Consider the following 72,089-nt stretch of genomic DNA (forward strand, 5'->3'; position numbering starts at 1 on the left):
CCATGCTGGCTCACTCCGAGCAGGGCCTGTTCTTCTAGGTGCTTTACAATTTTATCCCTGAGGATGCTTTCCATCAATTTGCCTGGAACGGATGTTAGGCTAACTGGCCTGTAATTTCCCGGATCGCCCCTGGATCCCTTTTTGAAAATCGGTGTTACATTTTCTACTCTCCAGTCTTTTGGTACAGAGCCCGATTTCAGGGATAAGTTAAATATTTTAGCAAGGAGGTTGGCAATTTCACATTTGAGTTCTTTGAGGACTCTTGGATGGATGCCATCCGGCCCTGGTGATTTGTTAGCTTTCAGTTTTTCCAGACAGTTTAGAACATCTTCCCTTGTCACTTCGATCAGACTCAGCTCTCTAGCCTCCATCCCTAAAAAGCCTGGTTCAGGAACAGGTACCATGTTGTGTGAGAGCATGAATGGCCAATCTGTGGCATGACGGCCCTACAAGTGGTGCAGGAAGCCAGGACTTTATGTCCTTCTATCAGGAGTAGCTCATCATAACAAGCTGGGAGGGGGCAAGGTTAGGAGCTCTTCCTGACAAAAAAGCATGCAGCTCTGCCTGATGAATGGCCAGCTTGCAGGAAGCACACAAAGTGGAAGAGAGAGGAGCAAACAGAGTTTTGGGAAGAAGAGGCAGCAGTGTCTCCTTTGGCATGCCTCCAGCTCATTACGATAGGCCACTCCTGCCTTCTAGACAGGAGCAGGATGATTTATTTCCCCATCTATGGCATATGGCCAGTAGGGTTACTCTGACTGATGCTATTCCTAGATAATTTTTAACTAAGATTTTTCACAATATCAAGCCACTAATCACCAGGCGTGGTATCAACAGCATTGGCTTCAGCTCATGGGTGTTGGGGGAGAGGGGGAAGTTGCCCCCCCCGATCAAGCCAGTCCTATTGAATTCAATGGGGTTTACTTCCAGGTAAGTGGGTTTAGGATTGCAGCCTTTGCCTCCCCTCCCCTGTCTCTGTTTACCAGAGATAGTCCCTATTTTCTGGGATATGTCCCCGATAAATCATTGTCCCTCTTCTGTCCCAGCTTTTGCCTTTTGGGGATGCCTTGTTCCATTATCTTCACAGGCTAGAGTGGTCATCCTTCAGGCTTCAGCCCCCTGCCCAGAGAGACTAGAAATCATATCTCACGTACATCGTGCCTCTAATGTCCCTGCATGGAAATGGGTGCACAGCACCAAGGCATGACGCAGTGCACAGAATACAGTGGGTGGAATACAGTCTTCAGCCGGGGCGGCCCTTCCATGAGGCGGGGTGAGGCACTCATCTCAGGCAGCAGATGAATGAGGTGCCAGCAAGGGGGCAAGTTGTCACCTGGCCCCTGTTTTAAAACAAAAAGGGAAAGGGTTGCCCACAACGGAGGCAGCAGGTCTTGAGCTGCCACTGTCTTCAGCAATGTGTCCTAGTGGGTGGGGTGCTTGGGCAGTAACCTTTGGTATGAGGACCGCCTGTGAGGAATGCATCCCTGTTTTCATCTGCAGAATGCTTGTGGGCTTCACTCATCTGCTGTGGTGATCTGGAATAATGTGTTTTGCATGCACTTTTTATTGCCTGCTTTCCGTTTGTGGCATGTGTAGAGTCAGAACGGTAGGCCACCCCCCTATCCTTTCACAGGCATGTCCCTGTTTTCATGGGGGAGATGTTGGAGGGTGTGAGATTGGTGCTCTTTGCTGGAGACTCCAGGACAATCCTGGAGAGCTGGGCAACCCCAAGCCAGGCCTCTCCTGCTTGCTTCTCTGGCACGGCTCCCCATCTTGCCTCTCAGCTCCGAGCTAGTTCACATATTCACCAATGGCCAGTTGGGGCGACACTTGGTCTGTTGGCTTAACTCCACCCCATCCGGGTGTGTGTGTGTGTGTGTGTGTGCCATGTGCATGCATGTCCCACCCATCCTCCCAGTGTGCGGAGGGAGGCGCTTTCCCTACCCCACCCCGAGTAGAGAAAGGTGCCCCTGTGACTTGGGAGGGGATATGGATGTGTATGCTAATAGCACACACACACATCCTGATGACATGGAGTTGGGCTCATGGGCAACTCGAACAATTCGAACCGGCTCCGAATCAAGGAGTAATGCCAATAAGGGAAGGGGTGTGTGGACACTAGTCATGCTGGGCCAAAATGATCCTCCCATGTCTGCCTGTTCTGTTGCAGGAGACAAAATTGGTGGGACTTTTGAGGGGGGGGGGCAAAACTGAGGGCGTGTGAGAAATACTCTAGGACTAGCAGCATTGGGGTTCCTCCTGACAGCCACCATTTTTATTTCATAGAACCCCTTCTAAGTGCCACGACAGCCATTTTTCCTTCCAGCACCCCTCTTGGAAAGACATGATGTCATAACTATGTCATGACAGCTGGAGGGGGTTCTGGGAAGCAGAGGTGCACCTAGGTAATTTTGGAGCCAGGGCCTAAGGGCCCTCCTCCCCTGAAAATTAAGCATCATCACGCTTGGCCAGGCAACCACACCACCCGGGACAGACTAAAGAGGATTTTGGGGGGGAGGCAGGGGCTGTGGAGGCCCTGGACCTCGGCCCCAAAGTCCAAGGGTAAGAGTGCCTCTGCTGGGAAGTAAAAATGATGGCAGTTGGGAGGAGCATGGCCATAGTAGAACAAAGGGCAGTGGCAAGAAAGGGAGCAAAAGGACAAGCTGATTTGTTCCTGAGTCAAGATGCCTGCCACACAGGGCTTTATCATGGAAGATTGCAGATCAAAGGGAAATGGGTGAAATCCAGAGGGGATCAAAAGGAGATCTCCACCCATCCCTAGTTCTGAGGGCGCTTTGGAGGAAGTCAGGGTTGTGGGTAGTGAGTAGCAGCAGTTTCTCCAGGCCCTGCAGGGAGTGGAGGAAGGCTCCGTGGGTGCACATCTTCTCCCCAAAGTGGCAGGGGTTGCTCTCACAGCAGCCTCTGATTCAGAAGTTGCGGCTTCTTTACGATGGAAGCTGGAGGCCACATTAAATGGCCTTGCTCTGCTCATGTTATTGTGCTTTGCAAAACGTTGTGGGAGGTAGCGGGCAATAAAGTCCCGAGTGGGTTGCCCGAATGGAGTCATTAATTTGCTGACGAGCACTGCAAAGGGTGTTTATTACAGCATAAAACCCAGTCCTTTATATTGACTCAAGTAATGGGGCACCCCACACATTTCAAGGGGCTCTAGAAGTATTTATAAACCAGAGAAAATCCAATCGTCAGGGTCAATCAGAGGTGAGGTGTGAACAAGAAAAAGGAGCCACAATTGACCTAAGTAGCCTGGTCAAAACTTGGCAAAGGTTTGAGCTCCATCTTGGTTTCTGAGCCACCATTTTGTTGCTTTCCAGGAAGTTGTGAGAATGTTGAAATGCTGGAAAGTGTCGGAAGGTTGGTATGTTGGAGACTAAAACGATGTTCTTTATCCCACTCCAATCCAGCTTGTCTTCTAATAAACTCAGAATGAGTGGGAATAATCAAAATTGTTTCAAACAATAATAAAGACCTTACATTGCCATTCAAATTTGTATATCCCAAAATAAAAGCATTACAAAACAAACCACACAAATACAGAATTTTTTTTTTTTTTGGCCAACACCAATGAATTCCATGCAGAGCAATTTCACCCCAACATCCAAAAGCTTTCCCAGAGAGAAATGTTTTCCAGCACTTGGGGAAAGGCTCTAAAACTCACCTGGAAGATCTCCCACGCGTGTGTATGTGTCAGATTCCGCAACCGTGGTGGAAAATGTTTTGTCGCTTTTCTTTGCATATCCAAAACATTGCCAAGACATGTATCAGCAAGATGACCCCAGCCATTCCTAAAGAAAATACAAGAAAGGGCACTTGTAACCTTACGCTTGTAGGGGATGAATGGCAGTTCAGTTCCCAAATAGCAGAGCAAAACCAGTTTGGTGAGAAAGCAGCAAAGCAAGAGGTCTTGAGATAGTTCTTTAGTATTGAAGAACTACAAGGATTTATTTAAAGAAAAGGTTACAAACAAATATGAAAAAGCCAGCAGCTTATTTCAGCTGTAGCTCATGGCTGAAGAGAGAGAGAGACCAAAACAAATAGCCATCTCTGGAGAGACAAAATGAAGACTAAGACTGGAAGAACAAAGAGGGGAGGAGTCCAGCAATTTTATCCATGACCCTAAAAACCCCCAGTGGTCACTATGGGACATTGCAGCTGAGAGCTGATGCTGCCAGGGCCCGAGCTCCAACAACCCTGAATTGCATTCATACATGAACTGGCAGCCAGCACAGTTGTTGGAGTACTGGTTTGATATGTGATGTCTCCAAACCATTCTTATCAGAAGGCCAACCACCATGTTCTACACCAGGGGATCAGCAAAGAAGCTGGGGGTCAGGTTAGGAACATAGGCATCTGCCATATACTGAGTCAGACCCTTGGTCCATCTAGCTCAGTATTGTCTACCCTGACTGCCAGCGGCTTCTCCAAGGTTGCAGACAGGAATCTATCCCAGCCCTATCTTGGAGATGCTGCCAGGGAGGGAACATGGAACCTTCTGCATGGAGGTGCTGTTCCCAGAGCAGCCCCATCCCCCAAGGGGGAAATCTTACAGTGCTCCTCACATGTAGTCTCCCATTCAAATGCAAGCCAGGGTGGACCCTGCTTAGCAAATGGGACCACAAGACCCGCTTTCCTCTCTATGGGTTCCACTATGGGCAGATGGGCCACTTTGGCCAAAGAGCCAGAGGCTGTGTGGCCAGATTCCAGAGCAGGCAACAGGAGGCAGAGTCCAGTGTGGCACAAAGCTCCTGAGCTCTTTCTCCAGAGGGCAGGTTCCTCAGAGGGGCCGGCAGTGGGCCCCAGGCCAGCTGAGCCTCCTTAGGGTGACTGGCTGCCGTTTCCCTCCTGCCACTGTGGGGGGACTGTGGCTCAATATAGGCAGTCTCTCTCCTTGCAAGGGGTCTTGGTGGTCAAAGGAGTCGGGCATTTGAGTCCCACTGCCACAATTCCTGTTTTAATTCCAGCCTGCCCTGCAGCTCTCGTGAAGCAAGACGAGATCTGGCTTTTCATCTGTGACTGGCATCAGGGGAAGCCTACAGCTCAGTGGCAGAGTAGATGCTTTGTGCACCCAGGTCCCAAGTTCAATCCCTGCATTTCCCGTTCATTTGTTTTTAATCTCAGGGTTCAGGTCTGGGAAGGACCTCTCTCCTCCTGAGACCCTGGAGAGCTGCAGCCTGTCAGAGGAGACAATATTGTGGTGCTGGGCAGACCAGGGGTCTGACTCGGTATAGGGCAGGCGGCTTCAAGAAACATGTCTTAATCCTCCAAATGAAAAAGAAAATGTGAAAATGTGAATGGTCGCCTGTTTGCTTCCGAATTCAATTCAAAGTCCTGGTTCTTACCTTCAGAGCCTTGTGGGGCTTGGCGCCTGTTTACCTACAGAATCACCTCTCCCATCCAGTTACATCCCATCCTGTTAGATCATTTCAGATGGCCCTTTTGTCGGCCGGTCCCTGATTTTCGAGAGGTTCGGAGTTCTAGGACCCGCAAAAGGGCTTTTTTGGTTGCTGCCCCACTTATTTGGAATTCTCTTCCCCTTCAGATTCATCTAGTCCCCTCTTTAGTGGTCTTTAAATCCTTACTGAAGACCTTTCTTTTCTGCCGGACATTTGCCCTGCAGTTTACTCTATTTCCTTTCCATTATCTATTTTAGTTTGCAATTTTTAATGTAATTTTTGATTGTAATTTTGAATGTTACCTTATTTACATGTCATTGGACACCGCCTGGAGTCTTTGGAGTGGGCGGTACATTAAATGCTATAAATAAACATACATACAAACAAACAAACAAACAAACAAATTTGTGTTATTTTAAGAGGTGCCATGACCTCTGATGCCTATTCCATGCTCTTGTCTAGACTGCTCCTGGAAACCATGGTCGACACCTCCAGCTCCAGAGGCAAGATGTCTCTCGATACCGGTTGCAGGGGAGCAACAGCAGGAGAGAGAGACATGCCCCCCCTCACCTCTTGCCTGTGGGCTTCTCAGAGGCATCTGAAGGGCCACTATGGAAACAGGGCTGATCCAGGAGGGCTGTTCTTATGACATCCAGAATAACAAAGCACTGGTAGTGCTAACACGGTGTTGGGGCTGTGGAGGGGGGCAGTGACATTCTCTCCTTCCCTCTGAAAGCTGTTCTGACTCCTGAAAATGTGTCCCTGAGAGCTGCATGGCTTTCAGGGACATGCTTTCAGGCGTCTCCATCGGCTTCAGAGGGAAGGGGAGATCAACAAAAACCACCCCTTTCCCATAGCTCCAGAGCAGTGTCACCGTGCTCTGTTTCCTCACCCTATTTAGGGTTCTTCACAAGGTGGAAGAGGGCTGGGCAGACTGACCCAGAGAGAGAAGCTGGCCCTGACCTCTGGCTGCAGGCTTGACGTGTGTGCTGGAGGATGTTGAGCAAAGCAGCCTGAAGCAAGCGGAGCAATGCATCCATCCGTGGCCCCAGCACCCTGCCCAGTGATCTGTCCCCGTCTCATAAACCACATTCTTCTCCGCCTTCATAGTTTCCCTCTTGGCTCACAGCTCCTGGTGGAAGGGCACCAGAGTAATATCTGGCTTTAACAAGGTGAAGAGCAAAAACAGATTTCTCAATCCACTGGTCAAACACAAATCGTCAATAAGAAACAGCTGCCTGTTATTGCAGGAGGGACTTCCTGTAAAGCTGGTCATGTTGGGGAAGTGTAGGAAAAGGTGAAGCATGAAGGGGTTCCTTGCCTTCCTGTGACGTCTTTGGGCTCAGGGAGCTCAGCCAACATTCCATATCCAAAAGTAATTCTGACCAAGGACCCCAGGGAGTGTGTATGAATGTGTGTGTGATGCTCTTAAATGAAGCAAGTACTTTTATTTTGCAAAGTGAACGTGGCAGAGTTTCCTATAAGGGTCAGGGCAGAGGCTTATTCTGCAGAGCAGAACTTCTTCAGCTCATAATTAGTTGTGGCACTTGGTTGCAGTCACATCCTCTTTCCCTAGAATTCCTGGTTTCCCCACAATGTATATTGGAAGCTGCCTTACCCCGAGTCAGACCACTGGGCTATCTAGCCCATCTTGCATGCCCTGAATGAAGAAGCAGCTGTAGTTGCTTTGCATGCCCAAGGTCACAGGTCCAGTCTCCAGGTAGAGCTGGGGAAGAGTCTGAACATCCACAAAAGCAAGACATAGGCAGACTCTTGCTCCTAAATGCAGGTGTCTTCTTGTGCCTTTATTGACGTTCTTACCATCTGGAACGATCAGAGATGTAGCTGATAGTGGGAGGGACAAAAAGTTGCATGTGGGTTTTCTTAAGGGCTACTAATTTTCTACTTGGCAATGGAGATGACTGAGCAAAATGTTGGCTTGTCTCTGGACCAGGAATTGTCATCAGAAGTGGCAAGCCACCTGGCTGAAAAAAGCAGGAGGTTGATACATTGTGGGCTAGTTCAGATAATTTTTTTTTTAATTTTACATTTTATATCCCACTCTTCCTCCAAGGAGCCCAGAGTGGTGTACTACACACTTAAGTTTCTCCTCACAAACAACCCTGTGAAGTAGGTTAGGTGGAGAGAGAAGTGACTGGCCCAGAGTCACCCAGCAAGTCTCATGAGGCTGAGTGGGGATTTGAACTCGGGTCTTCCCGGTCCTAGTCCAGCACTCTAACCACTACACCACACTGGCACTCTCTCTCTCTCTCTCTCTCTCTCTCTCTCTCTCTCTCTCTCTCTCTCTCTCTCTCTCTCGTCTGTTGGCCCTTTGTAAATGGTGCCGGGGGTGGGTGGGCGAGGAACACGGGCATGCATGCCTCCCCCCACCTGGGGCACCATCCCTCTGCCACCTAATTATGCAGGGAGTGGTTCATCTAAACTGCCACAAACCACGTAAATGAAATACTGCATTCATGTAGCAAAAGGTGGAAGCAAAACAGCACATTGGGTTGGTGTGTGTTGGTGGGGGGAGATATGTGCACCCATGATCCTCCCCAACAGGACTGGCCAGTGAGCGTTTCATTTGAAGCTGTGAAAACCTCAGTTTTGTGTTATGTTACTAGCTGAGCTTATTCTGCCCGGCGCCCAGAAGCCTCCCTGTTTACACCTGCATCTCCAGGCTTGGAGACTGCACTTTTGCTATGCTCAGGAACTGCACCACCATCTGAGCTCTCAGTTTATGTTATACATGGGAACAAGTCACACTTAGTTGGCAGTGGACTGGTCACCCCTAGATTTGGGCTGCAAGTAACACAAATTGCGAAGGGGATTAGCTTCACACCTCCTCTCCCTATGTGGGGGCCCGGCTAAGCAGACTCCAGAACTAGCTAATGTGAGTTATCTGGCATCCAAGATCATTTTGGACTTAGGATGAACTCTAAAACTCCCCTCATCCCTTTGCAAGAGAGATAACACCTGTTGCAATTAGGCCAGGAAAGGAAAGCAGATAAAAACCAGCGCAGCAGCAGACTCCCTCACAGTGACATAACTTTGAAAAGGTGCCCATCAAAACATTTGATGGAATTATTGGGAGAGTCAGTCCCAGCAGAGGATACTCTTTTGCCGCACCTGCATTCCCCATTTTTCATTACAATCAGCCTTGCATACAATAGATGATTCACACACCTTCCTACTTGTTGGGAACTCTCTCTGGTAGAGAAACCCTTTTTCATTATAGCAGCGTGCACAGAGGCACAACACAGTGGAATTTGGTTAGGCATGTGTGTATGCTGAGAGTAAAGTAACTTGGAGCCAGTTTATAGTTTCAAATCAATATAAATGGTATTTATTAGAGAACTCCATTCTAGATAGGAAAGTGAGGAGTTAGGATCTCTAATCTATCTTTCTAGCTGGATGCAGATGGATTCTGCATCTTCTCTGCACACATGGTGCAGGGAGAGGAGCTTGCCATGTTGCAAGGTAGAAGGAACAGGAAGAGAAGAGAGAGAGGAAGTTAGTTGCTGGAAGGAAGGAAGTCCCTGAGATTAGCAAACTACATTTCAAAGGGATAGTGTCAGAGCAGTAGAGAAGGGATGACCAGTGTCTTGACCCTCTAGCCCTCTGACTCACTAGTCTGCCCTCCACTGTCATTGAGACAAGAGACAGTGCATAGTCCTTCACTTCCAACACTACTCAGGAAGGACGATCAGACACAGTGCATTCTGAAAAAGCCTGTCTGGACTACCCTATCTATCGAGGTGTCAGAGAAGAATTTATCCCTCCCACCCCTGTTAGTTAGATTTCCTGGAAGGTGTGAGCTTTTTTAGGAGCTGTTTTACTGTTTTTTAAGTAATCTATTCTGGATGCTTGTATACTGTTTCATTGTGTGTTATTACCAGTTACTATTTGTGTATATTAGTTATATTTGTTATTCTGATTTTTATCTCTTGGCTGGCCAACTGCTGTAATAAAAATTGATTGATTGACTCCCCTATTCAGCAGAGCATGACAACAGCAAAGTGCCTCCAAGGCACATTTTGGGATATAGGTATCCCTAACTCCATGACCAGTGTGCTCCCTTGGGCTTTACACTTGGGACTCCATCAGACTGCAACAAGGACTTCAGCAAGACCATCTTTGTGCTCCCCTTGTGCTTTACACTGGGGACTTCATTGCAACAAGAACTACAGAAGGAGAAGCGAGCTGGTCCTGTGGTAGCAAGCATGACTCGTCCCCTTAGCTAAACAGGGTCTGCCTTGGTTACATATGAATGGGAGACTAGAAGTGTGAGCTCTGTAAGATATTTCCCTCAGGGGATGAGGCTGCTCTGGGAATACAGAAGTTTTCAAGTTCCTTCCCTGGCAGCATCTCCAAGATAGGGGTGAGAGAAATTCCTGCCTGCAACCTGGGAGAAGCCTCTGCCAGTCTGTGAAGACAATACTGAGCTAGATAGACCAATGGTCTGACTCAGTCTATGGCAGCTTCCTATGTTCCGATGTTCTTCAGCAGACCCCCTTAGTGTTCCCCTCTCCACTGGGGCCACCTGAGCTGAAATCACTCTCTGCCTGGCCAACGTCCGGCCCTCACGCCGAGGCTTAGCTCATTGTGCCTGGTTTTAGATCAGTCCCCCTGCCAATCTATGCAGCTGGTCTCACACTGGAACTTTCCTCATGAGCAACCCCACTAACTCCTTCAACTCTCCTGCTTTCTACTTCACCTCCCCGGACGGACGCTAGTCCCCAGTTGCCTGAGTCGGATCTTTGTGAGGACAGGTGATATAGCCTCTTGTCTGGCTCCTTCAGGGCTAAATCTATCCCTTTCTCTTATTTCTGAAACCTTAACCCCAACCCCCATCTTAAAATAACCCTCTCTAGCCTGCCTGGGAATTTACACATAATTTGGAACTTTAAGCTAAATGCGCCTTACAATAGTCTGTTTTTAAACATATTTTAATTGCTTTTACGTTAGGATCGCCTAGTAACTTAGTTTATTGCTTTTATTAAGAACACAGGAACAGCCCTGCTGGATCGGGCCCAAGGCCCATCTAGTTCAGCATCCTGTTTCACACAGTGGCCCACCAGATGCTACTGGGAGCCATCTGGTGGGCCAGTGTGAGAAACAGCATGATGGACTAGATGGGCCATGGGCCTGATCCAGCAGGGCTGTTCTTATGTTCTTAATAAAATATCTTACAGATATTTATTATTTGTCTTGAAGAAGAGAGCTGGTCTTGTGGTAGCAAGCACGACTTGTCCCCTTAGCTAAGCAGGGTCTGCCCTGGTCCCATATGAATGGGAGACTAGAAGTGTGAGCACTGTCAGATATTCCCCTGAGGGGATGGAGCTGCTCTGGGAAGAGCATCTAGGTTCCAAGTTCCCTCCATGGCAGCATCTCCAAGATAGGGCTGAGAGAGATTCTTGCCTGCAACTTTGGAGAAGCCACTGCCAGTCTGTGTAGACAGTACTGAGTGAGATTGACCTATGGTGTGACTCAGTATATGGCAGCTTCCTATGTTCCTATGTCTTCCAATAAACTCCTTTTTGTAAATTAAAACCTCTCTCTCAAGCCGATTTTCTTGAGTTCATACACTTGCACAAATTATAACTGCTTGGATCTGTCTCCTCTTTTGAGCTAAATTCCCCACATTTGCTTGAACTGGGGGTGTTGCCGAATCATCTCCAAGGCACTGCAGTTCCATCAATGGTTACTGAGCCACTTTCCCCATAACAGCTAATTAATGGGCAAACTCTGGAGTGCTCACCTTGAATTACTTACTTGAATTACTTTGGAAATTATTGTGAATTCTCCCTCCACCCCCAGAAATAACTTGACTAACTTGTTGAATGAATCCAAGGTGGCTTGGAAAAATCCTCACCCTGCCCCCCAGCCTTCCACCCCCCTATCTGTCGTTGTGGTGGAGCAGCAGCAGCAGCTATATATATATATATATATATATATATATATATATATATATATATATATATATATATAATAAATAAATAAAAAAATACAGCAATGCCATGTGGGGAGTGGGGAGCCTTTACTTGTTTTGTTCCTCTCTACTCCTGCAGGACACCCCTGCAAGCCAGGAGAAAAGCGGCAGCAGCCCTGCCATGCAGGAAGTGAAGGACAATCTCCCCACCCTTCTGCTCCCTTCTTTGTTGGAACTCCAAGGATCTGCAGTCTTCCCAAATGCTCTTGCATGACCCCAAATCTAACGTAACTTTGAGCTAATCTGGAATTTCTAAATAATTATATGCCAAATGTGTCTTAGCTGGAGCCAAGAACCTTAGGTACTTTGAGTGGCCTGTGATGCGCGGAACTGTAGCCTCCAGCTCTGTACAAGGCTCTCAGGCTCTCAGGACTGATCTTGCCCACCCAGGCTGGCAACTGGATCCCTCTGAACAGGCAACCTGGGGCCCCAAGGAGACCTTTGGATTCTGATGCATTGCTGCCTGTGATTCCTGGCTCCAGCCCTTACTTCTCAGTCCTATCTTCAGACTTTTCCTTGGAACAGACTTCTGGCTTCAATCCTGACTCCTGGCTTTACTCCCAGTCCTGACTTGCAACTACTGACCCTCCTGTGGTTGCTACCCACTGCCTAACCCTGGTAAAATGATTAACTGAACTGAGTGATTGGCTTGTTCATTTGGAAATGTCTGGCTGCTTCAGATTATTATGGGGATAAATCCACAACTCAGTGGTAGAGCATCAGCTTACATGCAGAAGGTCCCAGTTTCACTCCCTGGCAGCATCTCCAGGTAGGGCTGGGAAAGACCCCTGCCTGAACCCTTGGGGAGCTGCTGCCAGTCTGTGCAGACAATACTGAGCTAGATGGACCAAGGGTCTGATTTGATATAAGGCAGCTTCCTAGGGCTTTCTTTTTTAACCATTACCCTGTTCAGATGTTTATTAATTTTATTTGTTTATTCAATTTATATACCACCCTTCCTAAACTGGCTCAGGGTGGTTTACATCAAAATCAAAAACACATAATAAAATAATTAAAATTTTAAAAAACCCTATCAAAAACAAATTAAAACTCATTAAAATTAAAACTAGATATCATTAAAAGTCAGGCTAAAAAGATGGGTCTACGGCTCTCCTGAAGGCCAAGGAAGATAATCCTCTCATATCCACAGGGAGCATGGTCCACAGCCTGGGGGCGATGGCTGAGAAGGCCCAAACCCAGGTCAGCACCAGATGAACCGGTGGCACCTGAAGACGGACCCCTCCTGATGATCTTAATTAGTGATGGGGAATCTCGTAGAGAAAGGAACTCTCTCAGGAAACCTGAACCTAAGCCATTCAGGGCATTAAAGGCAACAACCAGCACTTTATACATTGCTCAGAAACATATTGGCAGCCAGTACAACTGTTGAAGAACAGGCATAATGTGGTCTCTCTGGGATACCCCAGAGACCAATCTGGCTGCCACATTTTGAAAGGCAGCCCTACACAGAGCACATTGCAGTAGTCCAACCTGGAGGTTACCAGTAGGGATGTGCACAAATTGATTATTTCGATTCGATTTGTACCTGAATCGAATCACCCCGATTTGTTTTGGGTCCGAATCCGGCCAGCTAGCACACGGGTGATTTGTTTTGTCCACAAATCACCCAAAACAGGTATATTTGGGTACAAATTGTTTGTACCTGAATCGATCCACACATCCCTAGTTACTAGTTGGTGCACTACTGTTTTCAGGTCATTCTCCTCAAGAAACGGGGGGAGTTGTTCAATCAACTGCAGCTGGTAAAAAGCACTTCTGGTCCCAGCCTGTTGTGCCTGGGGTATGGTCCCTTCCTGGTGCCAAGACGAAGAAACACACACAGGCGGAAGATGAAATTGATGGTGTTTTAATCTAAGAAAGACAAAGAGCTATAAGACTTTTTATGCCCCTCTATGCTAAAACGATAGGGGATCCCATTGTGGTAGGGGACATGCTCCAGCAGGGGTCTGTGGCCCCTGCATGCTGTTCCATGGTGAGATCTGGCTCTCATTCTAAGAAGGCTGTCTCTTTATACATGACTCTAGACAAAGCAAGTTACATAATACATTTTTCTCAGCTTACATGTCTATAATAAGCAAAAAGCAGGTGCGCAATGAGATGCAATTCGTTGCTTGAAATTTTTCATGACAACTCTGATAAGAAGCTACAGCCTCTGATAAGAAGCAGAGCTTGTTAAACATGACCCACGGATGAACTTCTGTTCTGAGACAGACACTGGAACTTTCCACTCCTTGCAATACAATGGTCTTCCGGTGGGTAACACTGCCCCCATCAGTGCATAGCCTTAACCTGAGACACCAGGGTGAGACTTGGATCTAAGAGCACTCTCAAGCTATGAGCCTGTTTTTTCTGGGGGAGTGTAACCTCATCCAGAAGTTCTATCCCATCTTGCAGATTACAACCTCAAACAATGAGCACCTCCGCCTTGCTTGGATTCAGCTTCAGTTTATTATCCCATATCCAGCCCATTACTGCCTGTAGGCAGGCATTTAAGGGGATAATACCACTTCCTGATATCAGTGACAAAGCGAAATAGATTTGGGTGTCATCAGCATATTGATAACACCCAGCACCAAATCCCCTGATGACCTCAGCCAGCGGTTTCATGTAGATGTTAAAAAGCATTGTTGTCAGAATAGAGCCCTATATAGGATTCCATATAGAAGCTACCATTTTGAAGAGTAACTGTCACCAAGTGTCACCAGCTGAAATCTACTCAAGACATAGGAGTGGCACCACTGTAAAATAGTGCCTCCTAGCCACAGATCACCCAGGTGGATAGCATGGTTGATGGTATAAAAAACCACTGAGAGATTCAAAAGAACCACCAGAGACACTCCCTCTGTCAATTTCCTGGAGAAGGTAATCTAGCAGGCCGACCAAGGCCATTTCAACCCCATAGCCCACCCTAAAGCAAGTTTGAAATGGGTCTAGATAATCAATTTCCTCCAAGACTCCTTGGAGCTGTAACCATTGCCTCTTTCAAACAAGGTGGCATCCTGCCCTCCCTCAGTGAGATATTAATGATATCAACTAGACTGCAAGATGAAATCAGCCATGTTGGGCAAGGATCCAAAGAACAGGCGGTAGACTGAACCATTCCAAGCAGCTTGTCCACACCCTCAGGAAGCTTTTCACATGCGGCTTTTGAAGCCCTTTAACTCGCATCTCCTCTGAAATTGAGGGGGTACGTTCACATATTGGCTAGATTTACCCCGAAGTCCCTGCAGGTTATCGGGGAGCAGTTCACACACTGTTCGGGTTTTTCACTGTGCATTAGAATGTAACTTGATTTATATCCAGGGTAAAAAAATTGACTATTTGTGTCTTTTTTTGGGACAACTTTGATTTTGTAGTAAAGTCTCCCCGTAAACTCATGGTAAAACCTGCAATGTGTAAAAGACACCCAGGAGTTACAAACTGAAACGGATCCAATCTAATATTGCATGAGGGATTGCCAGTCACCTCCCTAACTGGCCCTGCAAAAATGTTGTTGTCCAGATCAGCCTGAATGTGAGAGATTTTATCTGCAAAGAACTCATTGAATGTGTCACAGTGAGACATTGTTTCTGGAAACAGATTTGAAACAGAAAGGGCTTGAGTTAAACCCCTAACAATCCAGAACAGCTCTGCTAGACTTGCAGATGCAATATGTGCTTCCTTGTTCCATGTATTGGCCTTCAGATGGGCTCTATGCTGTGTCTTATTGAATTCAAGATGAGTCCTCCTCCATTTGTGCTACTGTTGTCTCCCTTGCTGCTTCAGCTCCCGTAGCTCTTCTGCACACCACGGAGCCTATTTTGAAATAGGTTGGAGAGGACACTTAGGAGCGATTGTGACTACTGCTTTGGTAAGTTCCCTGTTCCAAGTATCTACCACAACACTGACAGACTCACCGGCAGAACCAACTCCAAAACCTTCCAAGGCCCTTTGGAATCCCTCTGGATCCTTCTTGGATGGACTATTCTAATAGGTCCACCATCCCTGCAGGGGTCAGATGTGACTCTGAGACCAACCTTAACCAAAAAAGTGACCCATCCATGACAATGGGAAGACTACAGGAGACCCTACCCAAGGAACTGTTGGGAATTCTCTCTGGTAAGAGATTCCCTTCTATTACAGCAGAGTGCACTGAGGCACAACACAGCGGAGTCTGCCTAGGCATGCGTGTCTGCTAAGAGCCAAAATAAACTTGGAGCCAGTTCATAGTTTCAGATCAATATAAGGAGTCTTTATTGGTGAGCTCCATTCTAGATAGGAAAGTGGAGAGATATCACTACTGAGGATGTGGACAAGCTGCTTGGGGCGGTGCGGCCTACCACCTGTTATCTGGACCCTTGCCCAACTTGGCTACTTCTATCTAGCAGGGAGATTGTTGGAGGTGGCCTAGTTAATATCATAAATGCATCACTGAGGGAGGGTAGGATGCCTCCTTGTTCGAAGGAGGCAATGATTACACCACTCTTAAAGAAGCCTTCCCTGGGTCCCTTAGTAATGGATAGTTACAGGCCAATCTACAATCTCCCTTGGTTGGGCAAGGTGATTGAGAGGGTGGTGGCCAACCAGTTCCAGGCGGTCTTGGAGGAAACTATCTACACCCATTTTACACCAATTATCTACACCCATTTCAAACTGGCTTTAGAGCTGGCTATGGGGTTGAGACAACCTTGATCGGCCTGATGGATGACCTTTACTGGGGAATTGACAGAGGGAGTCTGACTCTGCTGAGACCATGGCCAGGAGTGCTTTCTATCAGCTTCGGCTGATTTGACAACTGCACCCATTCCTTGAAGAGGATGACCTCAAAACAGTGGTGCATCAGCTGGCAACCTCCCGGCTTGACTATTGCAATGCGTTCTATGTGGGGCTGCCTTTGTACGTAGTCTGGAAATTTCAGTTAGTTCAGAATGCGGCAGCCAGCTTGGTCTCTGGGGCAACCTGGATAGACCATATTATTCCTGTTTTGAAACAGTTACACTCGATATGTTTCCGGGCAAAATACAAAGTGCTGGTTATTACCTTTAAAGTCCTGAACGGCTTGGGTCCGAAATATCTTAGAGAGCACCTTCTTTTACATGATCCCCACTGCATGTTAAGGTCATCTGAGGAGGTCTGTCTCCAGTTACTACCAACATGTCTGGTGGCAACTCAGAGGTGGGCCTTCTCTGTAGCTGCTCCTGGGCTGTGGAATGCACTCCCAGCAGAAATTCGTAATCTTAATTCCTTACTGACCTTCAAGAGAGCCCTTAAAACCCATCTGTTTGGCCTGGCCTTTCAGGGTTTTTAATTAGTTTTGTTTTAATGTTAACCTAGTTTTCATGGTTTTAATTGTTCTGATAGTTTAATTGTTTTTTAAGATGTTTTTAAATTGGTGTTCATATTTATATTTCTGTTTTAATTGTTATTGGTTTTAATGGTTTCTGTTTTTAATTGTAAACCGCCTTGAGCAATTTCAGAAGGGCGGTATAAAAATCGAACAAATAAACAAACAAACAAACAAGTAAATAATATATCTAGTTATCTGGATGCAGAGGGATGGTTTCTGCATCTCTGCACACATGGTGCAGGGAGAGAGGAGCGTGTGTGTTGCAAGGGAGAAGAAAGGGGAATTGGAAAAAGCAGCAGGAAGTAAGTCTCTGAGAGTAGCAATCTACATATCAAAGGGATAGTGTCAGAGCAGTAGAGAAGGGATGACCAGTGTCTTGACCCCTCTAGCCCTCTGACTCACTAATCTGTCCCCCTCTGTCACTGAGACATGAGACAGCGCAGAGTCCTCCACTTCCAACAGGAACACCCTCCTGATCAGAGGAACAGACCAAATCCAGCGCATTATCAGCAACATGTGTCAGTCCTAGGACTAACTTTATTTATTATAAATAAATAAATAACTGGGATAGGCCCATAGTTGTCATGGCCACCATGAACTCCTGAGCAGCACCAGACAAGCCAGTTTCTTAGTGGATGCTGAAAGTTGCCCAGCACCAAGAGCCTGGGCAACTCCAACACCAACTCAGTGATCAGCTCCGTCAGCTCAATTAGGTGGTTTGTTAGGCATAGGGGTAGGCAGTACCCCACCAGAATCTCCAATCCATCCCGAGTCCCCAACCTAAGGTACACACACTCAATATAAGTCAATGCTCTCACAGGGATCCTGGTAAGGGAGATGGATCACAGCCACTCCACACCCACTTCCCCTAACCTGCTCAGCAGCAGAGTACCCTGGGGGAAGAGGTTGCGTCCACACATTTTGAACCTGAATGTGTGGATGAGGGGTGGGTGGTAGTGGGCAACTAGCCACTGCGGCTCCACACATCCCTGCTCTCCCCTCGTGTAGCCGTTGTCTGGAGAGGTACATGCTGAACCAGGGAATTCATGGTTGGTACATGCTACAATTCATGGTACAATTCATGTACCATGAATTCATTCATGGTACATGCTGGGGGACCGAACCAGGGATAATTCATCCTCATCATTTTGAACACTGAATTCTAGAATGCACAGATAGGCTCTCCCTGAGTTCAGACCTCTGAATGTGGCTGGAAGGCACCAGAACTGGGGCATGGCTAGCCAGTGCACTCAGCCCCACACCGTCAGGCAGAAGAGGGCTCTTGCTGTGTGAGGATTCTAAGAAGCAAGTGAAACAGGGTCCAAGCAAGGCCCCCCCAACCAGAATTCTTATCTAGATACTTTTATTACCCATGAGCCTCACCTCAGTTTTCTGTTTTTTGCAACACATGTCAAGGTAGAAATGGTGGCTCTCATGCTGAGGAAAATGACTTAAAGCAGTCCCATTGAAATTAAAAGCAACAGTTAGGTAATGCCTCACATGTCCTTTTGATTTCAATGGCACTACTCTGAGTAATTTTCCTCAGCATGTAGGCCAATATTTGGCAACTGATTAGCATTCTGTCCTCTCAGTGGGCAAATCTGAGGAAGAACTTTCTGCAGGATGTGTTGAAATAGCATTTTAAAGATAATAATGTTTCTCAAGTTAAATATTGGATTGTAATTCTTTTAATGGGAGTTATATTGCAATTGTAAGAATCTATGGCAGGGGTTCTCAACCTTGGATCCCCAGATGTTGTTAGACTACAACTCCCATAATCCCCAGCCTTGGCCATGGTGACCGGAAATTATGGGTACTGTAGTCCAACAACATTTGGACACCCAAAGTTGAGAACCCGGTGCATGATATTACATTATATGAGATGCAACTAAATTGATTACTATGCCCTTTTTTTAAAGGGTGGTGTCTGAACTGGAACAAAACTGGAGATCTACAAGATCCTGGTGAACCGGACTGAGGCCCAGATTTTCCATGATCGACTCCCTCCTTTGGTCCAATCCAACAAAGCTCTTCTAACATTCTTATGTTTTTAATTTGCCCAGAGTTACAAAGCCTTTAATGCCCAACCTTTTCTCCGAACATGTGCTTTTCGTTCCAGAGGTGCACAGCATGATTGGTCAAGACGGTGGCTAACACATACGGATGGAAACCAAATTCTCTCCCCCCCGACACTCCTTTTAATATCACTTGAGCTGTAAATCCCTCTGATATTAACCTCAGTTGGAATCCAGGATACCAAGGACCAAGCTAATGAGAGCTCAAACATTCTACCCTTTTTGAAAATCAAATCGCTCTTGGATGTAGTTTATCTGATGAGTCATGGTGCATTCTGTTCAGGCAAGAAGAGGCCACAGATTTAAGAGAGTGTTCTGGGGGGATGGGGGTGGGGGAGAGTGAGAGAGAGAGAGAAGATTACACTGCCTTCATTGCTTTCCAGAGCCTATTGGCAATCAAAGCCATGCACAGTTTATGTCTGCTTTAAATCCTTAATTCAAGCATGATGGGATTTTCGAAGTGCTAATTGCCTTCGCTTTTAACATTTTCTGATGAAAGATATGCGGCTTTGTCTGAATGTTCTCTCTGCACTCCGTTTCCTTCCCTCTTGCTACTGTGTCTTTGAATGTGGTTTGAATTTGGCCTGTAGGAAAATGCCCTCCCTTTTCAGCACATGTGTGTCTTGTTGGCATCTTCTTTCTGAAGACTCCAGTGCAAGAGAAATTGATGAATTGGGGACAACATTTGTTGGAGAGGGGCAGGGCAGCCAACCAGCAGCCAACATGATCCTTTTCCTTTCCTCGGCTTTTTCTTCCTCTAGATTCCTGAGAATTGGAGTTTTTTTCATTAGCAAACAAAAAGTTTCTAATTAGCATGGATCAAGGGATAGTCTTTGGGCCTAACCACACATTACAAATGGATGCATGTAATAGAACTCCAGTAGCCTCTTTTTTCCTTCTTTTCTCTCTTTTTTTTAAAGGAAAAGCAGAGTGGGGAGGAGGGATTTGGAGAAGAGAAGCAGCAGAGGAGAGGGGGTGCCCATGGTTTGCTATTTCCCTGCTTCTCTTCTCCTGCTAAAATACACTCCACCTTGGGTGCAGTTTCACATGTGAATTTACAAGGCAAAGGAGTTAAGAACATATGAACAGCCCTGCTGGATCAGGCCCAAGGAGGCCCATCTAGTCCAGCATCCTGTTTCGCACAGTGGCCCACCACATGCCACTGGAAGCCTACAGCAGGAGTTGAAGGCATGTCCTCTCTCCTGCTGTTACTCCCCTGCAACTGGTACTCGGAAGCATCCTGGCTTTGAGGCTGGAAGTGGCCTATAGCCCTCCGACTAGTAGCCATTGATAAACCTCTCCTTCATGAAGTGATCCAAACCCCTCTTCAAGCCATCCAGGTTGATGGCTGTCATCACATCTTGTGGCAGAGAATTCCACAAGATGATTATGCATTGTGTGAAAAAATACTTCTGTTTGCTTGTCCTAAATTTCCCAGCAATCAATTTCATGAGATGACCCCCAGTTCTAGTGTTATGTGTGAGAGAGAAGAATTTCTCTCTATCCACTTTCTCCACTCCATTCATGCTTTTATAGACCTCTGTCATGTCTCCCTGCAGTCCAGGGGAGAAATAGCCCCAGGTGTTGTAGCCTTGACTCATAAGGTAGGTGCTCTAGGCCCCTGTTCATCTTGGTTGCCCTCTTCTGCACCTTTTCCAGTTCCACAATGTCCTTTTTAACATGTGGTGACCAGAATTGTATGTAGTACTCCAGGTGTGGCTGCACCAAAGTTTTGTATAAGGGCATTATAATATTAGCAGTCTTATTTTAAATCCCCTTCCTAATGATCCCTAGTATGGAATTGGCCTTTTTCACAGCTGCCGCACTCTGAGTCAACACTTTTAATGAGCTGTCCAACACAACCCCAAGAATGGATCCCTCTCTTGATCAGTCACCGACAGCTCATATCCCATCATTGTATACTTGAAGTTGGGGTTATTTGTCCCAATGTGCATCACTTTACACTTGCCAGCATTGAAGCGCATTTGCCATTTTGTCACCCACTCTCCCAGTTTGGAGAGGTCCTTTTGGAGCTCCTTACAATCTTTTTTGGATTTCACTACCTGAAAGAGTTTGGTATCATCTGCAAATCTGGACAGCTCACTGTTTACCCTTACTTCTAGATCATTTATGAATAAATTTAAATGAAATTTTATGAATAAATTTAAAAGCACTGGTCCCAGTACAGATCCCTGGGGGACCCCACTTCTTACTTCCCTCCATTGTGAAAACCTACCCTCTGTTTCCTGTCTTTCAACCAGTTAGCAATCCACACATGTACTTGTCCCTTTATCCCATAACTGCTAAGTTTTCTCAGGAGTCTTTGATGAGGAACTTTGTCGAAAGCTTTTTGGAAGTCCAAGTATACTATGTCAACTGGATCACCCTTATCCACACATTTGTTGACACTCTTGAAGAACTCCAAAAGGTTTGTGAGGCAAGATTTACCTTTGCAGAAGCCATGCTGGTTCTCTCCCAGCAGGGCCTGTTCTTCTATATGCTTTACAATTTTATCCTTGAGGATGCTTTCCATCAATTTGCCTGGAATGGACGTCAAGCTAACCGGCATGTAATTTCTCAGATCACCCCTGGATCCCTTTTTGAAAATCGGTGTTACATTTGCGACGTTCCAATTCTCCGGTACAGAGTCCGATTGCAGGGATAAGTTATATATTTTTGCAAGGAGGTTGGATATTTCACATTTGAGTTCTTTGAGGACTCTCGGATGGATGCTGTCTGGCCCTGGCAATTTGCTAGTTTTCAGTTTTTCCAGACAGTTTAGAACATCATCCCTTGTCACTGCTATCAGACTCAGCTCTCTAGCCTCCATCCCTAAAAAGCCTGTTTCAGGAACAGGTATATGCTCAGTATCCTCTGCCGTGAAGACAGACGCAAAGAACTCAGTTTGCTCTGCAACCTCCATATCCTCCTTAATAATCCCTTTCATTCTGTCATTATCCAAAGGTCCAACCGCCTCCCTGGAAGGTTTCCTGCATCTGATGAATTGAAATAAGTTTTTGTTATTCCCCTTGATGCTTTTGGCTAAATGGTTCTCAAACTCTCTTTTTGTCTCCCTTATTGTCACCTTTTATTTGTTTTGCCAGAATTTGGGGCTATTACCATGAGCCTAGGGAAGCCTAGCCCAATTTTGTCTGATCGTGATCGTGGGAGACACCAGGCTCACATGCGAGCCCAGTGGCTCCCAGCAGTTAACCTGCCTAAGTACCCCTCCCCTAAAACCGGGTTTGTGGAGCGAGCGCTCTGCAAACCTGGGTTTTTTGACCGTGAGTAGCTGCGGCATGGCTCCGTTCAGTGGCTACTCATGAGGAGACCCCCCCGGAGGGGAGGCAAAAAGCCACCTCCCGGCTCCAGGGCTCTCGCTAGCATGCCCTGCACGCTCGCGCAGGGCATGCTGGAGCTTCCAGGGGCTGATTGGCCCCTGCTCCCCCCAGCCCCCACTGGCTCCATCATGGAGCTGGCAATCGTGTGGGCTCCCGCCCTGCTTGTGTGCAGGGAGAGCGGGCTTAGCCCACTCTCCCCGCTCACTCTCCAAAACCGGGTCTTACTGTTCGTGAGACCCGGCTCTTTGTGTCCCTTTCTGTTCTCCTCATTTGGGCAGGCCTTCCAATTTTGGAAGTCTTCTTCCCTTTTATGGCTTCCTTGACTTTACCTGTTAGCCATGCTGGCATCCTCCTGGACTTAGTGGTACCTTTCCTCCTTTGGGATATACAATCTAACTGGGCTTCTAGTATTGTGGTTTTGAGTAACCTCCATGCATTCTGGAGCGAAGTGACTCTCTTGATTTTCTATTTCAGCTTTCTTTTCACCATACTTCTCATTTTGTAGAAGTTTCCTTTTCTGAAATTCAAAGTGTCTGTGTTAGACTTCTATGGTGATTCTCTCCCCACATGTATGCTGTTCTTGACTCTTATTCTTGACTCTGTTCTCGACTCTTGTGCTGTTTCTCAGTTGTTAGTTACTTTTTGGTATTGCGATGGTAGTAGTTTTTAACTGTCTTGATTCCTGCTTTATTTATTTATTATTTTATTTTATTTATTGGACTTATTATTTATTTATTTTGGTTTACAAGAAAGCAAAATAAATGTCAACAGAAAGAGTTAAAACATAACAATTTAAAACAATGTTAAAACTATTAAAACAGAATTTAATTACAAGCCTGGGTGAACAGATACATCTTTAAAGACGTTTAAAAAGTTGTCAGAGATGGGAGGCTCTTATTTCAGCAGGGAGCACATTCCAAAGCTTCGGGGCAGCAGTGAAGAAGGCCTGTCCCCAAATAGCCACCAAATGAGCTGGTGGCAACTGCAGACGGACTTCTCCTGATGATCTCAATGGGCGGTGGGGCTCATATAATGAAGAAGATGTTCTCTTAAATACCCAAGGCCCAAATCGTTTAGGGCTTTATAGGTTATAACCAGCATTAAAGCTGCCTTGGGGGTCCTTATGGGGACCAGAAAGTGAGGTAGAAATACTCCAGTGACTACAAAAACATGCTTCTGGAATCCTGCACGGCTGATGAAAATCAGTGGTGGGGGCAATTGGGAGCAGAAAAGCCAGGACCAGCCCTAGACCAAATGACACCCCACTTGTCTTCAACAAATGTCTTCAGCACCCAGTCCAGCTGTTAAACTTCTGAATGTCTTATTTTTATCACATTGGTAGCATCTTTCATGATTTTGGTGCACAATTTGCATGCCTGCTTTTTTCATCCCTAGCTTATAAGATGTTAAATTTGTCCGCATGTGGGCGATGTCAAGTCACTAATCAGCTGAAAGTCCTGCGGAAAAGGCCAGCCTTAGAGCCCCTAGGGTGGTTTTGCCCCACTCCAGGCATATCTCCCCAAACGTGCCTGGATGGATGGGGGATTCATCAGGGGCTGGCAAGTGGGTGGTAGGATGCGGTGGCAGCAGTGGCAGCAGTTCTTCCGCCTACCTCAGGTGGGAAACATCAAGTGGGAAGCTGGAAGGAGGAGGAGCCAAAACAGAGCCCCTAGGGGCTGGCTTTCCCTCTTCACCCCTCCCCTCCTTCATGGTGAATGGTCCTTCCTCCCAGAGAACCATGGGTCATCTCACGGAGCTCTGCCCTTCTCCCACCCACTTACTCACCTGCAAGTCGGAATGTCTCTGGAGAGGTTCCCATTTGCTGAAGAGGAGGCAGGTACGGTAAAGCAGTGGTCAGACTGGCACACCCATATTCCCTCCTGGCATCCCTCATCTTGACTTTGGGACAATGGGAAGAGAGCTGGTCTTGTGGAAGCAAGCATGAATTGTCCCATTTGCTAAGCAGGGTCTGCCCTGGTTTGCATTTGAAAGGGATACTACCTATGTAAGCCCTGGAAGATATTCCCCCTAGAGGATGGGGCCGCTCTGGGAAGAGTACCTGCATGCAGAAGGTTCCAAGTTCCTGCCCTGGCATCTCCAGGATAGGACTGAGAGAGACTTCTGCCAAACAAGGAACAATAAGATTCCCACCCTACTATGCACAAACCATGCAATAAATTGCATGCAACAACTTGGTCTGGTATAATTTTATAATCAATGATATTCTCAACCAAAAAACTAAGATAACTATAGAAAATCACATAGATGAAACTAAATATATGGCCTTGAAGAAATAGTAAAGTCCATTGTATGGAGAGTGACATGGTCTGTTATGAAGTCCACAAATCCACAATGGTGAGCTCTGTTTCAATGTGAATCTTTGTCAAGTGGAAAAACCATCCTAGAAGAGTGACAACACTGGTCTGAATGCTTCAAAGTCCAATAATATATACAGACACCTCTGTTACCCCTAGAAAATTCACTAGGAGAACCAAACTACTGGAACATTCTAACAAGGTAAAAGGTAGCTCTTTGTACCTTGTTAGAATGTTATCTTTGTTTTTTGGTTGAGAATATCTTTGATTATAAAATTATACTGGACCAAGTTGTTGCATGCTCTTTATTGCATGGTTTGTGCATAGTATGGTGGGGATCTTATTGTTTCTTGTTTGCTTGATTTAAGATATCCCAGCATGCATTATTTATCTTCGAGACACCTTGGAGAAACTGCTGCTTCTGAGCTTCACATTGTTCCATGACAAACCTGTTTTCTTTTAAAAACACAAAAACATAGCAACTGGGATTTTGTTTAGAGTTGCCCGTCAGACTGAAGGTGGGGGCGAGGTGGGATGAAAACAAGGTGGGGAGACTGTTTGACTCCCCCCCCAATTTTTTAAAAAATCTGTACTTTTGTGGTGGACTGCTCCCCCAGATCCACCCAAAGTTGACTTTGTCCCATTGCTGTGCTCTACCACCTGGCCCTGCTTCCAGGTCATAGGAACATAGGAACACAGGAACATGGGAAGCTGCCATATACTGAGTCAGGCCACTGGTCTATCTAGCTCAGTATTGTCTTCACAGACGGGCAGTGGCTTCTCCAAGGTTGCAGGCAGGAATCTCTCTCAGCCCTCTCTTGGAGATGCTGCCAGGGAGGGAACTTGGAACCTTCTGCTCTTCCCAGAGCGGCTTCATCCCCTGAGGGGAATATCTTACAGTGCTCACACATGTTGCCTCCCATTCAGATGCAACCAGGGACGACCCTGCTTAGCTATGGGGACAAGTCATGCCTGCTACCACAAGACCAGCTCTCCTTTCCTTATAATATACCCACCCACCCCAAACATCCAGCAGAGCTTCGAACCTGTGACCTCGGCGCCTCACATCTGCACCTTTACCTGCTGCGCCACACAGGTCAGCTCTGGGCTCCACCCCCAACACAGAAGGCTCCACCTCCAGGCTCAGTCCAAGCACCACTTTTTAAACTTTCAGAAATGGCCCTTTTTATTTTACATGGTTCTCTGCACATCAAATGTGGTCAAGTCCTTAGTGAGCAAATGTGCTGCTTCTTCCATTTGGACCAGTGTTAGGGCAAAATATTGGTGTGTGCACAGAAGGGGCAAAATGAGGCCAGTTTTTCCTGAAGAGAAATCATGGTATACTAACATTCTATTTCACATGAATGTTCCCTTTCACCTAAATATCTTTTCTCTGTTGTAAGTCCTATTGGCTGACACAGTGTACAATGTTATGCACACAGTGGAATGTGGCATGTGTGCCATTGTGCAAGAGCGCTCTTGCCCAAGCATAAAAATCATGTAAATGGAGTTGTGCAACAGTGCAGCCATTATATATAATGGCTGCTGCACTGTCATGCAATACCATTTGTGAGATTTATGTGCTGGCACAACAGTGCTCTTGCACATAAACATTGCATTCAGCTGCATGCATAATGTTGTGCAGTATGTCAGCCACTAATTTTAATAGATTTTACTTTAAAGTAAACATACTTATTGGCGTTTCCTGTTCACGATTCAGCAATTTTATTTATTTTACACGATTCAGCAATGGGCCCTGTAATGGGGGAGGAGGGTGGGGGTGAGCTACTTGTCCAGGGTGTGTGTGTGGTGCTTGCTCCCCTCTGGCACTATCTATAACACCAAGGTGAGCTAATTGGCTTCCATATTTGTACCTTGCCCTTCCACTATTCTTCTGGACAGAGAGATAGACTAATAGCGTGATTGCACTCACCCAGCACTTCAGGAGCAACGGAGATGGTTGAGCTGCATCACATGACTTCCTCTGAGCCACACATGGCTTTCAGAACTTTCTCCAGCCTTAATTAAATTTTCTGGGGCCAAGTCCCAAAGGCAGATGACACAGTGAAAAGTGATTCGCCTTCCCAATTTCCATATGTTTTTTCTGAGAATTCCTACCATTTCCCAGTTCTGCTCAACTTGGTGGAGTACGTGATTGATTTGTAGCCTTTGCTGATACAAACAAACCGATGACATACACTTCTAGGCATGGCCATTAAAGAACAGTCTCTCCAACTCCACCCTTTAGAAGATTCTTCTTCTACATCGCTTTTCTCGTTTATCCACATGCAAGATCTTCCTGGAGCGCTGCCAATCACTAATGAAGGTGGGGTGCCTTCCATTTCTGTGTGAGAGTGGTTGTCTTCATTCCAAACAGGCGTGGGCGATGCTAGGTAATGATTATTGCTGGGAGTATCTACTCCTGCACGCAAAATTGCAAAGTAATTGATAGCACTTGTTGGGAGGAAAAACTCAACAAGTCAGAGGAAACCATCTGCTGTTTTTATGGCACATGTTCTTGGAAGGCAGGTGGGAAATAGACGATACGAACTATGAGGTTCCTAAGTGTAGGCTCAGATACAGATACTTACCATGATGTCCTCAATTAAAGGCTCAGCCAAGTGCTACCATGACCCTACTTTGCCATTGTCACATCACTACCCAAAAGGCTTATGCCAAGTGTTCTCAAATGAAAGGCTTAGGATAAACTTCTTTTCTCAGGGATGGATTTGGGCTGATAGTTTTCAATCTTCCTTGGCTCAGGCAATCCATGCTAAAATCCTTTCATTGGGATTTTCCATGGATTATCTGGTCTTGTTGAGCCATAATCAAACTCTACAGGCTCTGAAGCAGAGAATCCTGGATACTGAAAATCAACACGAACTTTCCATGATCCCTGAATGTTCGAGAAGGAGGCTGGGTTTATGCATTGCTGTCAGGAGTCCCACTACTTATCTGTATACCCTAGAGAACCCGCGCTATCTGAGGGCTTTCTTTAGACCAAGGTATGACATGCTCCCATCGGCTTTCCTGGAGGGGAGAATAAAGAGTATACCTAGGGAAGATAGAATAGGGAGACTGAAACCATCCAACATGTATTGCTCCATTGCCTGTTCTACAGAGAGTTGAGATGCTCCCTGATAGCTCCTTGTCTGACACCCTTTCCAGGATGCTCAGAAGATTTTTGTGTTTCTTATCTTCTGGCAGATCAATCTCCATCTATTACACATAAGATGGCGAAGTTTTGTTCTAATGCTATGTGGTTATGTCAGTTTTTTTATTTCATGCATAAGTTCTTCCTGAATTTTTAGTTTATATTTATATTTTATTGTTAGCGATTGCTAGTTAAGTCTTTGATTGGTACTGTATGCGATTGATGTTTTATTACTTTCTAGCAACTGTTAACCTCTTGTAGGATTCCTTTGATTCTACCATTTCTAGTTGATTTGTAAGCTTAGCTGACCATGGGTCGCAAATAAATAAATAAATAAATAAATAAATAAATAAATATACAGTGCTACAAATAAACGACCAAAAGCCATTGCATCAGAGGACGATGGGAATTGTAGACCAGCAGCTTGGAGAACCCTTAGCTTATGCAAAGCCAGTAGGACAAAGTCTGCTTGGAAATCTTTTGTTTGGTCCAAAGCATTGGATTTTCTTAGACTATCTGGTTGTTATGGCAGAATACGCTCCCTTAACCCCATTTTTTGGATTGTCTGTCAGCTGCGGCTGCAGGCAACCACGGCTAGCAGACTTGGCAGGATCCTCATAATGTACCGTGCACTCACGTGGTGCATTTTTGGAGCTCCCACAACATGGGGTGATGCATCCTGGCATCCTGACCCTCGGAGCTGCTGGCAGGAGCTGGTGCTCATCTGAGTGGGCGATCCGTCCACCCAGGGATGTTGTGAGGATCATCTGCAGGGAGATAAGTGCTTTCAGGCTTCCTCCCGGGTAGCCCTTTCTCACTGCATGTGAGAAAGGGCTCCTTGTCAGGGTCAGCTCATAGGGCCAGCAGGTGACTCCATAGCTGGACAGCTCCTCTCCTCTTTGAAATCTGGATTCCTGGCCTGCTGGACAGCTCCCCAGCCTTGCCTGCAAGGTGGGACCCTCAGTCACACAGCAGGGGTGGCAGGAATGGCGGAGCATCCCTCCTTACGCCTCCTCCAACCCACTTTTGCCAGGCACAGCAAGCTACAGTGTCAACTGCCTGTACTATTATTGGGCTTTTTTCTGCTAGGAGCTTGTAACAGGTCTATTTTAATGGTTTTAATGTTTTATGTTTATTATTATTATTTGCTTTAGGCCCTTTTTTTAGCTGCTTTGGATTTGGCTTGACTGTAGGAAAGTGGAATACAAATATATCAAATAAATAAAACAGGAATGTGTCAAACACATTCTTTAGGAACTTCCCTGGTTTTCCTAAAACGAATGTGGCTTTCTTTGAAATCCATGACTGGGGAACAAATTTGCTTGAAATGCTGCTCTAGATGAATCAGCTGTGAGCCTAGGAATGTGAGAACCCAGCCCTCTTCTGAGAAAGGGAGAATCCCTTCACACTTATTTTTAGGTGGATTATCAGTGGCCACTTTAGTATCATTCAGAACTGTGCTGAATTTGGTAAGGGATAAGGTGGGATGATTCCTTGAAAATTCTAAACAATGCAAGTGTTCACCTTTTTAATTCCTGTTCCCATTCTTTCCCCTCTGATGCTTTTTTTGGTGTAACATTTTTCCTGGGTCTTCCTTGGAACAATCACATAGGCGCTCCTAGGCAACAAGGGATCACATAGTAATCATAATGTCACAATGCAATATAGCCAGTCAGATCTGGACTACTTAATGAAGATTGCTGAGAGCAAATCAAGCCAACTGAGAGAGAGGGCAATGCTGTCTAGATCAGTGTTGCCCTCACTCTGAATGGATAAACATTTCAACCCCTTTCACAGCAATCTATAAACCTGCTGAAGAGTGGGTGATGGTGGTGCATTTCTCCATTGCAGAAACTTCTTGGGAAAAGTGCACCCCCTTTGGCTCAGCAAACACGTCATGTGCAAGGGTCAAGAGAGACAGCCTCACCTCCAGATAGATGTATATGGGAAGTTGTAAGACAAGGATATGAGGCAGGTGGTGTTTGCTGACAAGCCAGGTACTGCTGCTGTTGCTATCAAGAAGAAATTATGTGAAAAGTAATTCTTCTTCAGGATCCAGGAAGGATTCCCTTATCTATCAAACTGTGCGAGAGTGAGGATTTCTTCCACTTCTTCAAATCTTTGCACCCACATTGGCTTGCAAATGGCTGCGTTGCCACAAAGCCTTCACCCTGAAGTGCCTTGCAAAGTTTGCAAGGCACTTCTGGGTGAACGTTTTGTGGCAAAAAGCCCTCCCCGTATTTTTATTGAAACAATGGTCTCACTCACAGCCCAAACCCCTCCGTGATCCCCTGAAGTCGGAGAGATGTTAAGGAGATAAGAAGCAAAGTAATGGTTTTTAATGATTTAACTTTAAATAGGGCTGGAGGCATCAGGGAGCAGTGAACAATCTGCCTGGCCATTATCAAAGGGCTATTTATCCCCTGCATGATTCTCCTGTAGCTGGCATTTGAAGTGGTTTGGGAGTCAAGGCCTCATGCACTGTAATTTGGGGTGGGCAACAATCAACATACTTTCCAGTTTGCTAATTAAGAAATGGCCAAGAGACTCTGGCAAAAGCGGAGCTGGGGATTTAAAAGAGGAGGGAGGGAGATAGGAAAAGGGAATGCATAGCAGGGGGCGGGGAAGGGTGAGTGGGAGCAGGAGTGGGAGGGTGCACAGGAGGATGGTGGGATATACAGCACCTGTGCCTCATTGCACATTGGCTGGACAATATTGTCTGAAATGCTCCATTGTTTCTTCACACAATGCATAATTACCTTATGGAATTCACTGCCATGGAATATGGCAATGGCTTCAAAAGGGGATTAGAATTATTTTGCTCCATTAATGTTTTGCAGCTAGATCTTGACCATGATAAGCAAGTACAGCTTCCATATTCAGAAGCAATAAACCACTGAATATCAATTGTTGAGTAAAAGCAGTGGAAGGCCCTGCTTAGGGCTTGTTGGACGCATCAGTTGGCTACTGTGGGACTAAGAGAAAAACAAGTTGTTCTGGTAAAATTTAATCTGTCTACTTTCCTTTCACTATAATCTTAATTGATACTATCTTCACATTGGCTCACTTCAGCCTTAAACATTCACATGTCCGCCATCTTGAATTGGGGTGGATGATATTATCACAAATGACGCCACTGTGGTATCCCTATGTGTCACTCACTACAACTGTACCAAGTTTGGTTGACATTGTTTAGACAGTCTACAAGTCAGCACCTCAAACCACATGCTCAATCTTGAATGGGGCTGGATGACATCATTACAACCTTTGCCACTGAGGTGTCCCTATGTGTCCCTACAGCTGTAGCAAATTTGGTTCAAATCAGTTAGGTGGTTCACAAGTTAGCCCACTTGCGCCTAAAACATTTATGCGTCCTCCAACTTGAATTGGGGTGGATGACATCATCACAAACGACACCGTTGAGGTGTCCTTATGTGTCCCTACAACTGTACCCAATTTGTTTCATATTGGCCCAGGCAGTGCGAAGTTGATGAGGGGGACATAAACATGGACACACAGATGGGCACACGCAGACACACACACACACACACACACACTTCTCACAAGCAGCCGAGCCCAGGCTAGGGCAGCCTTGCCTGGGCTAGGCTGTTTGTATGGAATGCAAGGATTTGTGTGGATCTCGGCGTTCCCACCCAGCCTAACCCCACTCCCAAGTCTGGCTCTTAGCCGAGGTTAAGGGAGCAAGCAAGCGCTCCGTTAACCTGGCTGCTGGGATCATGTGTCTCTTTGTGCTACGTGCAGAGAAGTGCAGACACACAGAGAAGGGCGCCTAGAGCGCCCGTCTGACGGGGGATCTCGTCAATGCACTGGGCTCATGGCACGGTGCATTGTGGGATACCTGGCGGTCGGGATGCGTCGTCCTGGCCTCTGGAGCTTCATACTGCGTGGTGCAGGGTGGATCATCTAGGAATACGTTCTGCGCTCCCAGGAGCATTTTTGTGCTTGTCTGGCGAGGAAGGTGAGTTTGAGCAGGTCACCCTCCCCTGCCCACCCAGTCATGTGAATGGCCCCACAGGATGCTGGGTGATCTCATCAGCTTACTTTTAAGGAAAGTAGGCTAACAAAGGCCTTGTAGTGCTTTCATGGAAAGAGTGTTGTTATCCAGCTCACTCTGAGCTCCTCAGTTATGTGGCGCCTGCCCTCCTATGCAGTTTTCTCTTGAGCTAGAGATATAATGGTGTCAGGGGCGAGAGAGGGCCCTGGGATTGCCCCAGCTGATTGCAGCCACCGCCTTCTGTGCTCATGGATTGGGGCCTGCTTCTAGTCCATGGATCGGGACCACGAAGGATATGAAAGGTTTGGGAAAGTGGAGCCCTCCTCTGTGAGTTGCCGGCTTCTTAGATGGGGCGGGGTGGCTAAACGTCAGCCAGGCCATCTCCACATGTAAGCCATTAGCATCTGCTGAAAAGCCCTTTATTGTAACGCTTTGTTCTTTATTTCCTACAAATTAGATTTACTGAGGGAATATGTTTTGATTGGGAAATTATTTTGAAAATAGCTCCTTGGGGTTTTTTAATTTCCTTTGTATGAAAGTTTTACAACCTTTAAAAAGTGACCACAAAGAAAGAGAAAATATTGGTGCAGGAGGAAGATGGAGGAGGGACAGTGCATTTTATTTTCAAGGAAAGAAAAATGGAGGGGGAACGCAAATGAACACCTAGGCACTCGAAAGAGGGGTCCTGGCTGGAGCGGGCTCTCCCTGCTGCCCCAAGCGTCCCCACAGCTAAATTAAGAGAAAGGAGGCGGCTCTTTTGTTTTCCACAGGAGTTGGTTTTGGTTAAAGTGAAACTGTGCTCAATTTTTCAGCTTCTAGGGCTGGAATTTGGCAACATAAGAACAGCCCTGCTGGATCAGGCCCAGGGCCTATCTAATCCAGTACCTGCAGTGGTCCCTCTAGTTTTTCTCATCTCTGTACGGAATGAGTTTTGTTCTGGGAGGAAGTATCAAGGCAGTGTGTGTGCATGTTCATTCGGAGTGGGGTCTTCCTGATTCAACCTGAGCAGGATCTAAAATTAACTGAGAGGACGTCAAAAAACTTGTGAGTGCATGCACGCTTTAGAGGGAACTGTTTCATACACTGGCCTGCCAGTTGCCTCTGGGAAGCCCACAGGCAAGAGCTGAGGGCATGCCCGCTCTCCTGCTGTTGCTCCCCTGCAACTGGTATTTGGAGGGATCCTGCCTCTGAGGCTGGAGGTGGCCTATAGCCACAAGACTAGTAGCCATTACTAGACCTGTCCTCCATGAATTGGTCTAACCCCCATCCATTTTAAAGCCACCCAGGCTGTTGGCTGTCACCACATCTTGCGGCAGAGAATGCCATTGCTTAATTATGTGTTGTGTGAAAATGTACTTCCTTTTGTTGGTCCTAAATTTCCTGGCCTTCAGTTTCATGGGATGGCCCCTGGTTCTAGATTTGTGAGAGAGGAAGGAAAATATATTTCTGTCTACTCTCTCTATGCGATGCATAATTTTATACAACTCTATCTTGTCTCCCTATATCCACCTCTTTTCCAAACTAAGGAGCCTCAGATTTTGCAGCCTTGCCTCATAAGGAAGGTGCTTCAGACCCCTGATCACCTTGGTCGCTCGGTTCTGTGTTGCAGAATGTGAGCTGTCCGCATGGTTTTCAGAACAAACACCCATGCAAGCCAGAGGGGGCACTGTCGCTTCCTCAGTACGGGTTGGGCTAGCTAGGAGTTTCTACTCTCCTTCCTGTTACTGCTTGCTCCTGTTCCTGTGTGCGAGTCAGCAAGTTCTATACTGAGGTCAGTACAGAACTTGCTGACTCCCACACAGGAACAAGCAAGAACAGGAACAGGAAGGAGAACAGAAACTCCTAGCTAGCCCAACCCGTACTGAGGAAGCGACAGGGCCCCCTCTGGCTTCATAGTGGATTACATGCAAACTATACACAGTAAGTTAGGCTACCGCTGTTGCGTATCCCAACAACACCCCTCCTCAACAGCTGAAGCATTAGCCCACTAAGTTCATTACCCTTGAGAGCCTGCAATGCCTCTCTCCGACCAAAGGCTTTGTAAGAAAGTCCGTCATCCTGTTCTCACTTGGAAAGTACTGCAGGTCTACGAGCTACTTCCACTGACTGGGGAAAATACTATCCACCATAGTATCCTTCTGGAGCGTCTGAGGGGGTTGGAGGCACTGCTTTGTGGTGGTTCCACTCCTTCCTCTTGGGCAGGTTCCAAATTGTGTCCCTTGGAGACGCCTGTTCTTCAAAATCTGAACTCTTGTATGGTGTGCCTCAGGGCTCCATATTGTCTCCGATGTTGTTTAACATCTACATGGAGCCACTTGGAGAGATCATCAGGGGATTTGGTGCAGGGTGCTATCAGTATTCTGATGACACCCAAACCTATTTCTCCATGTCAGCATCATTGGGATAACCTCCCTACATGGCTGCCTGGAGTCGGTGATGGGCTGGATGAGGGATAACAAACTGAGACTGGATCCAGATAAGATGGAGGTACGCATTGTGTGGGGTTGGAACTCGAGAGACGATTTTGATCTCCCTGTTCTGGATGGGGTCACACTTCCCTAGAAGAAACAGGTATGCAGTCTAGGGGTGCTTCTGGATCCAAGCCTCTCCCTGGTCTCCTAGGTCGAGGCAGTGGCCAGAAGTGCCTTCTATCAGCTTCGGCTGATACATCAGCTGCGTCCATTTCTCGAGGTGAACAACCTCAAAAACAGTGGTGCATCTGCTGGTAATCTCCAGACTGGATTACTGCAATGCGCTCTATGTGGGGCTGCCCTTGTATGTAGTCCGGACACAACAGTTGGTCCAGAATGCGGCAGCCAGGCTGGTCTCTGGGTCATCTCGGAGAGACCATATAACTCCTGTATTGAAGGAGCTACATTGGCTGCCAATACGTTTCTGGGCAAAATACTAGCTGTTGGTTTTAACCTATAAAGCCCTAAACAGCTTGGGCCCTGGGTATTTAAGAGAACGCCTTCTTCATCATGAATCCCACTGCCCACTATGATCAACTGGAGAGGTCCGTCTGCAACTGCCACCAGTGGCTCATCTGGTGGCTACTCGGGGACGGGCCTTCTCCGTTGCTGCCCCGAGGCTTTGGAATGCGCTCCCTAGTGAAATAAGAGTCTCCCCATCTCTGACAGCTTTAAAAAAGTCTTTGAAGATGCATCTGTTCACCCAGGCTTTTAATTAATATTGTTTTAATGGTTTTAATGCTGTTTTAAAATATTGTTTTAAAATTTTTAAATTGTTGTAATGTTTTCAACTTTTCATTTTTGTTTTAACTAATGTTTTACTTTCTGTTTTTATTTTGTTGTAAACCACCCAGAGATGTAAATTTTGGGCGGTATAAAAATATGTAAACAAAACAAAAACAAAACCCAAAAGCCAAAAGCCACCAGCCTGCATAGCTGCAACCTCCCATCTTGTAAACAGTTTCTTGGTGGTAACCTTTCAAATTGCTCTCCTGGGTAAACAGAAACCGCTGTACAAAACACAGCCCTGCCTGGGACAAGATCAGCACATCTTGGCCTTATGAAAGACTTTTCTATTGGGGCATATTACAGTGACCCAGGTTCAGATCTCAACTCCCCCATGAAGCTTGCTGGGTGTTTTCTCTCTCTTTCAGCCTCACCAAGTTTGCAGAACTGGGGAGGGACTAGAGCTTAGGAGTACAGCACACGCATGCAGAGCCTGCTCCAGGTTTCCAGAGGTCCTTGGCAACCTCCCTCCAGATGGACCTCCTTCCTATCTGGGTGAGTCGAAGAGAGTTGCTCTGCCCGCACTGCAGGGAGATTCCGGGCACAGTGGTGGTCTTGGGGATCAGCAGTGAGCTTCCTGTGCAACAGCGCTGACCTCCTATGCAAGCTTTGGATACATGTTGTGTTACATCAGGATTACTGGCATAGTGCACTCTGGTACAGGGGACTTAGATTTAAATGATTTAAAATTGTAAAATGTTTTACATGATTATAATTGTAAACCTCCCAGAGACACAAGTTTTGGGCGGTATAGAAATATTTTAAATAAAATAATAATAAAAAATAAACAGATTCCCAGATCCTGTTGGACTACAGTGGCCACTGAGATGTCCCTTTGCACTCACACGCAGGGCATGGAAGCTCTGGCCTTCTCTTTTTGTTTATCCTTTGCTGTTTGTACATAGGAACATAGAACATAGGAAGCTGCCATATACTGAGTCAGGCCATTGGTCTATCTAGCTCAGTATTGCCTTCACAGACTGGCAGCAGCATCTTCAAGGTTGCAGGCAGGAGTCTCTCTCCGCCCTATCTTGGAGATGCTGCCAGGGAGGGAACTTGAAACCTTCTTCTGCTCTTCCCAGAGCGGCTTCATCACCTGAGGGGAATCTCTTGCAGTGCTCACACTTCTAGTCTCCCTTTCATATGCAACCAGGGTGGGCTCTGCTTAGCTAAGGGGACAAGTCATGCTTGCTACCACAAGACCAGTTCTCCTCTTGTAATCAGAGGTATGCTACCTCTATGCATGAAAGTTCTATTGAGCTATCAGGGCTAACGGCCATTAAAGGTCCATCCATGATTTTATTTAGTCCTTTTAAAAGCCGCTTGAAATAGTAGCCATTAGACTACTCTTGCAGAGCAAAAAATGTCAGATCCATTACAAAACTGACCTGACAGAGAAATTCACAAGGGCTGACATGGATTCCTCAGAGCTGTCAGGGTCGGATCAGAATAGATCCAAGCTTTCTCCAAAGGAATGTCAGAGAAATTTTCTTTCCCTGCTTCCCTCTCTGGCTGTTGCCACCCTTTCCCTGCCTTTCCTTGTTTCCCTCCTTTACCTGGACCTGAGGATAGCTGCACAATGTCCTCTCCTGGAGATAGAGCAGCTACCTGGCAGCTTGCTGCTTTTAAAAGGCACATTTTTCATTAAGGTCCTTAGGAACCTAGCTGACATGGTGGGGTGGATTGTGGGAATTGTAGTTCTCTAAATCGATGTAGCCTTTAAAATAATGACAACAATTTTATTTGTTGGCTGCCCCATTATTATTATTATTATTATTTTGCATTTATATCCCGCTCTTCCTCCAAGGAGCCCAGGGTCACCCAGCTGGTATTATGGCTGAATGGGGATTTGAACTCGGGTCTCCCCCGGTCCTAGTCCAGCACTCTAACCACTAGACCACGCTGGCTCCCCATAACAATTGTTCTCTGGGCAGCTAAAATCCCCAGAATCTACCATGTCAGCTGGGGTTCTAAAGACTTCATTTTTTGGCAGGGGGTGGATTGGTGCTGTTTTAAATGGAAGCCGTGGCAAGGGGAAGGAGCAAGCGTCCAGGACCAAGTGACTGGCTTCATCTCTAAAAGAGGCCATTATGCTGTTGTCCTTCGGCACAGGCCGAAGGGGATGGGAATGGGAAGAGGGAATGGGAAGAGGGCAGGGGAAGGCAGGAGAAGCGGGTGGGGGGGGGGGAGACATGGGGGGAGCTCTGTCCAGGCATAATTTAGTGATTAGAGTGCTGGTCTAGGACTGGGGAGACCTATGTTCAAGCAACATTGTATCTATGAAACTTGTTAACATAGTCAAGGTTCTCACGGTTTTTCACTGACACAGTTAAGAAAACAGTAGGGATGTGCGAAACGTTTCGGATACAAAACATTTTGTACCCAAAACAGCCTGTTTCAGGTGTTTTGTAGACGAAACAAAACACCCATTTTCCAGATCCAAAAGTTTTGTATACAAAACGAAACATCCCTGTTTCGGCTACAAAACGTTTTGTTGTTTCGGACCTCCATTTTGTGGTGATCTCTGAGTCAGTCTCCATTTTGTGTTTGACATCTCTTTGAATTTCCCACCCTTCCAGCCTTCTGATCAGTGACCTAACTCATGGGCTGACCTGCTGACAATTCCCTCCTTGTTCCCCATTGGCTCTTTTGCTTCTTCCCACTCTTTACTGACCCCACATTGGCCAGGGGAAGGGTTGCTAACCCATGGGGTGCTGGGTTCTGCTGTTTCTGTGGTGTTCTGAGTGTAGATTCTCTGGTAGCATATGAGAGTGGATTCTTGTTTTTCACTGAAAATCTCAAATGCTACCAGAGAATCTACAATGAACACCTCAGAAACAACAAAACCCAGTACCCCACAGGCTTGTGGGGGTGGTTGGCACCCTATGTGCACTACACAACCCCTCGCTCTGGGCAACCCCAGTGCCCCCCAAGTGGAATTATGGGGCTGCTGAAACCTCCATTATTCCACATGGGAGAAATCTTAAAGACACGTAAACTTCAACAAATCACAAAAAATCAGCCCTTTGCCCAATTCCTTTGAAATAATTCTGGAAGTTTCCTTGTCCCCATTGGGCACTACCACCCACCACACTCTGCTCTGGGTCATCCCTTTCCCCTTGATTTGAAGCGATACATTTGCTGGAATCCCCATCATTCCCTATGGGGAAATTCTTAAAGATGTGTAAACTTTAAAAAATTTCACACCAAAAATCAGCCCTTTGCCTAATTCCTTTGAAATTTGGGTGGTAGCTTCCACCCATTGGACACTACCACCACCACCCACTCTTTTTTGCCCTGGGACCCTTTTTAAAAATCCAAATCGATTCGGATTCAGAAAATTTGGCTACAAAACAAAACAGGGCTGATTCGGATTCAGAAAATGTGGGTACAAAACAAAACGGGGATGTTTCGATTCGGATACAAATTGAAACAAAAAAATTCCAAAATGCACACCCCTAGAAAACAGGATCTAACCAAATAAGGAGTAATCACCAGATGAAGAATGAATCATCTGCATGCATACTAGACACTTGGACTACCATACTGTGTCTAGGGTGTCGGCATCATTTAGATTGTTTGTATAAATGTAAGGTGCACCTGTAACCAAACTGTACTCAGTTTGAGAGCATGCGCCTATTGATTACCTACTGCTAACTGCAGAGCAATAAAACCTCAATTAATAATTCCCAATCCTTGTGTCTGACTGATTGGTTAAGCGGACCCAGGAATGAGCCCCATCCACATCAGTATGAGGGCATACCAGACCTGTCTGACCCTCAGACCTATTTGGCTACACAGCCCTAGAACATCAGAACAGCCCTGCTGGATCAGGCCTAAGGCCCATCTAATCCGGTATCCTGTTTCACATGATGGCCCACCTGATGCCTCTGGGAAGCCCACAGGCAAGAGCGGAGGGCGTGCCCTAGTAACCATCACACATCTTTGGGCAGTGAATTCCATAATTTAATTATGCCTTATAAGAAGTGCACTTTTGTCTGTCCTACAGCCAATCAATTTCACTGGGTGTCTTGTAATTTCAGTAATAAGAGAGGGAAGATGGCTTGATGAGTTAGCAACTCTGATTGTTCTTTGAGACTAGAGAATTATGAAATTCTCTCCTCATGCCGTAGAAGGATAATATCTTTTCCATCTGGCTTTGCAGTGACCAAATTAGATTCATTACAAAGAGCCTCTGAAATATCCAGATGAAAGGCCTCTGTGTTTATCTGGAACATATTTGACTGGGAGAATCCCAAGGAGGTATGAATATCTTGTTTCTGCTGGTATCCTGACACCCTTTTGTCTCAGATTGCTAGATCAGGGCAAGGAAGCTTGAACTTGATCCAAAGATTTGTGCTGGAAATGTGCCCAAGCGAGAACACATGAACTTTTAAAAGCAATGCTGTACCTGTTTGACTTCTCTGGCCCCTCTGTTTTCTTTGACCAAATGCAGACGTGTGAGGGGCTGAAGCAGAAATTACTCTTTTGCAAAACTCCCTTTCATATGCTAAATCAGACCATTTCCTAGGCAATTTCCCTGGAAAACTGAGCTTGATTGAAACTGACAGACAAGCCTGAGCAGGAGATTTAGATTACAGAGAGGCACCCCTAGCTGCCATCGGTTGTTATATTGGCTCCCCAGATTTCATTAACTGCAGACAGTAAGAAGTTACGACTCCTAAAATCGCTGCACAATTGACTCCTCTAATGTGTTGGAAATGGGTCTGTGCCTGCGTGGGAGCTATTAGGCCCTTCCAACCTAATCTGTCCCACAACAATCCCCAAGGAGAAAGGCCTCAGTGAGAGGAAGCCAGAATAACTTTTGACTCAAACCCCCTCAGTATTCATTGATTCCCTTTTACTTGGGGGGGGGAAATAAATGCCCTCCAAACGTATCCAGCCTGCTTCATCTGTCCCAGTTTTTAAAAGCCTCCTGCAAACAATGAACCAAAGTAGACATTATGCTAAGATAAACACATGGCTGCCGCAGAAAATGGTAGCAAGTAAAATACAAAAACAAACACCATTTAAAACAAATAGGTTAGAAAAATATAAAAACAAATTTAAAACAGTTCAGAGCGATATAAAACCAATTAAGAATACTTAAAACCAATTTTAAAATCTTGGAAGTCCAGGCCAAACAAGTAAGTCTTTAGGGCTTTCTTGAAGGCCAACAATTAGCCCAAACTATGGATATCTGCATTTCACAGGCCAGGAACAGCTACAGAAAAAGCCCGGTTCCAAGTTGCCACCAGACGTGTCAGTGGTAACCGGAGACGGATCGCTCCAGATGACTGAATTCAAATCCCCCTTCAGCCATGGAATTCACTAGGTGTCTCTGGGCCAGTCACTTATCTCTCAGCTTAACCTACCTCATAGGGTTGTTGTGATGATAAGTTAGCATAGTCTAAACATAGTCATGTACACTTCTCTGGGCTCCTTGGAGAAAGAGTGCGATGTAAATGTAAACATAAATAAATGGATAGATAGATAGATAGATAGATAGAGTTGTAGCATCGTGATGCCTTTTGTATACCCCTCCTCACCCCACCCCACTCCACAACAGCCATGCATGTGGCCTGGAAGAGAGTGGAGAAACATGGAACATTGTGGGCCACACAATGTTGTTCACAACACAACCTCTTTAAATCTCTAAATGGCTTAGGTCCAGGTTACCTTAGAGAGTATTTAGAGGTTACCTTAGAAGATACCTTCTTCTGTATGATCCCCATCGCACGTTGAGGTCTTCTGGAGAGATCCGTCTCTGGTTACCACTGGCACGTCTGGTGGCAACTCGGAACCGGGCCAGATTCTTTTGCCAGATTTTGTGTTCCTTTCTGTTCTCTTCATTTCGGTAGGCCTTCCAATTTTGGAAGGAAGTCTCCTCCTCCTTTATGGCTTCCTTAACTTTACCTGTTAGCCATGCTGGCAGCCTCCTGGATTTAGTGGTGTCTTTAAATGGGCTTTTAGTATTGTGATTTTGAGTAAACTCCATGCATTCTGGAGCGAATTGACTCTCCTGATTCTCCCTTTCAGTTTTATTTTCACCATATTCCTCATTTTGGAGACGTTCCTCTTCTGAAATTCAAAGTGTCTGTGTTAGACTTCCTTGGTGATTCTCTCCCTGCATGTATGCTGAATTTGATCGCACTATGGTCACTGTTCCCTAAAGGGTCGATGACACTGACATCCTGCACCAGGTCCGGGGTGCCACTCAGGATTAAGTCCAAGGTCATCTTCTCTCTGGTTGGTTCCAAGACTAACTGTTCTAGGGCACAGTCATTTAGCGCGTATCTAGAAATTGGACCTCTTTGTCATTACCCCTGCTAACTGGGCAAAACCCCCTGCTAACTGGGTAAAACCCCTGCTAACTGGGCAAAGAGGCACCTTTTACCGTGGTGATTCTCTTTATTTAGCAGGGGGAGAGTAAATGGCCCTATCCACCCCCAGCACAGTACTTCCAGTGACTGTTGCTGGTGTCTGTCTGATGTTTCTTTTTAGAATGTGAGGCCTTTGGGGACAGGGTTCCATCTTATTTGTTTGTTATTTTCTGTGTAAACCGCTCTGAGACATTTTTGGAAGGGCGGTATAGAAATCAAATTATTATTATTATTATTATTATTATTACCACCTGACTGTGAATTTACCCAGTCTATGTGTGGGTAATTGAAGTGGGTAATTACTGTCCTGCCTCTCCTTGACACCTCCCTGATTTCCTCCTGCAACTCCCAGTCACTGTCAGCATTTTGATCCGGAGTTCTAGAAGTTTTTGTAATTTTCTGCCATGAAACAAGCAACATAGGATTTTTTAAATTTAAAATTATTAAAAATCAATGAATTGACTAGTCCATTTCAAATTAAATATAAAGAGCCCTCCCTCCCTGCCCAACATATGTACTTGTTATCAAAGCTTAGGGCGATGAAGCAACTCGGACGACGGGTGGAGCGACACTGGAGGTAGAGTCGTCACGAATCCGACCGAACACGGGCTAGAGCCCATTTTAGGGACTACTCCGTGGTGGTGGGGGCGGCGAAGAAATGCTTTTTCTCCACCTCCATTGCGTCTGCTCAGTGCAGACAAACAGAGCTGTTTCGTGTGGTAAAAACCTTGCTCCACACATCCCCCCAGACAATGGGGGAGGAGTCATCTACAGCTCTTTGTGATCAGTTTGCCTGTCACTTTGCAGATAAAGTTGCTCGCATCCGTGCTGACCTGAGTTTTGGCAGTTCCGGCAGACGTGCCTCTGGTACCATCTGGTCCCATTGTGTTGGATTCTTTTCAGTTGGTGCGGCCTGAGGATGTGGACAAGATCCTGGGCAGTGTGCGGGCGACTTCGTGCGCTCTTGACCCTTGCCCTTCATGGCTAATAAAAGCTGCCAGGGAGGGGACAGGTAGATGGCTGGAGGTGATCATTAATGCTTCATTAAGGGAGGGCAGGATGCCATCGTGCCTCAAGGAGGCGGTGGTAAGACCAGTATTAAAAAAGCCCTTCCTTGATCCCTCCAACCTGGATCACTATAGACCTGTATCTAACCTTCCCTTTCTGGGCAAGGTGATGGAGCGTGTGGTGGCGTCCCAGCTGCAGAGGGTCTTGGATGATACGGATTATCTGGACCCTTTTCAATTTGGCTTCCACCCCGGGTATGGGACTGAGACTGCCTTGGTCGCTCTAGTGGATGACCTATGCCGGGAACTAGACAGGGGGAGTGCATCCCTGTTGGTTCTGCTGGACCTCTCGGCGGCGTTCGATACCATCGACCATGGTATCCTTCTGGGCCGCCTCTGGAGTATGGGAATCGGAGGCACTGTGTTGCAGTGGTTCCAGTCCTTTCTTGGGGGAAGGGTCCAGAAGGTGGTGCTGGGGGACTACTGCTCAGCCCCGTGGCCGTTGGCCTGTGGGGTCCCGCAGGGATCGGTCTTGCCCCCCATGCTGTTTAACATCTACATGAAGCTGCTGGGAGAGGTCATCCAGGAGCTTGGACTGAGTTGTCAGCAATATGCGGATGACACTCAGCTCTATCTCTCCTTTTCATCTGATCCTAGGGAGGCGGTGGATGTCCTGAATCGGGGGCTGGAGGCCGTGATGGGTTGGATGTGGGCTAACAAACTGAAAATGAATCCAGATAAGATGGAGGTACTGTTGGTCAGTAGGAGAGCCAATCGGGATGAGGAGATTTTACCGGTTCTGGATGGGGTTGCACTCCCCTTGAAGGAGCAAGTACGCAGCTTGGGTGTACTACTGGACCCGGCTCTGCTTTTGGAAGCTCAGGTGGAGGCGATGGCCAGGGGTGCCTTTGCACAGCTTCGGCTAGTGTGCCAACTGCGTCCCTTTCTCGAGAAGGCAGATCTGGCCATGGTTACCCATGCCTTATTCACGTCGCGGCTGGATTACTGTAACGCGTTCTATGTGGGGCTGCCCTTGAAGAATATCCGGAAACTGCAGCTAGTGCAAAACGTGGCAGCTAGGGTTTTATCCGGAGCTGCCCGTTGGGAGCACATCACCCCCATTCTGAAAGAGTTGCACTGGCTGCCGGTTCATTTCCAGGTCCAATTCAAGGTGCTGGTTTTGACCTTTAAAGCCCTAAACGGTTTGGGCCTGGGGTATTTGAGGGACTTCCTGCTCCCAAGGGTTGCTGCCTGCTTGACAAGGTCATCTGAGGGGGCTCTGCTCCGGGTGTCGACAATGAGAGAGGCCCAGCTGTCGTGCACTCGGGACAGGGCCTTCTCTGTTGCTGCCCCTAGACTCTGGAATGCTCTCCCAGTGGCCATTCGCTCCTCGGACTCCATCACAGCTTTTAGAAAGCTTGTTAAAACTTGGCTGTTTATCCAAGCTTTTACATAATCGTTTTTACTGCTGCTTCTGTGTGTTTTTACCTGCTGTATTGTTTTTATGCTTGCATTTTATAGATTTTAAATTTGGTTTGTTTTTATATTTTTTAGCTTAATATTTTTATTGTCTTTTCATTGTATGTTTTATTGTCTTTTCATTGTATGTAAAACGAGCCCCTGGTGGCGCAGTGGTAAAAACTGCCGCCCTGTAACCAGAAGGTTACAAGTTTGATCCTGACCAGGGGCTCAAGGTTGACTCAGCCTTCCATCCTTCCGAGGTCGGTAAAATGAGTACCCAGAATGTTGGGGGCAATATGCTAAATCATTGTAAACCGCTTAGAGAGCTCCGGCTATAGAGCGGTATATAAATGTAAGTGCTATTGCTATTGCTATTGTTTTAACTTTTGTAAACCGCCTTGGGGTTGTCTTTTAACGAAAGGCAACAATAAATAAATAAATAAGTAAATAAATAAATAAAGTCCTCGGCCAAGCCATCCCGGAAATATACAAAGGGGGAGGGGGCATAACCCCCACACAAGCCCAGTAGTCTCACGCACCTTCTGGAAGTCTCTGAGGATAAGGCAGGCACATGGGGGTGGCAGGGCAGAGGGCTTGAACAAGTCCGGGGCAGCTAGCTCTGGCCCCTCTGCCCAGCCTCTGCTGCTGAGCAGCCTGCCGGCCCCTGCTGCTGCTGCACAGGCAGGAGGCAGGCAGAGGCCTCTGTGCAAGCCCCGCCCACCCGCTGAACAGCTGATTGCTGGGTGTGGGGGGAGCAGTGGCAGCAGCAGCAGCCTATTTGCTGGCAAGCAAAAAGAAAGCCTCGGGATGGCCAGCCAGGCTGCTGGAAGGAGGCATTGTGGAGCTTGTGGGGGCTGCTGCATGGTGCTGGCTGCTGGCAGGAGGTTCTGTATTGTCTTGTCCTTTCATCCAGGTTAAAAGGAGAGGAGAGCTGGTCCTGTGGCAGCAAGCATGACTTGTCCTCTTAGCTAAGCAGGGTCCACCCTGGTTGCATATGAAAGGGAGACTAGACATTCCAAGTCCCCTTCCTGGCGGCATCTCCAAGATAGGACAAGATTTTTTTAAAATTTTTTTTAATAGGACAAGATTTTTTTATTGAACCAACAAACTACCAAAGCATACAGTACGATGCCAAAGCACAATTATATACAAAGTGGTTGTTTGTACATGATATATCTACAGAGATTTACACACAAGGATTTGGAAACGCACAAGGTTATGAAGTATATGCAGGTAGTACTGTAACTCGGGGGTGGGGGATTTCAAGGCACATCAGGTAATCGGGGGGGGGGGGTTACGTCCGATGTCCATTTCCACAATTTGTCCCATTGCTGTTTAGAAGAGATACTCTTGTCTTTTTGCACATAACCATACAAACTTTTCCAGAAGAAATTTACTGTCTCATCTGCATGAACCTCTTGGTCGCGTCTTCCCTCCCTATTCCTATGCAGGAGCATTGCAGAAATGACATACAGGTTTACTAACCTGTTTACGAGAAGGGGAACGTTCCAATTCCCTAGTATGAGGGCACCCGTTCCATCTCGTTTCCTTGAAGGTTTCTTTCTGGGACCTCAAAAGGAGGTTCTATCGCTCAAACCCAAGGTTAGTTCTTCCCAAGTCTGTTTTTCCAAATCAGGCCACTCTAACAGCTTGCTTACTCCCTGCCACACTCTTTTGGCTGCCACACACTCTTTTAAGAAATGTGAGTGGGTTTCCCTGAATGTTTTGCCTAGCTCACTAGCTTTCTGTTTGCAGGTGATTTTAAGGCACTCTTGCTGGTCCTCTGGGAGCCATGGCTTAGCTGCATTAAGTGGTAGTACTTGATGGTATAAGTGCCACCTTGTTTCCCATAAATGGAAAGGGACTTTTTTCTCCTTAAAGAGAGCGATAGGGTGATCGGGTTGCAACAAGTACTGTGAAGTGCGGTGTTTGTAGTGTTTATGTTCTAAATCAGGTTTTAAGAAACCCACTTCTAGAATCTCTCCATAAATTGTTTTCCTTAGCTGCTTAACTGAGGAGGATCCTTTAAATAGATCTGGTTCAACCTTCCATTTTTTAAGTGTGAATAACAAATCTCTCAAGTAGTCCGGGTGTTCTTTTTTTAATACTTGTGTGATATTGCCATTGAAAGATCCTTTCCCCCACCATGCTATGCCCCATGCTGACTTGCACCAATGCAGTGCGAAAAGCGAGACCCAGGTTTTTTGCAGGAGGTTGGACATATCATGGACATTCACGAAAATCCAGTTTCCAAAATTGTAGGACATGAATTCAGTTACAAAATAGGGTTGCAGGGCAGGTAGGGCTAGGCCTCCCCGCTCAACCTCCTTAAATGCTACCGCACGGGCCACGGGCCAAAGGGAAGGACGCTGTGTGCCATACTAGATGGAAGATCTGGCTTTCAACTCTCCGAAGGAGATCGAGCGGGGGAGGATAGACTACCGCCAGGTTATGCACCGGGGGTATCAGGTAAGTCCGGATGTAAACCGCTTTCTGGTACATGGCAAGGCTCCATTTTTCCCACATAGTGATTTTAAGCATTACTTTTTCTTCCCAATCTGTCCAATTTTCCCCCCAGGCTTTTTCCTTAATCCCATATTCAATCCCCAAAATGTTTACTGTATCTACGCACTTCAGTTTGGACTCTGGGACCCCTTCGCTTTTACATTCAGAGATTGGTAGGCATGAGAGTTGCTGGTGTCCGGGGTCCATTTTAACAAATACGCTTTTGTCAGCATTTAATTCGGAGCCCGAGATCTTGCCATACTCCCAGAAGAGGTCTAGTATTACAGAGATTTCATTTTCATTCGAAAATGGCAAAGATTCTGTAATTGATATTTGTGAGGGTTATCGGTCTCCAGTTTTGTGGTAATGTGGTGTCACCTTTCTTGGGGGGAAAAATTAAGAGGCCGTCCCCAAAGGACCTATTTAAACGCCCATTGTCTAAGACAAAATTAAATAATTTTACTAAAACTGGTAGTAGCTGGTCTGCGTAAATCTTATAGAAAGGCCATGTCAGACCATCAGGCCCCGGGGCCGATGTGTTCTTTCCCGCTGAGATAACTGCTCTGACCTCTTCTATCGTTACAGGATGGGTCAAAGAGCTTTTTTCCCCCTCAGTGAGGGAATAGCCGAGACCATATTCATTCAGACTGCAGAACCTATCTAGATAGGATTGAATGTCCTTTACAGAAATATCCTTCAATGCATACAGGTTTGTATAGAATTGGGCCATGATTTTTAACATATCGTGGGGGTCAGCCATTAGTGGGCTACTTCCATCCAATCTCAGGCCTTGGAATGTCAAACTAGATGCATGCATCTTGTCCTTTGCCCACTCCCCTTTTTCAACTACAGACCCTTTGAAGCGATACCACTTATTTTCTAAACGCCTGCGCCGCAGCTCATTTTGAAATGTCCTGATTGTCTCTTTGTAGCGGCGGTATGATTCCACGTCGAAGGCTTCTCCCCTGTTCATCTTATCAACAATCCTCAGATGTTGGGTGATCGCTTTCTGATAATTTTTGACCCCTATCTTATATGTCCGGCTGGTCACTGCCCTAGTACGGCAGCCCACCCTCTTTTTAAGTGTCTCCCAGGCTCCCAAAGGATTATCTTCTGCCTCTAGTAGCCGAGGGATCTGTCTCCTCAGTTCTGATAAAAGGAGACCTTTGAGATATTCATCACTTAACATTTTTGGGTGTAATCGCCACAAGGGCTTACCATGTGGAATTACCTCAGAGAGATTACAAATAAATCCCACAGCCGCATGGTCTGACCATGGGGTAAGTACTAGTTTACACCTGTAGACTTCAAAAGAAGGGGGAGCCCAGAGTCTATCTAGCTGGCTAGCTGGTCTTGGGTGGTAATATGTAAATTTGACTCCGGTCTATACTGCGATTTAAAGTTCTCTTCGTGATGGATTGGGAAAAAATCCAAATCATTATATACTGCCAAGGCCTTATCATCTAAACCCAGAGTCTCACTCAAAAAACGTTGGAGAGCTTTTTCCTCATTCGTTAGAGAGGGACTTGAGGGGGAGACTGGGAGGCCTCCCGAAAAGGCTTCCCTGTCACTCAGTTGGGCTCTGTTATTAAGATAGGGCTGAGACTGAGAGATTCCTGCCTGCAACCTTGGAGAAGCCGCTGCCAGTCTGTGTAGACAATACTGAGCTAGATGGACCAAGAGTCTGACTCAGTATTTGGCAGCTTCCTATGTTCCTATGGGGTGGCCGGGGCCTTGGAGCTGCGTCTCGAGGTCCGGGCCTAACAGCACCCCGGCTGTGGTATGTACACTACATACAATGATCAGCAGATTAACAGATGGTCCACAATTTCTTCATTCAGTAGAATTCACACATATTTATTATATTTATTTTATTTATCGTATTTTCAAACCACCTGATATGTACATCTCTAGAGGGTGTACAAAATTTAAAATATTTAAAAGTCAACACATTAAAATACATGACACAATAAAAAAACAATAGCATAAAACAGTCATTAAAAACAAATTATTAAAATTATTAAAATTCTAATTAAAAAGACAGATGCTCTTGTTTTTATGATATTTTGAGTGGGTTAACACCCCAAATCAAGAGTCTTGTGTAGGGGCATCAGAAGTTTGCTAGCGTCCAGGGGACAAGCTCCCTTCAGTGCCCCCTATTTTATTGCAAATGGGCATGTGCTAGCTTTGTACCCTAACATTGTCCCCTGCATGGATGTCATACATAGGGGGCATGGGCTGTATCGGGAGAGGAATGGGGTCACTCAGCCCCTTTCCTGATCCTCATTGCCTCCTCTCGCGCAGTATGAGATGATGCCTTTCAGCATCTTCCTATATCACTGCTGCCCAATATAGGTGTTTCCCATAGCCTGGGAAACATACCAGCGGGGATTCAAACCAGCAACCTCCGTCTTGCTAGTTGTCATTTCCCTGCTGCGCCATTAGGTGGCACTTCACCAATAAATCAATTTAGTTTAGTCCCTACAGTGATCTCCATGCGTGTTACTCTAAATTTCATTATTTCATTATTTACCACATTTTTATACTGCCCACAACTTACGCCTTTCTTACTTTGTAAATAGCTGCAGCAACGAAACTCTGCACTTTGTAACTGGCGTGGTCGCTTCCTTAGACTTTGCTAAATAACCACAAGCCCCCAACAGTCCAGTGGTGGCCATGCCCCTGGTTATGTGTCAAACCCTTTCTCTTTCAGAAATGAAAAGCTGTGAAATGGCTGTTGAGAAAACTATTCAGACACCTTATCCCCTCAGAAGGAGAAGGTACTGAGACTGTTGTGAGGGAGTATTCTTCAAGCTGAGAAATGTCCCGCTGTTTTTGTTCGAGCCCTTCTTTCCCCTTCTTCGCCAGAGTTCCATTAGCAACACCACCTGGTTGTCTGCAAGTGTCTTCTGAGTCTGAGAACATTCCTCTCCACTGAGTTGCACTGGGTCAGGATCCCACCCCCCACAATCTGTGGGTTACTTGGAGTCTGCCGGTGCCTCCCTCTTGCCAGCAGAGCTCTGGTTATGTGCCCATAAAGATCACATTGTTTCCAGGTCTTTCGGAAACGGACAAGATATATTTCTCCTTGAAGAGAAGTTGAAATTCATGAGAATGTAAGAGTCTCCCCAAGGAGAAATAACCTGACATGCTCTTTGAACTTCAACCTCCCCTTGGAAGGGACCCTGAAATTCCTCTTTGAAATTCAGTTTGGAGAAATTTTGGTTCCAACCACATGGTTAAATGGTAATGTCACAATCCAGAATCTTTTAAGCACCAATTGATACTTGATTGTCTTATTGTTCCCTTAAATGCAAAACATCACCCCAGAACTGAGAGCCAAACTAGACAGCCAGCACCGCTACGTGGTGCAGCTCTTTGGGGCTGTGATGATTGCAAACTGCCAATGGTGGAGGGAGAAATTATGTGGAGGGAGAAATTATGTATTAAGTTGTTTAATATTTCCCCCCACTTTTCTGCCTAAAACAACAACAACAACAAAGTAACAAAAACTGCTTACAGAGAAAATAAAATACAAAATCCCGTTAAAAGGACAGATATGTGACTGCTATCCATATACAGAACAATCCTGCACAAAGAAAATGAGAAAGGGTTTATCCTTCTCTCTGAACTGTTGCTTTTTTTAATCATCTAAAGTGCAGCCCTTTACCTGGACGTTGACGCAGTTCATGAATTCCAGGAAAGGTCCTACAGCCTGCTGGTTGTGGGTCACTTGCATCATTAACTCTTGCAGTAGTGGGCATGCATGGTCCTCTTTGCCAAGTAGGGTTTATCTTGGTTTGCATTTGGATGGGTGAGTATATGTGTCTGCTGTATGATATTCCCCCTTATGGGATGGGGTCACAGCTCAATGGTAGAGCATCTGCTTTGCATGTAGAAGGTCCCAGGTTCAATCCCTGGCAGCTTCTCCAGGTAGGGCTGGGAGAGACTCCTGCCTGAAAACCTTGGAGAGTTGCTTCCAGTCAGTGTAGACAATGATGAGCTAGATGGACCAATAGCCTGACTCAGTATAAGGCAGCTACATATGTGTGAGCAAGCTGAAGGTAGGTTTTTTGTTTGTTTGTTTTGTTTGCAGATGCAGTAGTCCCTCTTGCAACAGCAATTTTTGCAACAGATATCAAATCTCACAGAAATCTGGCAACACACTGTAAGGTTTAGCAGACCAGTTCTCCCTACCACCACAGCTAACTGCTCCTGTCCTGTCTCCCTGATGGTTGGCTCCGACAGGCTCACTTGCTCAGCCTTCTCATTTGGTTCTAATCATGTGTGTGATTCATCCTGCAGCACCTGGAGACTCACATCTCAGCAGGAACAAATGCCGCTGTTGTTATCACCTAGTAAATCTGATGCATGAGAAGCAGCAGCAGCAGAAGATGGTAGGGTACTTCTGGCCGAAGAGGGGGAAGGGGCGACAGCTGCCCCGAAGGCTTTTACAGGCAATGAGAGCCGGCGGGGGAGCAGGGGGAGGGGTAAGTGCACCCTCCTCCACCCTTAAAGTGGCACCCACCCCCGGCCACCTATGGCATCATCAAGGAGCTCCTGGCATCACCTGGAGGCATTACAGGGCTTCTGCCCCGAATCTCCTTCGGAAGTGAGTGTGTGTGTTCACGCACTAGCCAAACTCACCTCGAAGTCCCTTCGAGATTTTTGGACCCACTCCACACACAGACCGGGCTTTGTGATGCAAATGCTAGCTTATCTCGACTTATGTCCAGGTTTTTAAAAAGCTGATTTTAAGCTACTTTTTCTGAAAATGCCGGAGCAAATGGGAGAGGCACTGATGTGGACTCATTAGCATGATAAGAGGCATGCTTTCTTCAGAAATGCAGATCTATCTCTGCAGGTGCTCTCTCTCTGCCCCTCTCCCATTGGCTAGAAAGAAAACATGGAGCATGCCATGCAGACTTGTTTCGAAAGAAAACCGAGAGCAGAGGGGGAGGGGGCTGCTTCCCTCAATGCCGCGAGTGTAATTCGAAGTGGCTTCGCTCAGTGTTTTGCGAATAACTCCTGGGAGCTCCAATTTGCAGCAGGGCATTTTCCTTCCTGCCCTGCCGCCACCTGGTCAGAGCTCCCTCCTGAAGTCCAAATAAAGTGACTCTCGGGGCCCAACTAGAGGTGATGTGGGGCTGGGACTGCAGTGCCAGCGTCTTCACCTCACTTGGCACGCCTGTATGCTGCACGCATACAGCAAAATGAGCTGGTTGAGTTCTGAGGGGTAGAGGGGACTGTTCCACTTCAGACTGCTGGTGCGGGGGGTGCTGTTTCGGTGCAGTTTTGGAATGGCCCTGCACATAATAAAAACTCTCTGCACACAGAAAGTGAGCATAGCAGGGAAAGGGCTGAGGTAAGAATGTATTCCTTGATGGACTAGCGGCCCTCCCAGGTGTGCCTGCTGCTGCTACTATTCAGACGGTATCTCTCTCCCCCCGCCCTGCCCGGCCAGTCTAAAGTAACACAGTCAATTTCACCATCTCTGGACTCTGCCACTCAGTTCTTTTGGAAAGGTAGATCCAGTACTTGGCTGGCCTAGGGTAGGGAGTAAGGTGGAAATCTCAGCGCTGAAGCCCTCGGAACTTAGGAACATAGGCAGCTGCCATATACTGAGTCAGACCATTGGTCTATCTAGCTCAGTATTGTCTTCACAGACTGGCAGCAGCTTCTCCAAGGTTGCAGGCAGGAATCTCTCTCAGACCTATCTTGGAGATGTTGCCAGGGAGGGAACTTGGAACCTAGATGGTCTTCCCAGAGAGGCTCCATCCCCTGAGTGGAATATCTTCCAGTGCTCACACTTCTAGTCTCCCATTCAGATGCAACCAGGGCAGACCCTGCTTAGCTAACAGGATAAGTCATGTTCGCTACCACAAGACCAGCTCTCGTCTTCAAGCCCAGCAAGAAACAGCAAGGAGGAAATTCAAATGCCACACAGCAGGGGTGTAACTACAATTACACCCCTGCTGGCAAGAGGAGACAGTTGTCTCTGGGCCCGCTGCCTCCTGCACCCCCCAGACATGTCACATGACTCCCCTTTACTGAATTTGTTCAGAAGTCTGAGAAAACAAACATAGGCTCACACTGCATGGCTGAAGGTCTCCTTTGCTAATCTGCAGCAAGGGGCCCATTTTAATAATTAGTGTTTCTAGTGTGTTCTAGGCATTTAAAGTAGCACAAATATATAGTACTCAATGTATATCACTATATACTGTGAAGTGTGCATGTGTGTATTCAGTGAAATGTATTTCCAGGCAGCAGACTTACATTGAAATTAAATGTAATGACTTAAATCCTTGGGGGCCTGGGATGTGTGGAGGCCCTGGACTTTGAGAGGTCCAGGGGGCCCCCATTTTAAAATCTCACCTCTGGGCCCACTCCAACCTTGCTACGCCCCTGCCACACAGCTCTGTGGGCCCGGGGAACAGGCAGATGGGCAGAAATGGAAAAGGTGGGGATACCCTCAGGCCACACAGTTAACACATTCATGGCAGGGCTAGATGCGATTCCATTGCTGTGCATTTAACCAATCAGAGTGTGTCATGCTGGAAACAGATATATGTATGAACAGGCTGGGGGGACTGGATGATGCTGAAGACATTGTGCAAGTAAGAAGCGGGGAGGAGAGCTGGTCTTGTGGTAGCAAGCATGACTTGTCCCCTTTGCTAAGCAGGGTCCACCCAGACTTGCATTTGAATGGGAGGCTACATGTGAGTGTGAGCACTGGAAGATATTCCCCTTAGGGGATGGGGCCACTCTGGGAAGAGCACCTGCATGCCTGCATACAGAAAAAGACTCCAGCCTGAAGCCTTGGAGAAGCCGCTGCCAGTCTGTGTAGATAATACTGAGCTAGATGGACCAAGGGTCTGACTTGGTATATGGCAGCTTCCTGTGTTCCTGTGGGAAAAACGGTTTTGGAAACTGGTGAGGGCAGGTACTAATTGTGAGGGAGGAAATGCACCAACAAAGGCACACAAGAAACAAAGACAACCAATCACAGCTCATTGCTTAAGAATGAATTTGCCACCTCGTATTCCTGTATGTCTTAGGATACATGGAAATTTTGTCATTGGAATAACCACGCTTTTTCTTTCAGGAAGCAGTCAGAGAGGCAGTTTAGGTCAAAGCCATGGCACAGGAGGAACCCTTCATTTCACACCAATTCCCCACTTCGCTGTGGAGAAGAAAACTTACAGGTCTGATTTGTATGTAGCATTGAGGGACAATTTGGATTGGGGGCTGTGGCATGGAAGAAAATGGTCAGGCCTACCTTCCTTTTGCTGCACCTCAGCCCTGCTCTAAACTGAACTCCCATGTGGATGATTTTTCAAAACCAAACCAAACAATGGAAGAATTCTAATCATGGAACTCCCATGAAAAGGGGACTGGTCTAAAGGCTTCCCAGGTTCCTTCCAGCACTAGCATTCTATAATTCTGTGATTTTGCATCTACTTTGACTCTAGTGACTGAGCCAATGGGAGGTTATAATTCTGAATCAATTAAGGTTGAAGGTAAGAATGTGATCTTGCAAATGTGGCATTAAAATGACTTCTCAGCACCCTCAGAAAACTACAGTTCCCAGAATTCCTTGAGGAAGCAAAGACCATTAAATCACTATTAAGTGTTAACATGCTGTAGGCGTCCAGCTGTGAGTCCTGGAAAATATGCAGATATCCTGTTGAAAACGAGTACTTAGTGTCCTAATTAGGTCTGTGTTGAAATTGCTTCTATTGTTTTGTTTTCCTTTTGTTTTTCACACTGGCATGAAGTCCTGCTGTGTGATGTTTTCCCACTACACTTTTTCAAATGTTTTCAAAGTAAACTTGGTAGCCCTGGGACCTCATTGCTCAATTTCATTCCAAAATGTAGGGCATGATGGGTGTTGTAGTTTATGTGGGGAGTGGCACCAAAGCAAACCAAGCAGCATTAAAACATTTCAGTAAATTCTCACCAGAAAACACAAAGCAGTTTGATTTGGGTGTAGAGCATAGAATACAGCAGAGAAACTGTTGAGGCATGGCACACCCTACCAGTTCCTCAACTCTTAGGAATATAGGAAGCACAGGAACATAGGAAGCTGCCTTATAGAGTCAGGCCTTTGTGCCATCTAGTTGACTGGTAGCAGCTCTCCAAAGTTTCAAGCAAGTCTCCTCCAGTACTACCTGGAGATGCTGCCAGGGATGGAACCTGGGACCTTCTGCATTCCAAGCAGATGCTCTACCACCAAGCTATCTGCTCCATCCCTTAAAGGGAATAGATTACAGCAGACAGTACTCACTGCTTAGCAAAGGGGACAATTCATGCTGACTAGTGCCACCTATTGGCGCAGCGGGAAATGACTTGATTAGCAAGCCAGAGGTTGCCCGTTCGAATCCTTGCTGGTACGTTTCCCAGACTATGGGAAACTCCTGTATTGGCCAGCAGCGATAGCTGAAAGGCATAATCTTATACTGCATGGGAGGAGGCAATGGGAAACCCCTCCTGTATTCTACCAAAGACAACCACAGGGCTCTGTGGGCTCCAGGAGTCAACACCAACTTGACGGCACACTTGACCACAAGACAATCTCTCCTTCCCATCTTTATAAATGGGCAGGTAAGCTTTGCTGCTGGAATGGCAGAAGCTCCTACTTTTTAGTAAAGTTTATGCACCTTGCCAGGGATTGTTTTAAATTCGAACTTTAAAATGACTTGTCGGTTCCTAAACCTGTTGCTTGGTTATCCACTTCCCAAGATTCTCAATATAACTTGAATATTTTGCCGATGGTCATGGGCATCACTAGGCAATGGTTCAGTTCTTGCCATAAATTGCAGCTGTCCTCATGCATGATCCTTCTTTATCATGAGATTTCATTACATGAATTTAGGGCAACGTCTGCCTCAGTGGTTGCCAGCAAACTGCCATGCCTATAAAGCTCTGGCTTCATTGTGAGGCCAAAGTACACCTTGAAAATTTTAATTACCTTGCTTGAGGCTGTCCACATTACTTTCCTAGTGAAAAGTGTGTTTGTGTGTGTATGCGTGTGCAATCAAAATTGGGACCATGGTGCAGAGGGAGCCTGACTGTTCCCCTCTGTGCCATTATCCTGCCAAAAATCATCCCTCACAAATTGCCATTTGTTCCAAAGGTACTATTTGCTGGAACTATTTGCAGATGCAAGTGCATATGGTGTTCCACAAGATCACCAAGCAAATGTGAAGAAAAACATTAGCAAAAAGTGATGCTTTAAAATTTATTTTTTAATCATATTTTTATACTGCCTAATATCTACATCTCTAGGAGGTGTCTTGCTTGGTGATCTTGCGAAACATTGTATGCACCTGCATCCGACCGGTGTGGGTGCATACGATGTTGCGCATGATCACCAAGCAAATGTTAAAAATTAAAAGAAAGACAGAAACGAGGCTTTAAGAAAAGTTCACCACAAAATACCACTGGCAGTCAAAGAGTCAGGAGGCTTTTCAAAAGGAAAAAGAGAGAGATAAATTGTATTAAAAGAGCAAAACAAAATTATTATTATTATTTATTTACACAGTCAGACAGGTGTTATTGACTGGTTTGTTTTCTCCAGACATCGAGTCCTTCCCAAGGTCCTGGGATGGCTGGATTTTATTATCAGTGTTGTTGCTGTTATTAGAGATATCATCGCAGAATATAGGCTGTTCCCAGTAAAGTTGCTTTTTGTAATTGGCTGATGGTGATTTCTGTGGCCCCTATGGTGTTGAGGTGCTCTTCAAGGTCTTTTGGAACTGCACCCAGGGTGCCAGTTACCACTGGGATTATTTTGGTCTTTTTCTGCCACAGCCTTTCTATTATTATTATTATTTCTTGTTTACACAGTCAGACAGGTGTTATTGACTGGTTTGTTTTATCCAGACATCGAGTCCTTCCCAAGGACCTGGGATGCCAGAATTTTATTGTCAGTGTTGTTGCTGTTGTTATAGATATCGTTGCAGAATATAGGCTGTTCCCAGTAAAGTTGCTTTTTGTAATTGGCTGATGGTGATTTCTGTGGCCCCTATGGTGTTGAGGTGCTCTTCAAGGTCTTTTGGAACTGCACCCAGGGCGCCAATTACCACTGGGATTATTTTGGTCTTTTTCTGCCACAGCCTTTCAATTTCAGTTTGTAGATCTTTGTATTTTGTGATTTTTTCTATTTCCTTTTCTCCTATTCTGCTATCCCTGGTATTGCTATGTCGATTATTTTAACTTGTTTTTCTTTCTTCTCAACTACAGTTATATCTGGTGTATTGTGTGGCAGATGTTTGTCTGTTTGTAGTTGGAAGTCCCATAATATTTTTACATCTTCATTTTCTTCTTCTTATTTATTTACACAGTCAGATAGGTTGTATTGACTGGTTTGTTTTATCCAGACATCGAGTCCTTCCCAAGGACCTAGGATGGATGAATTTTATTGTCAATGTTGTTGCTGTTGTTATAGATATCATCGCAGAATATAGGCTGTCCCCAGTAAAGCTGCTTTTTGTAATTGGCTGATGGTTATTTCTGTGGCCCCTATGGTGTTGAGGTGCTCTTCAAGGTCTTTTGGAACTTCTTCTTCTTCTTCTTCTTCTTCTTCTTTCTTGTTTACACAGTCAGACAGGTGTTATTGACTGGTTTGTTTTAACCAGACATCGAGTCCTTCCCAAGGACCTGGGATGGCTGAATTTTATCATCAATACTGTTGGTTATTATAGATATCGTTGCAAAATATAGGCTGTTCCCAGTAAAGCTGCTTTTTGTAATTGGCTGATGGTGATTTCTGTGGCCCCGATGGTGTTGAGGTGCTCTTCAAGGTCTTTTGGAACTGCACCCAGGGCACCAATTACCACTGGGATTATTTGGGTCTTTTTCTGCCACAGCCTTTCAATTTCAATTTGTAGATCTTTGTATTTTGTGATTTTTTTCTATTTCTTTTTCTTCTATTCTGCTATCCCCTGGTATTGCTATGTCGATTATTTTAACTTGTCGATTATTTTAACTTGTTATTCTTTCTTCTCAACTACAGTTATATCTGGTGTATTGTGTGGCAGATGTTTGTCTGTTTGTAGTCAGATGTCCCATAATATTTTTACATCTTCATTTTCTTCTACTTTTTCAATTTTATGGTCCCACCAAATTTTGGCTACAGGTAGCTTGTATTTTTTTGCAGATGTTCCAGTGTATCATTGCTCTTATTGCATTTGTTCTTAGTGCCTGTTCTTGCGCAGCCAGTATTAAAACCTCTGTTTCTTTCTTCAAGCAACCATTCTTAAGCCATTGCCAGGTCTTGGTGATGTCTGATTTTCCACTTATATTGTGCAAATATTGACCATGCAGTGGCTTATTTTTCCATTTTTCTGCTCGGTTCTTGACGGCCTGCTTTGTTTCATTGGTGTTGAATAGTTTCGCGTTATTGACCATTTGAAGTGCATCTTCTTCACTGTTCTTTATATATTCTTCAAGGCCTCTTTCCTCCTCCTCTACTGTTTGATGGACTTGCAGCATTCCTCTTCCACCTGAGCTGCGAGGGAGGTATAGCCTATCGACATCACTGCGAGGGTGCAGAGCATGATTGATGGTCATGATTTTCCTGGTCTTACGATCTAGCATCTCTAGCTCTGCCTGGGTCCAGTCTATTATTCCTGCAGTGTATCTGATAACAGGTATAGCCCAGGTATTTATGGCTTGTATGGTGTTCCCGCCATTGAGTTTGGACTTGAGGATTTTTCTAACACTCCTGCTGTATTCACTTCCCATTTTTCTTTTAACTTCAGTGTGTGCGATGTTATCAGCCTGAAGAATGCCCAAGTATTTGTAATGTTCTTTCTCTTCCAGGTTCTTGATGTTGCTTCCATTGGGCAGTTCTATTCCTTCTGTTTTTGTTATTTTCCCTCCGTTCATTATTAATGCAGCACACTTGTCTAGTCCAAACTCCATTGCTGTATCGCTACTGAATATACGGACAGTGTTTAGCAGTGATTCGATTTCTGACTGGGACTTTCCATATAACTTCATATTGTCCATGTACAGCAGGTGGTTGATTTGACTTGCTGTTTTAGATGTTTGGTATCCGAGGCCTGTTTTGTTTAGTATTTGTGAAAGTGGGGTCATGGCGATTACAAAAACAGAGGGGATAGTGAGTCCCCTTGGAAAATGCCTCTTCTAATGCTAACCTGTCCAAGTGTCTCACCATTGATTGTTAACTGTGTACTCCACATGCTCATTACTTTTTAAATAAATATCTGAATGTTTTTGCTGACACCCGTTGTTTCTAAACATTTTAGTATCCATGTGTGAGGCAATGAATCTAAGGCTTTCTTGTAGTCAATCCATGCAACACTTAGATTGGTTTTTCTTCTCTTGCAATTTTCTAAAATCATTTTGTCAATCAGCAGCTGGTCTTTTGTGCCTCTGGTGTTCGGGCAATTTCCTTTCTGTTCAACTGGAAGCTGTTTGTTAGTTAATAAGTGTTGCATCACTTCATCTGCTATTATTCCAGTTAATAATTTGAACATGGTTGGCAGGCAGGTTATTGGTCTATAATTACTTGGAACTGCACCTTTTGCTAGGTCTTTCATGATGAGATGAGTTTTCCCAGTTGTTAGCCATTGTTCAATATCACCTCCTTGCAAAATGTGATTGAACTGTTTTGATAGTTGTTTATGAAGGCTTGTTAGGTGTTTAAGCCAAAAGCCATGCAGTTCATTGTCGCCTGGAGCAGTCCAATTTTTAATTTTCTTTGCTCTTTCACTTATTAATTCTGGAGTTATTATTAGATCTTGCATTTGTTGGTTACATTTTTTGACCTCTTTCACCCAGCCTGCTTTTTTATTATAATCTATTGGATTGTCCCATAATTTCCCCCAGAATTGCACTGTTTCTTCTTTATTTGGTGTTTCTACGTTTCTTGCAGTTTCTCCTTCTATGCTTTGGTAGAAACGTCTCTGATTCGACTGGAATTGGAGATTCTGCCTGTGTTGTGTAGTTCTGGCTTCATATCTGCTAATCTTCTTTGACACTGCTGTTATTTGCTGCTTTATTATTTCCAGGAATCTAGGTGGTATTTTTGGATCAGATACTGTTTGGTGTTTTCATTCTTCAGCTTCTTGTCTTTCATATCTTTCAATTTACTAGCATCTGATCTAAGCCTGGAGATTTTATTTTCTAATCTAATCTTCCATTTAGGTGATGTACTACTTTCTTTTTTTTACAGGTCCATTGATCTTATATCCGAGCTCTTGTGGTGTTATTGTTGCTGCACTGTACATTAGTTGGTTTGTTTCTTGCAAATTATTGGTTGTTATTTCTGCAAGTGCAGCATTAACATCTTTTAATGCCTGAGCAAGTTGTTTTTTGGCAACTGTTTTTGGAGCTGGAAGTCGAACCCTGGTGGTTGTTTGGTTCATGTGCTCAGTTATTTTTTGCTTTAGTTCTTGTTGCTTTTCTGTTAAACGGCATTTGGGTTTTTGAGGTGAAGGCAAAGGGGAGGTTGCCTGGTTTTGATTTTGAAACAGTTCAGCAACAGTGGCATCCTCTATTTCCAACACCTCCTCCACCTGCGCCTGAGTAGCTTCTTCAGTTGGTGGTAATTCTTCTTCCATATCTTGAGCCTGTGTTGCTCTTTGCAGTTCTTCCAGCTCAACTCCTGTGAATTCTTTATTTCTTATTATGAATCTTCTCTTTTCTGCTAACCTTTGTTCTGTTATTTCTGTATCTGGATGCTTCTCTTTCCAAATTTGGTACATTCTTTTTAAATAACCTCTTCTAGTTGGACTAGACTTGTAATAGCAGATCATTATTTCCTTGTTGGCATTTTTCATATTTTTTTTCAGTTAAGCGACGTTTCTTCCAGTAACTTTGCTGTCTTCAGCCCTGGTTGCTCAACTGAAGATCCTGAGTCCTGTTGCCCACTTGCCACCAGATGTCCAGGGACTATAGCACCTAGCGCGGTCCTTGTTGACCCGGGTGACGACCGATCCGGTATAGATTTATTAAAGTTACATCTCACCATATTGTTGATGGGAGAGGCACTCTTTGTCTGGCTCCTCCGGTGAGATCTGTCCAGTATGGTTGGACCTCTGGCATAGCTCTCACCTTCCTCAGAGCACACAAGCCCCACAACCACGCTAAGGTAGTGCCTCACTACTGAATATACGGACAGTGTTTAGCAGTGATTCGATTTCTGACTGGGACTTTGCATACAACTTCAGATTGTCCATGATGATGATGATGATGATGATTTTGATTTCTATACCGCCCTTCCAAAAATGGCTCAGGGTGGTTCACAGAGAGAAATAACAAACAATAAGATGGCTTCCTGTCCCCAAAGGGCTCACATTCTAAAAAGAAACGTAAGATAGACACCAGCAACAGTCACTGGAAGTACTGTGCTGGGGGTGGATAGGGCCAGTTACTCTCCCCATGTTAAATAAAGAGAATCACCACGGTAAAAGGTGCCTCTGTGTGGGTGCATAGAATGATGTTCTGCAAGATCACCAAAAATAAATAAATAAATAAATAGCAAAAAAGGAGGCTTTAAGAAAAGCTTACTAATGTTCACCTGGGAACCACTGGGAGTGATACACCCTACACAGTCTTGAATAGTGCATGGAAAAGATTTGGAAGGAACCGGCAGGAACCCTATTAAAGCAGCCCCATGTGAACAGCCCCCAGGTTTCTTCAAATTATCTTTATTGTGCTTACATATGGCTCATATATTACTTCATGACTCACTCTACTTTACCTCACTTAATTCCGCGGTTAAGCCCGCCTCCTGGGAAAGGCCTAGGTGAGGGCTGCCATTTTTAATGCTCCCCCCTGTAAACTCCTTGCAGATAAAAGGTCAGCCCATCAGAGGAACAAGAGGGGTTCTAACCCAGCTCACTTACCACTCTGCAGTAAACACTATAGAAGTAGTGATAATTTTAAAGAAGTGAGCCCTCATCTGCAATCTAAAGTGGTTCAGTCAGTGCTACCACTCAGGACTCTACCATCGAAGTAATTCCCACCTCCTTCTGCTGCATGCGTAGACTGGGATTATGACATCTGGGGAACTGGAGCCTCCTGACTGTATCCAAATAATGTAAGGAATGACTAAGAGCCTTTGAAATCCACAAGTGGTGACCAACTTAAGTCTCGTCAATTTCAGTGGCTGACCACGATGGGCAGCACACAGTGGGGGGTGCTGCAGTTCTGTGCTGCTGTGAGTCTATAAAACCACACCGGTGCTTTTGTGCATGAGAGTGCTTGCATTAGGACACAAAATTTCACAATTGTGCTTGCTCAGTGCTACAGCTGTTCTGTCTAATGGCTTTCGTATTGTGCAAGTGTGATTTTGCATATTTGCATGAGAGCATTAAGAACGTAAGAACAGCCCTGATGGATCAGGCCCAAGGAGGCCCATCTAGTCCAGGATCCTGTTTCAAAACACAGTGGCCCACCAGATGACACTGGAAGCCTACAGGCAGGAGTTGAGGACATGCCCTCTCTCCTGCTGTTACTCCCCTACAAAGCGCTGCAGAGCCTCTGAGGCTGGCCGATAGCCCTCAGACTAGTAGCCGTTGATAGACCTCTCCTCCATGAAGAGATCCAAACTCCTTTTAAAGCCATCCAGGTTATTGGCTGTCACCCACATCTTGTGGCAGAGAATTCCACAAGTTGATTATGCATTGCGTGAAAAAGTACCTCCGTTTGTTGGTCGTAAATTTCCTGGCAATCAATTTCATGGGATGACCCCTGGCTCTAGTGTTATGTGAGAGGGAGAACAATTTGTCTCTATCCACTTTCTCCACACCATGCATGATTTTATAGACTTCTATCATGTCTCCCCACAGTCGTCTTTTTTCTAAACTAAAAAGCTCCAGGTGTTGTAGCCTTGCCTCATAAGGAAGGTGCTCTAGGCCCCTGATCATCTTGGTTGTCCTCTTCTGCACCTTTTCCATTTCTACAATGTCCTTCTTTAGATGCGGTGACTAGAATTTTAGACAACGCTGCACAAGCGGTGCAGAACTGTCAAGTGTATGTGGTGCATCATGTCAACCAGTGGGTTTTAGTCATGACTAGGTTGCTGGTTCTAATCCCCTCTGGTGTGTTTCCCAGACTATGGGAAACACCTATATAGGGCAGCAGCGATATAGGAAGATGCTGAAAGGCATCATCTCAAACTGTGCAGGAGATGGCTATGGTTAAACCCCTCTTGTATTCTGCCAAAGACAACCACAGGGCTCTGTGGGCGCCAGGAGTCGACACCATCTCTACAGCACACTTTACCTTTAAATACAACCCATTGTTGATTCTGATGATTTATACTCTGCCTTTCAATTGAACTATCCTCAAGGTGTATAACCATAGGGTGCGATCATACAAAACAATGACCTGCCTCCTCCACAACTCAGTCCTTTGGTTCCCAACCTTGATCTCCACAACACACTTTAACCATTGAGGCTGGGGATGATGGAGGTTGTGGTCCAACAACATTTGGGGACCCAAGGTTGGGAGAACCCGGCTTGGATGGTGGCAGAGGGTGGCATGGGCCTCCCTGGAGCTAGAGCAGACCTGGGTCCCAGTGTCCTATGGCTTATGTTCTAAAGAATTCCTCCTCTGAGTGTGGAAATCACTTGCTAGTATCCTAGAAAACTTTGTTCACCCTTCAAACTTTCAAAGTTCTCCGCCTTCCCCTTTCCTGTCTGCCTTTTGCTGTGAGGCTTTCTCTCATGGCTTGAACATCCATCCTTTTTCATAGCAGGATGTTTTGTGGCCTAAGCCTTTGCTTTTGATTGCACCTCCCCAAAGCTTCCTTATATAATATCCTCCCCAAGGTGGGCTCTCAGGTCCAACGCTGCTGCTCCCAGAAAACCCTTCTATCCCTTTTGGATGTTCCAGACCAGGCTGACTATTAAGTAGCAAGCAAGGGATTCTTCTGCTTTTGTCCTGACAACTTTGCCTCCCCAGAGCCCCCCCTCCTCTTCCTTAAAGAATCATCTGGAATATTTATTCTTTCTGTTTCTTTCTATCTATCTATCTATCTATCTATCTATCTATCTATCTATCTATCTGTTACCTTTTAACGTGGCGATTCTCTTTATTTAGCAGGGGGAGAGTAACTGGCCCTCTCCACCCCCAACACAGTACCTCCAGTGACTGTTGCTGGTGTCTATCTTATGTTTCTTTTTAGATTGTGAGCCCTTTGGGGACAGGGATAGGGATGTGCGTTTCGTTTCGGATACAAAACGTTTTGTGCACAAAACAGGCCGTTTCGGCTTTGGGGACAGGAGTCCATCTTATTTATTTATTATTTATCTGTGTAAACTGCCCTGAGCTATTTTTGGAAGGGCAGTGTAGAAATCAAATATCTGTCTGTCTGTCTATCTATCTATCCATCCAATTTTTAGACCACCCCAAACTTTTATCTCTGGGCGATTTGCAACAACATAAAACGGATTAGAACAAAAATGAAAACTTTAAAGCAATTTAAAACCACAGTCCAGTTAAAAAGCTTGGGTGAAAAAATAAGTCTTTAAGGACTTTAAACAAGTTGTTAGAGATGGAGAGGCTCTTATTTCAGTAGGGAGTGCGTTCCAGAGTCTTGGGGCAGCAACAGAGAAGACTCGTCTGTTGCTGCTCGGAGTCTCTGCCCCAGGTTTGATCACACTGTATAAGTGATCAAAAGTGATCACTTATACAATGGTTCTGCATTCAGTGGGCACCCAGGTGACTCAGATGAGTCTGGGTTCCCACCAGGAAGTTGTCCTTATCAGTTTAGCAGGTGACTCCACAATAGAAGCAGCCCGCTGGCGCTGTCTACACTGCAGGGGTCCCCAGATACTGCCGGACTACAACTTCCATAATCCCTGGGAGTCATAGTGCAATTTCTGAGGACCTGAGCTTGGAAACTCTGGTCTACAGGGGTAAGGGTGAGGTCAGTCGGGGCTCACTGTACTTTTTGATTCTGCCTAGGTGAAATTTTTATGAATAGTGAGAAAACTGGCAAAGACAAATCTGTTGGAGTGAGAGAACTGGCAATTCAACCAAAGGGATGAAGTTGTTTGGGAAGGCTGCATATGATGCAGCCCTTACAGCAACACCTAATTAATTATTTGGCTTGATGGCTTTGAATGCAGCTATTTTCAGTGCCCCAACCAATCCCCGCCTGGCTCTGAACTGGGTTGGAAAAAATGAGCTATTTCTCCCCAACTTGGAAAACTGCTCTTTTGTTGCTTGTATTTTTGGAAATTGCTCTTATTCAGGCAAGAACTACAAGCCTTCCTGGCTTTATCGTCTGAGCTGTCTTCAGATAGTGTCCAGCTTCATCCCTGTGTCTCCTCCATTCGTCAACAAACACTGGCTGCAGTCCTCTCAAGATCAGTTTATAAACCCAGTTTATTATTTGTCAAAAGGTGCTTGTAATTTCCAAACCTCATGCCCCAAAGGCCAAAAGTTCTCATCCCTCACTCCCTTGTCCCTGCCTCCGATGTGCAGTCTCTCTCTGCCAGTTTGATTCTGGACAGTATTTTTCCCCCCTACTGGAACCTATTAGCTGTGAGCGGAATGCGATGTTCACAGAGATGAAACTACCCAGGGTCCCCTTTAATGAGAAACAGTGACATTTCGATGGGATGGAATAGGGGAAAGAAAAATGCAAAATTGGCAAAGGGGGCCCTGTTCTGTTCGCAAGACAGGACAATAGTGATGCTACAGGCAAAATGCTGCATCTTTATTCTATTAATTTGGGGAACAGAGGAGCTATGGGAACCCTACTGTGGGGGGAAAGGGTGGCATTGAAGTTCACTTTGCACATAGAAGGAAGGATGACATTACAGGCCACAGAAAGCAGTGCTGTAGGATCCAGCAGAGGAGAAGAGCTATAGAATATATACAGGGCTTTAACTCACCCCTTTTGGGGTTTGGGGCAGTTTGCCATTTTGGAATATCTGTAATATCAATTTGCACATTGGAAATAGTGCTGAAGTGCCAAAGAAGAAAGAATCACCTAATATAGCCACATTCAGAGACATTTCTTCTTTTTGGCCTGCCTGCCTCCAGCCCTCATTTGCCCATGCTGCCTTTCCGTTTGCCACATGAGCTCTATATGTTTAGGATGTGTCATCACATCAGATGAAGCATTTGGACACCTTCTTCAAAGTCACATGAGCTACCACAGCCAATAAGGTTAAATGGCAGAGTGGGCAAGTGGGGGCCCCGGGCAGTGAGGGCAAAGGAGGAGGAAAAGGACACCCAGCAGGACAAACCCCGGGAACTGAACTCACAAGTGCTGAAAATAATTGAAAGTGGGAGGCACTTTTTGCATTCATGGCAGTGAACATGAAACTGTAGCTCAGTGGCAGAGGGCCTACCTTCTTGCATGCAGAAGGTTCTAGGTTTAATTCCTGGCATTTACAAGTAGGGCCAGGAAATACCCCTCTGCAGTGTAGAAAGTGTTAGGCTAGATGGATTAGTATAAGGCAGCCTCCTAGATTCCTCTGAAGTGCATTGTTTCAGCTCTGCTCTGGTTAAAAACAGCTTCATTTTTTCAGAAGTACCATTTAGACTTTCTCGTTTAGGCTAGATTTGGTAGCCCAGGGACCATTTCAGAGAAAGATCCAAATTAGTCGACATAAACACCTGAGGGAAGAGTGTAGTGGTTACAGTGTTGGACTAGGACTGGGAAGACTTGAGTTTGCATCCCCATTCCACCATGAAACTCACTGTGTGACTCTAGGCCAGTCATGTATCTCGCAGCCTAACCTACCTCACAGGGTTGTTGTGAGGATAATAATCACCATGTACACTGCTCTGAGCTCTCGGAGGAAGAGTGGATATAAGTGTAAAAATAAATAAATAAATCTTCCTCCGCCTGGTGTACCTCCTCTTAATTATGCGGGGAGGTGGTTCATCCAAACAACGCTTAAACATGCACATTAAATAAATCTCCATGTTAAGGAAGCTGTATACCAGGCAGGGGGAGACAGGTGTACTGCTACCTGCTCCAGCTGTTTTGGAGTATTGTCTGAACTGATCTCTGGAATAGCAAAGCTAGTCTAAATGGGAAAGTCTTAGGAGCATAGGAAGCTGCCTAATATTGAGTCAGTGTGAGGGGTCACCCTATGACCTCAGGGTACCTTTGCTGCCACCCCTCAGATCTATTTGGCAGGGTCTTAGACCAACTTTCGCTTCTCCCACCTCTTAACTGGTGGGATGGGAGAGGAAACCTGATAAAATTAAACCACAGGATTTATTGTTTAACCCAAGTTCTTTAAGCGGGATGGTTACCAGATCTAGAGGAGCTTAAGTGTAGTGGTTTCAAAGGATTGTCACTGCTCACAGAGATGTTAACCCTCTTTCTCCACTCTGGTTAGGGTTGCCATATTCAAGCTTCCCAAATCTGGGTGGCCTAATTTGCATATTATGCAAATTATACGGCAACTAATTTGCATTTTGTGTATTTGTTTATTTGAGAGATTTGTATACTCCCCCTCCTTCTCTGCCCTCCCATGTGATTGGATCCAGAGTAAAATTCGGGCAATCTGGGCAGCACATTTGAAATCCATGTAAATCCGGGTGGAATTTAGCAGCCGAGTGGAGGGGCCAAAATCCGGGAGCTACCCTAAATTCCAGGGGACATGGCAATGCTAACTTTGGTTCCTTTCTTGGTTACAGAGTTTCTGCTTGGCCCCCCTCTTGAGGCCTGTTGGGTCTTTCCCCCCTGAACAGTCCTTGACTTCCCAGTGGAGAACAGATTCACCCTGCCGCTGCCACCTAAACCCCACTTCTCTCCTCACCATAGAAATCTCCCCTGTTCAGAATCCTTCTCTCTCCCAGTCTCTGGCTCAATTTCTCCCCTCTTTACCATCTGACCAACTGCCCTCCAACTAACCATTCCAAGCAGGGTTTCTCTCCCCTTCCTGCAGGGGACTCACTACTGCTACTATTACTGTCATTCAACCTCCTGCACAGATTTACACCAACAAGAGTTTACACCCAGTTCTATATGTTAATATTGAAATACATATAAATCATACCTCTAACAATGAATAGTGGAAAATACAAAACATTACAGTCCGACCCTTGTTCCATCTAGCTCAGTGCTGTCTACAATGATCGGCAACAACTCTCCAAGGTTTCATTCTCAAGGTTTTCCCTACCTGGAGAGGCCAGGAATTGAACCTGGGACCTTCTGTATACAAAGCAAATGCTTTGCCACAGAGCTACAGCTACATCCCCATGCTACATTTATCTTGATTGCATTTCTGGAAAAAAATTGTTCACGTCATGGAGATCCTCACCGGGAGCCATTGAAAATACCTCTTGACCTGTCCTATAGCCCATAATCCATTGATGGCATTGGCCACCACAAGATGCGGCAAAGGCCCCTGGCTTAGATGGCTTTCAGAGGAGGTCAGACCAGGAGCAACTCTTCCTAATGAGCTGGGGGGTGGTCAAAGGCGGCACAGCTGCCTCTCTCTGCCATCTCTCCCCACCACCACAGCGTTAATAAGGACTGCACTGCCTGCCAGCTGGCCACTTGTCAGCCAGAGCTGCGCGGGCGAAGGGAGGAAGAGTGAGCCAGGAGCAACTCAGATTCAGGAAGGAATCGGTGGCTATTAGTAGTCACTGCTAAATGGACTCTCCGTCATCACAGGCAGAATTGAGAGGATATTGTTGATCTGAGAGATCACCAAGGGACTTCTAGGAGGAAGCCATTTCTGTGTGGGGCTTATACCTTGTGGTAGCACTCCTGGACCACTCCTTTGGCCATCTGTGGCTAGGGATGATGCGAGTTGCAGTCCAACAACATCTTGGGGGAACCCACGCTTGAGAGCCCCTGTTGTGCCTGATGTAGCCCTCCCATTTTGACTACTGCTCTACAAGGTGTTGCAGTTCATGGGGCAATAATATGGGAAAACGGGTTGTAGGATATGATGGACTGTTGATCAGACTCAGCTTGGCAGGGAGTGGGTTCTTATGACCTTGGATTTTTTAGACTGCTAAAAAAAGGAGAGAGAGAGAAAAAAGCTCTATTCTCCTTTGGACAGCAGGTTTGGATTTTCAAGCAACTGGGAATACTTTCTGGTTTCTATTTTTCCCCCTTTCTCCTGGTGGGTGTGTGTGGAATGGATAAAATCCCAAACAGATGGGATTACTACAGACCAACTAGTAATGTGGAAAATAATTGTGCCACTGGATTTCCTATTAATATTGGGGAAGGGGGAGAACTTAGAGAAAGGTCGGCTGCAAACAAGGAGAGAAACTGTCAAGGGTGCTGATGAGATGGGGCAAAGACCAGCCAATAGGGATGTGGATTTGTTTCAGAATGAGTGGAAAACAAACCAAGCTTATTTTCCATTGGTTCCAAAAAGAATGCACAACAAAAGCAAATGAATGGGGTTCATTTTTGGAAGCCTGTTCATTCCCTCTTTTGTATCCAAGGGTCATAGGTGTGCTTAATGGTCAGAAGAGGCTCTTTGTGCCACCGCCTCTTGGTGGCTGCCATTTTATTTTCTTGCAATCTTCTACGGAACACAGCATCAGTCCAGAGAGTGTGGGACAACCAAATGGTGGCTGCCACAAAAACATGGCACCTTCCCCTAGACTGATACTGCAGCATTGTGAAAAAATAAAATGGCAGTTGCCACAAAAACACGGTGGCCCCACTGGATGAATACTGCAACACTGTGGGAAAATATGGTGGCTATCAGGAAGCAGCTGTGTCCTGGACTTCTTCTGCCTGCCATAGTAATAGATGGCAACAACCGCTATAAAAATATGGAACAATGTTAAAAGGCACAAAAATGAGTGTGAATAATGAATTATTATTATTTTTTAAAAAAATCCTTATACAAATGAGGAAGGAAATGAACAAATTAACAAATGAGTTCCAATATGAATCAGACCATTAATAAGGAAAATGAATTGTCAACCACTTTCTTTCTTACTTTTTTTTGCACAGCCCTGCTAGCCAAGAGAATGAGGAAGGGTTTTAAAAATAACCTGCAAATAGAGTTTATTATTAACAACAACAACAACAACAACAACAACTTTGAATGAATGAATGCATGAATGAATAACTTTATTACAATCATTGATCAGATACAAGAAAACCAATCATAAACTTTATTTTTTATCTGCTCCATAACAAATTGTTCTCTGGGCGACTCACAACACAGCAGTAACACATCAAGCTAAAACACATAACACAACACAACAAACAAAACAATACAAAACAATTTACAAACTTTTTTTCAAAGTCAGTTTTAAAAATAAAGTTTAAAAATTAAAATTTAAAAGGCGAAGTTTCTAGTCTGACCTTGCTTCTGACATACTATATTTTTATGTGCAGCAATACACTCACATGCACGTATGCACATATGCATGTATGCATGTATGTATGTATTTTTGTATAGAAGAGTATTATGTTCTGTGAGTGTCCACCACACCTTTTAGCATCCCTTTCCGACCTCTCAGTTTTCACTCCCACACAAATCATGCTGGATCTCTCCATTTTGCATTCTTAGATTGTGGCTGGGGATTCTGGGAATTGCATTTCAGCAACTTCCAGAAAACCCCATCAACCTTGTTCCACCAGTGGAACACTAAGCGGACCAAGAATGCAAGAGGCTGAGCAACTTTGAGCATCTGCTCAGCTACGTGCCCTTCTTGTGTGGGTGCATCTTTGTTTGTTGCATGAGTGCAGCGTTAATCTGGATTTTCCTCCTCCTCCTTTTATGTGTGCATTTATTTAAAAGCCAACTAATTTTTAAAACCTGAGAATACACAGTAACCATAACAGATAAAACCACTCAGGGGAGGGAGGAAGATCAGTCGACAGGCCTAGTGCAACAGGTGAAATAACCAGTTAGCGCAAAAACCCATTAAATCATAACAGACCAAAAAGGTGTGTGTGTGTGGGGGGGGGGAGAAAATACAAAATACAATACAAAGCAATTTAAAAACTATTTAAAAATCAGTTAAAAATTAGAATGAAAACTGGAATTTAAAAGGCCTGGGTGAACAAAAGGGTCTTTCCCTGGCGTCTAAAAGAACAAAGTGATGAAGCAAGCCAGGCGGACCTCACTGGGGAGGCTATTCCATAAATGGGGTGCAACCCCCGAAAAGACCCTCTCCCTAATACCCACCTGCCTCACCTCATTTGGCAGGGGCACTCAGAGATGGGCCTCCAAAGAAGATCTTAAAGTCTGTATTGGGACATAAGAGGCAAGGCGCTCTCTCAGATAACCTGGTCCCAAGCCATTTAGGGTTTTAAATGTTTGAATTAGGACCAGCACTTTGAATTGGGATCAGAAACTGACTAGGAGCCAGTGCAGCTCATGAAGCGCTGGCATGATATGATCAAAATGCCAAGTGCCAGATAATAAGCTTGCAGCCCTATTTTGTACCAGTTGCAGTTTCCAGACCATTTTCAAAGGCAGCCCCACGTACAATGCATTGCAGTAATCCAAGCAAGAGGTTACCAGAGCATGAGTAACTGTGGTATGTTGCAATGCGTATGCCTCTTTAATGTCCTCCAAGCTTATTCAAAGTGAGAGAGATTGTTCACAAGAAGACCCACATTATAAATGGATTACTCATTGGAATGGTCATGCATATGGTGCTGTCTGGACTTTCTCTTTGAGGAACAACCAGTAGCAGATGGCATGAAAGAATGCCAGTCTGGTTGCACATTTACAAGACAGGATGGTCTGCGATTGCTCAGCATGTTCTACCTACTGTACCATTTTGATGACTCAGAGGGAACATCCACATGACAAACAGTTTTCCAGGGGTCCCTGGGGATTATATTTCTGTGAGGAAGAGGAAAATAGTGGTAAAGCTAGCAGAGAATGCTTAGTCTCCTCTCCAGACTTCAAAGCCCAGGATTCTTTGGGAGAAGCTCCTTTTCAAAAAGGGATCCAGAGGGGATCCGGAAAATTACAGGCTTAATGTCTGTTCTGAGCAAATCGATGGAAAGCATCCTCAAGGATAAAATTATTAAGCATATAGAACAGGCCCTGCTGAAGGAGAACCAGCATGGCTTCTGCAAAGGCAAGTCTTATCTGACTAACCTTTTGGACTTCGTTGATAGTGTCAAAGAGGGGTTTCGGGTGGGGGGGGGGCACAAAACTGAACATGCCTGGTTTGGTTTGAATTCATTCTAGACTTGAACCAAACTGGGCAAAACAGTTTTGTTCACACCCCTTGTAGGGTCTGAGCTGTCAGTTACTGGGCAGGAGAGGGATCTTGGTGTCATGGTGGACAGCTCATTGAAAGTGTCGACTCAATGTTGACTAAGCTATGAAAAAGGCCAATTCCATATTATTAGGAAGGGGTTTGAAAATAAAACTGCTAATACTTTAATGCCTTTATACAAAACTGTGGTGCAGCCTTATTTGGAGTACTATGTGCAGTTCTGGTCACCATATCTCAAGAAGGAAATAGTAGAACTGGAAAAGATGTGGGAAGAGGGCTGGTCTTGTGGTAGCAAGCATGCCTTGTCCCCTTAAGCTAAGCAGGACCCACCCTGGTTGCATACAAAAGGGAGACTAGAAGTGTGAGCACTGTAAGATATTCCCCTCAGGGGATGGAGCCGCTCTGGGAAGAGCATCTAGACTCCAAGTTCCTTCCCTGGCAGCATCTCCAAGACAGGGCTGAGAGATTCCTGCCTGCAACCTTGGAGAAGCCGCTGCCAGTCTGTGAAGACAATACTGAGCGAGATGGACCTATGGTCTGACTCAGTATATGGCAGCTTCCTATGTACCTATGATGCAGAAGAGGGCAACCAAGATGATCAGGAGCCCTGAGCACCTTCCTTATAAGTCAAGGCTACTACATCTGGGGCT

The 72,089-nt window shown here is 45.6% G+C and overlaps 1 long non-coding RNA gene across 1 annotated transcript; it reads left to right on the plus strand.

The window, feature by feature from the left end:
• Positions 1-33,451: 33,451 nt before the first annotated feature.
• On the plus strand, positions 33,452-49,047 carry LOC128324307 (uncharacterized). The gene is made up of 3 exons (XR_008306782.1): positions 33,452-33,573; positions 35,279-35,405; positions 48,980-49,047. It is a non-coding gene; the product is annotated as an uncharacterized LOC128324307 (long non-coding RNA).
• Positions 49,048-72,089: the final 23,042 nt, after the last annotated feature.

Source organism: Hemicordylus capensis, chromosome 4, assembly GCF_027244095.1.
Source record: "Hemicordylus capensis ecotype Gifberg chromosome 4, rHemCap1.1.pri, whole genome shotgun sequence".
In the NCBI taxonomy this organism is placed as follows: domain Eukaryota; kingdom Metazoa; phylum Chordata; class Lepidosauria; order Squamata; family Cordylidae; genus Hemicordylus; species Hemicordylus capensis.